The 71,103-nt window shown below is 46.9% G+C and overlaps 1 protein-coding gene and 3 long non-coding RNA genes across 4 annotated transcripts in view; 2 read left to right on the forward strand and 2 right to left on the reverse strand.

The window, feature by feature from the left end:
• Positions 1-1,621: 1,621 nt before the first annotated feature.
• Positions 1,622-18,204, forward strand: TFAP2A (transcription factor AP-2 alpha). Its single transcript, XM_039549013.1, is given in 10 exon segments — positions 1,622-2,554; positions 7,344-7,616; positions 7,618-7,695; positions 7,697-7,723; positions 7,725-7,784; positions 10,685-10,736; positions 12,393-12,624; positions 13,475-13,593; positions 15,904-16,045; positions 17,620-18,204. Coding segments are annotated over 10 exon segments (1,323 nt in total). The 5' UTR covers positions 1,622-2,503; the 3' UTR covers positions 17,909-18,204.
• Positions 4,944-5,626, forward strand: LOC120409686. The gene is made up of 2 exons (XR_005601433.1): positions 4,944-5,030; positions 5,527-5,626. It is a non-coding gene; the product is annotated as an uncharacterized LOC120409686 (long non-coding RNA).
• Positions 18,205-22,909: 4,705 nt separating the features above from the next.
• Positions 22,910-28,719, reverse strand: LOC120409685. The gene is made up of 2 exons (XR_005601432.1): positions 27,725-28,719; positions 22,910-25,650 (listed from the first exon to the last, which is right to left on the reverse strand). It is a non-coding gene; the product is annotated as an uncharacterized LOC120409685 (long non-coding RNA).
• A 38,895-nt stretch (positions 28,720-67,614) lies between these two features.
• The window catches only part of LOC109145056, a 4,710-nt gene continuing 1,221 nt past the window's right edge, over positions 67,615-71,103 (reverse strand). The window contains exons 2-3 of the long non-coding RNA XR_002046200.2: positions 69,542-70,939; positions 67,615-67,655 (exon numbers count right to left, since the gene is read on the reverse strand). This is a non-coding gene — a long non-coding RNA (uncharacterized LOC109145056). The remainder of the gene's footprint in view (positions 67,656-69,541; positions 70,940-71,103) is intronic.

The raw sequence follows: 71,103 nt of genomic DNA on the forward strand, positions 1-71,103 counted from the left end.
CAAGCACCGGGGCCAAGACTACACGTGTGGAGGAGTTACGGAGGCTCCCAAACCGGGACACACTTGAAAAACCCTGCAGCGCCGTGATGCCCGTCCGCTCGGGCCGGATGACCGCGGTTTGCCGACTAATGAAAGGAAAGATGCGCCGTCCTGTTCAAGCACGGGATTTTCTTGGAAAAATGGACTTTTTGAAAATTTACTTCTTCCCCAGGACAGTCCAGTTCTAGATGGGAGCCTAGTTTCTTTTTCTGCTCCCAACTTTTCAAATCTCTCGACTAAGTCTTTCCCCAGACGACCTTATTTTTTATTTCTTTAGGGTAGCAGCAAGTCGTCTAAAAAAAACCAAGAAAAACAAAAAAGGTGGGGAAAAAAAAAGTAAACAAAAATATTTAATTTATTTTTACATCTGCTAACATCTTTTTATCAGACCGGTGCGAGGAAGTGATCAAAAGAAGATTCTCTTTTCTTTCACTGAAATCAATTCTTGCACAATCGTATTTATGGGTTATCGGCCTTGAAGTCTATTTCCGACTTTTCCTTACACCCGAGCCTTTTTTGGTCCTTCTCCCCGGCGCTGTGGGGCCCCCCTCGCCGCTCCTGGCCGGAGGGGCCGGGCTGCGCGGACCCGCCTCCCGCTGCCCCGTGTGGATCTCTCGGGGAAAACCGCCCCCTCCCCTCGCAACGCTGCGCTTCACCGGCCCGGGCCTGGCGAGAGAAGGCAAAAGGGTCAGGCCTTTGGCCCACGGGAGTCCCGAGCAGCCGCAGGTGGGAGGCTGTCCCGGGTGGGAGGCTTTCCCGACCGCCCCGGCTCAGACAGGACGGCGCTAAGGGGCGATGGGCCCCTTCGTCAACCCCCTTCCCTCCTCTTTTTCTCATCTCCAACACTCCCCCCACCCCCCGGGGCATTAACTAGGCTTAATATGCCAGCTCTATTTGAACCTCAATGGGAGTAAAAAAAACAATTTACTCTCCTGCCAGTGGCAGACAAAAGCGCTGGTGAAAAAGAGCATCGGAGGTGGGAGTATGGTGGAGGAGGGGAGAAGGGGAAAGGAAAAAAAAAAAAATCCGTTTTGGGGACATGGATGTTTGCGTGTGTGAAGGAGCAGTCCCGGGAGCCCGGAGGCTTTGCCACCCTTCCCGGCGTGGCGACATGTGGGCCGGGCCCCTGAGGGCCCACTGCGGCTCCCCATCGGAGTGCAGGGGCCATTTGCTCCCAGAGGCAGTAAATTTTCCTCCGACGTCGAGGGCGGGGGTGGGAGGGTGGCCCCGGGAGGGTCTTCCAGGCCGACAAGGCAGGTTTTGCCGTCGGCAAAAGGAAGTTTCGGTGAGCAGCAGGGCAGCCAGGTGCACAGGGAGCCATGGGGATGCCCGGCTCCTGGGGACGCCTGGGGACACGGCTAGCGTGGGGAGCTGCGCCAGGCCCGACACACCAGCCCCACGGAGAGGGGAATGCCTCGCCCTTCGGAGCAGCGAGAGATCACCCGGGGGGCGGGGGGGGGGGTGGGGAAGAAAAACGGGAAAAAACGAAGCCTTCTGTGGATGGAGCACTCGGGGAAATAAAAGAGGGGAAGGGTGGAGAAGCAGCCCCCCAGGAGGGCGGCCTGAGCGCTCTCTTAGCAGCATATTGTTAAGCAAATGAAGCGCTCCACCTAAGAAAGTATCAAACTTTTATTGTGGTCATTGTTTTGTCCTTTTGCTCAAGTGCTTGCAAAAGACTTTTTGGCTCCTGCTACATTCAATTTACCGCTCGCCCACTTCTATTTGGGAGATAATGCTGGATTTGTTTGGGGTGGTGTTTTTTTTGAAGACCAATAGCCAACCGAGCCGAGAAGAAAAAAAAAAAATAGGTAGCGAAGGAAAGACGCTTTTAAAATATCCACAAAAAAAAGCCAAATCCAGAGGGCAACAGAAGCCTCCGCAGACAATAACCTCGTTCGAGCAGGACTCGAGTGTCGTTTCTCCTTGCTTTGCTTTCTTTAATCCCCGCGGAAAAAAAAAAAAAAAAGGAAAAAAAGTGGGTGGGGGAGAGATAAATGCCATGGGGTGGCTTCATGGCTAGCCCTAAAGTCTCTGCAGATCGGACGGTAGCCTCTTTGATTTCGCTGGCCACTTTCCTCCCCTCTGGCAGGCCGAGGCTCGGGGGCAGACAGGCAGGGCCCACTGACTCCCCCGCGCCGGGGCTCGGCAGGTCGAAGAAAGCTTTTGTTGTTGTTAATTTTTTTTTTTTTTTTTTTTTTGCTCGTGGGTCCCTTCTACCTGTGTCCATCGCTGCAGGTTGTTGTGCTGGCGAGCAATTGGGCTGTTGTTGATATGCTAATGAGGCGATTAGACTGTGGGTAAAGAGCTGGAAAAGGGAAAAGTTTCCACCATTAGAGGGAGATCTCCGAGCGCGGACGGGAGCGCTGCCGAGCCTCCGCCAGCCGCGCTCCCCACGCCGCCCGGCACCGCCACCGTAGGGAGAGGCAAGGCAGGGAGAACCAAATCCTCTCTCTCACGCCAATCCATGAAAATGCTTTGGAAACTGACGGATAATATCAAGTATGAGGAATGTGAGGTAAGCGCTTCCCCCGGGCCCGGGCAGAGCCCCGGCCCCACAGCTGCAAGTGGGAGCCCTCAGCATCCCTCCGTCTCTCAATTTCGTTTAGGAAAACTTCTACTCCGTCGTCAGGCTTCCTTGCGGTCCTGCAGCCGGAGAGGGCTGGGGTCCTTCCCCAGGAACTTCGGGGCTCGTGGAAACACGGCTTTGTCGGAAGTGTATGAGGAAAGGCAAACAGGATCCAGAAGCAGCCTGGTCTATAGGTAGATCCTCCATAGATAAGGCTCTTGTAGGATGCTACACTCATCCATATGGATGGATGGATGGATGGATAGGCGGCTGGCTGAATGAATGGACAGATGAATGAATGAAAAGGCAAAGAGACAAAGGGAAGAGAATCATTCTTGCTCTCTAGGTACCCGAGGCATCCCAATAAATTGGCTCAGGACCGACGCTTAAATGCAGCCTTTTCGATATATCTGCGGGTTCATTATACCGAGCTGCACAAATTTACAGGCGTCAGCTGCCTAACTGAAATCACGGGTTTGGGAGCAGTGTTCCCCCAGCCTCCAAATTTTCAGGGCCACATTCCCACGGGTTTGAGATATAGTAATTTAATCGCTTGGGAAAAAAAAAAATTAAATCCACCTCATTCGGTTTTGGAGCCGTTCAGCACAGATTGTGTGCGCGCATCTCTCTGTGTCTGTGTGTGCATCCATATTTTTAGAAAGAGGCGAGTGTCTTTTAATCTGACAAAAGGAGAAGAAGAGGAAAAAGAAGAGTGATGCCCAGGACCCATGCCTAGTCTCAAACCAACGAATACTGTTGTCACCCGTTTCGAAAAAGTTGCCTGTGCAGTGCGTTCAAACCGCGCAATAAAAGACTCTACTTTGCAAGTGAACGCTGTTATTTGGTCGTGACCCACGCGGGAAGATCCCCTCAGCCTCGGCGGAGCCTTGCCGACATGCATCTCTGGGTCGAAGGGGGCACTCTCCCGTCCGACCTGACGCTGTTTTGGGCGATGCTGTAGTTTAGGAAAGGGACCGAGGACTCGGCAGGCTCAGCGCCGACTAAGTGACTTGGTGATCTAGTCCCGGATCGAGGAGTTTGAGATGAAGCTGTCTCCCGATGCGAGAGCTGAGCTTTTAGAACCGCTCGTTGGCGGGTGCTTGATTTCTATGAATGAGGCGTCAGGGATGTTGGAGTTTGTGGGCTGTTTAGGGTTTTTATAATTATTATTTTTGGTTGGGTGGGTCGGTTTTTTTGTTTCTGTTTTGGTTGTTGTTTTTTTTTTTTTTTAATTTTTTATACAACCCAGAAAAAAAGTCACATATTCCTCAGCTGCATTTCGGGTGGAAAGCGTTCCTCTTTCCCCTCCCTCCCCTCAGGACCGGTCTTCCAGTTTGCACACGTGCGAGCGTGTGGATTTCATCGCAAATGGTTTTTGTTGCCTTGCGTTAATGGGACTTCGCACCGAGGTGTTACCAAACACGGAGGGAGCAGCAGCCGCTCCTCGAACCCGCCGGATTTTGTGCGTACGTGTAGGGTTGGCTCTCCGTGTTTACCTCGGGTGCGAGGACACTTTTAGAGAGGATAGAAAAGAGGGTGGCTGTACCGTGCCGGGGGTAGGACTTGCCTTGAAAATTAAAAAAAAAAAAAAAAAAAAAAAAAAGAAAAAAACAAAGGAATGAAAAAGAAAAAAAGATAAGCAGAAATAAACCCAGAAAAAAAGGCATGAAAGCTCGGCCAGCGCGCTCAGCGCCCGGGGCGGCCGGAGCGCCGGGGGGTCGGGGCGGGCGGGCGGAGCGTGGGGCCGGGCGCCGGCGGCGCGGCGGCTGCGGCGGGGCAGCGGCGGCGGCGAGCGGAGCGGTGGCCTGTTTTAAGGGAGTTGTTTGGGAGTTGCACAGCCAGTCGACGGGTTGCGCCGGAGCCCCGGCTTGTCTGGGCCGGGAGAAGCGCTCGCCTTGCCTCTTTTCCCGGCTCCCGCTCCCCCCCGCGTCCCCTCCCGCCCTCCTTCCCTCCCCGCCTTGCTGCCTCCTGCCTTTTTCCCCCGTCTCTTCCCGGATCTCCTAGAGGGGGCCGCGGGGAGCCCGGCGGATGCTCCTTGGGCTCCCCAGCCCCCCCGCCCCGGGCGGCCCGCTGGTCTCGGCGTTGGGCTCGAACCGGAGGAGGAGGAGGAGGAGGAGGAGGAGGGCTGACACCCAGAGGGGGAGACACCCAAAAAACTTTCCCAGCCGGTTTCCGGGACGCGGGGCACGGAAGGCGAGCCGGCTCGGCGGCACGGGGCGGCCGCCGCGGGGCAGCGGCGAGGGGAGCCCCTCGGCGGGGCGCCGTCGAGGCATGGACGGGGCGGCGGCGGGCGGGCCCGCGGAGCCCCACCCGGCGCAAAGGCGGCGGCGGTGCGGCCGAGGGCAGCAAGAACCAAGCGGGAAGCGAGCAGCCGCTCTTCTCCCTGGGCTTTGAGGCCGGCTACGCGCAGCAGCCGCAGCCCGAGGTGCGCCCGAAGGACTGCGGGGCTGGGGACATGGGGAGGCGGTAGCCGGGGGGAAGGGAAGGGAAGCGAAGCGAAGGTGAGGAAGGAAGGGGAGATCCCGCGCCCCCTCCCCTCTCTCCTGCCCGTCTCTCCACTCCCCCCCACACCCCCCTTCTGCACCCCCTCCTGGCTCCCACCCTCCCTCTCTCCGGATCTCTTTCTCTTTCACTTTTGCATGCCCTGCAACCTTTTAAAATGTTGCCCCTTTCCTGTGATTCGTCAGACGCAGCAGCATGTGCCCCCTCTCTCTCTCCCGCTCCCTCTCTCTCCCTTTTTGTCTCTCTCTCCCTCTCCCTCTCCCCCATCTCTGATTAGATACACTGATTCTTCATTCAATGGACGTCATTTAGAACAGGCTCTGCCTTGAGTTGCCTTCTCGCTTCACGCTCGATTTCCAGCCATTCTTCCCTTATTAAGTGTTCGTGTAATATTAATAGTCATGAATATCTGCTATTAGGAGTCTCCAGGAAGGCAGCAGATCTGTTATTAGGAGCTCAAGTGAAGCAGCAGCTAAGTCAAAGGAGAAAAAGAAAGAAAAGAGTCAGAGGAAAAAAAAGGATTAAGAAACAAACACACACACGCTAAAAAAAAAAAAAAAGAAAAAAAAAGCGCAAAACAGACAAACAAAAAACCAAAACAAAAAAAAAAAAAAGAAAAAAAGAAACCAACTTTGACTCCTCACACCGCGCCAGGATAGAGAGCTCGCCTTGGGAACACTCGATGAAGGGCAGCAGAGATCGGTGCAAGTTCTGATGGATTATCGTGGCGCGCCCGCGGTGCAGGAGCAGCCCGGCGCCCCGGTCCTGCCGCCCGCGCCTAGCGCCGGGCTCCGGCCGCGCTCCCTCCGCGCCCGCGCCGCGCCCGCACCCGCGGGGCTCCGCCGGGGCTGCGCGCTTCGCCGGTCCCTTTCCTCTGCCTTTTCGTTATTTTTTCTACCTTGACTTGTAACCCCCGACTCTTCGCAGATGTTAGTGCACAGTTTTTCGGCTATGGTGAGTTGCTTCACGTTTCTCTCGGAGGGGGTTCGGTGCGCGCTGGGTGTTGCTATTGTTGTCGGCGGTGGCAGTGGGGGTTTCGCACCCAGCTTTCCGGAGAGGGCTTTTTTCCTTTCCTTCATTTTTATAAATTCGGTGGTTTACATTTTCCCCCTTCTCTCTTTATTTTTCTTTTCTTCCCTCCCCCTCCCCCCCCTTTTCTTTTTTTTTTTTTTTTTTGGTCTGCTTTGAGCGAACGGCAAAAGGCTTTGCTTGGACCCTACCGCTTCGATTCCTTCACCTTGCCACCTGCAAAACGTAATATTTTCGCTTTCTCGTTTCCCTTTTTCGGGATCGTGGTTCTTTCCTTCGAATCCTCCTCCGTGGAGGCCATTCCTTTTTCCCCAGACGTTCATGTGGGCTCATCTGCCCGGCCTCGAGAGCCGGCGGAGCCGTGCCGAAACGCCCGGGCTCATTCCGGTGCCGCTCGCCCGTCGGGCGGCGGCGCTTCCCCCGGCTGCCTGCCGCATTCCTCCGCTTCCCCGGCGGCCGGGCCGCCGCTGCCCGCTGCGCTCCGAAATCGCACGCTGGCGAGCCCGGGGTTCGGTCGGGCATCGGGACGGCTCTCCCCGTAGGTGGGGGACCACGGCAGTGCTTTCGCTCCGAAACATTTCTAAAACTCTTGGGGGGAACGACCGGTTTGTTTGGAGCCTATTTCGGCGTCTTCTGGTAACAAAATGGCAGTGGGCTTGGATTTTGCAGGGTTTTCTTGGGACGCGATCGGTAATCTCAGCGACAGTATTTATCTCGGTTCTGTTAAGGGCCAGAGGAAGGATTTTGGGTTGTGGCAGAATTATTATTTCAATAACGCCCGCTTGTGAATTATTCTTTTTATTTGTGGGAAATACCTGCTCCTGAAATGCAGGGGCGCGATCTGTTGTGAATCCACCCTGTACCGCCGCAATGTTTTATTAATTATTATAAGCAGTCCTGTTGTAATTATTGCTATTATTGCTGTTATCATTATTGCCGTTATTATTGTTTTTTAAAAAGCGAGACTGCCCCTTAATTATTTGGGAAGGGAAATCAGAGGCAGAGAGATCTCCAGATCTGCTTTTCTCTGCCTCGGAGACGATGATTTGCCTATCATTGCCCTATAGATGAAATTTTCAAGCCGATTTTGAGGAGAATCAGTTTGATATTATCTTTGTTTTTCTTTTCTCCTTTCCCCTCCCCCTTCTCCCCCTCCTCTACCCCCCTCCACCCTCCAACGCCCCCCCGCTCCCGCTCCCCACCTCAGGAGCGCCACGACAGTACCAGCAACGGGACAGCCCGGCTACCCCAGTTGGGGGGACCGGTGGGTCAGTCTCCCTACACCAGCGCCCCACCGCTCTCCCACACCCCCAACGCCGACTTCCAGCCCCCTTACTTTCCCCCCCCTTACCAGCCCATCTACCCCCAGTCTCAGGACCCCTACTCCCACGTGAACGACCCGTACAGCCTCAACCCCCTCCATGCCCAGCCACAGCCCCAGCATCCAGGATGGCCGGGACAGAGGCAGAGCCAGGAGACGGGGGCTGCTCCACACGCACCGGGGTTTGCCCCACCAGCTCTCGGGGCTCGACCCACGCAGGGACTACCGGCGGCACGACGGACCTGCTGCACGCCCCGCACGGGCTGGGGCTCGGGGCTGGCCGACCTGCCCCTCCACTCCATCCCCCACGCCATCGAGGACGTGCCGGTAAGCCAAGGGGCCGCCCCAGGGCCCACTCCTCCCTCTTAACGCCGGAGCTCAACGTCGGGGGTAGAGGGAGGGAGGGGAACCAACCCCCCCCCCCCAAAAAAAGAGAGGGAGGGAAGAAGAGAACTCCCCCCCCCAGGGAAAAGTGAAACCCCCACCTAGAACAAAAGGTTCTCACAGCTCGTCCCTGTGCGACGCCTCCCTGCTAACTTGCCCACTAAAATATAAATAAATCAAATTACTGTCATCGTTAACAATATCTTTCCTTCTCAATGACAATAAGCTGTTACGATTGGAAGAATATATAATATCACCACAGGGCCGTGGATTTGGGGATTTCTTACTGCCTTGGGAAAGACATGAGTCTGAAATGCCTGTGAGGACATTTAACGAGATCTCACAAATGTAAAGGGGGGATGGGGGAAAGTGGGGTAAAGTGGCCTAAGAAGGAAAAATTGGTTTCCCATGATTACAGGATTGGCATATGGGATAACCACATCCAAAGTTATAAGAGGGTATGGGCAGATCATCTTCTCTAAAGGAATTAATTGACAAATCAGGGAAGAGGTATAGTAAAATGCTGCCTCCTTCTTTTAGTAGCGGTGCAAAGGGATGACCTCATAAATCATTACCTATAGGTTATCGAATTCGAGTCAGACCTGCTACACCCTATATTAAATTAAATGTTGGGAGCCTATTGGAGGATGTATTATTTGGGGGACCTAATTCTGTTATCGATGAGTACACACTTTAAAAATGATTTCTAATTAAGCATGACATTAGTGCACAGGCTACTTACAAAGCAAGCCAGGGCTATTGTTCAGTTAGGAAAGTGGTCTTATGCAACACGATAGGTTGTGATCAAAGTTCATCTTTCTGGGTTTCTCCCCAAAAATGGAATTAGAACATGGCAATAAATTTATTAAAGCCCACAGAGCTCATGCTGAGGGACTGAAGCTGCTTGACTTTCAGGAGGAAAGAGGAGGAGGGAACTGCGGTATCTGGATGTGATTTTTGCCGAAATGCCATCCCAAATTACAGGATCAAATATTACAACAATATATTTGCTGACAGTTTAATGAGTACAGTTTCGTGTTGCAAGGATAATGTTCAGATGAACTTACCTATTTTTGGGGGTCATTTTGAAATCTTTTGTAAATTATACTCAGGGAAAATAGTGAATTTATTACAGCCCTCATCTGGCTAAATTAGCCACAGAAAATTGCTGGTTGTGTTTAGCAGTTTTGCAATAAACGCATACGTTTTCCAAAGTGGAGGATTTAGTAAGCAATTTGGATCTGTTAAAAGCAGGTCAATTCTTTAAACTTGATATAAAATAACATGGAGGCAATCGCAAGAATAAACTAATTTGTTGACTGCAAGCCCCTGATTGCTGTAGGAAGAACATGACCTAAAATGTTCTCTTGAATTCTCCCTCTCCTCAGTTGTGCTCTATGGCAGTGGGCTGATTCGGGAAGCCTCCTCTGCAGATCTATGAATTAATAGCATTGCTATACTTCGTGAAAACCAAATGCCATCTGGTTTAAATCCTTGAGCCAGCCTAACCATTTTTTTTTCTCTGTAAGACTGAATCAGCAGGCTTCATGAAAGAGAGTACAAAATAAGAGGGTGTATCTTTTAGGAGTATTTTATCTAGTTAAAAAAAAAATCTTTTACAGAAATCTGACTCGGGAGCTTAATTTTTGAATTTTTCTGTTGCTGCAACAGTTAACCTTTAATAAAAACAACTGCTAAATATTTAAGAAAGTCAAGTAGACGGTGAAAATTATTTAATCATAAATATCTCTGTGGGATTTTAAACTTAACAGTCCTCCCTGTACGGAATATGTGTAGAAATAACACAAATAAAAGTATTATGCCACACTACATTTACTTTATGGGTTTAGGGTGCATGCATAAAGGGATCATATTTCCCCATATAGTTAAAACACAAGAACTGCAGCAGTAGTCATTTCTGAACATTTCTCAATTTAATTATACTTAAATCCAGAAGCACTTTAGGCAAGTTACAAATGAGAGCATTGAGTATAATAAAACCTGTAATAAAGCAACTTAGTACCATCCACCCGGAATCATTGAGATCAGGCACAATTAACAGGAGCATAAATCCAAGACAGAATGGAAAATGTTAGAATCAGTATTATTGTTGGACAAAGACTAGAGAAGGAAGTAATAGTTTTTTAAATGGTAATGCCTGGGTTTTGTAACGATTGCGAAATCTTCTATCTCAGCAGCACTGGTGTTAATTTGTAAACACAGCCAGACATTATATTGCCTGTCAGTTTTTGGAATTAGAAAACATGATTTCATTTGACTTTCTAATCACGTCGTGACTCCGCCGCGCGAACCCCAGCTGTAGCCGCGACCGCGGAACCTGCGAGGGGACAATAGTGGGGGAGCCCGGGGCTGCGCGGGGTGCGTGGACCCCCCCGGCCCCGCGCCGGTCCGCGCTCCTTTGTGCTTTCCCTCCCGCGGGCGCGGGAGCGGGCGCAGCGGCGGGGGAAGGGCTGGGCCGGGCCGGGGCTGCTTCCCGGGGAGGAGAGAAGGACGGGAGGAGGGAGCCCTCAGAAGCTTAAGGCCACTCGGGCCCCGGGGGTGTGTGAGTGATTTATTATATTTTTCTAGGGGATCGGGGAAAGAGCTGGGAGGGATGCAGGATTCCTCTCGATAAAGGAAATCCCCCCCCAAATCTCCTTCTTCCCTTCCCCCCCTCCCTCCATGCAGGATCTGTTGTTTCCCTCCCTACACCGTGCCGGCAATGGGGGCGGGCGGGGGGGGGAGACGACACACAACTTCTCCCGCACCCCATCCCACCTCGGCCCTCCCTGCCTTTTGTTGTGGTGGTACATTGACATCCCTGCCTGTTCCTTTTGTTGCAGCACGTAGAAGACCCCGGTATTAACATCCCAGATCAAACTGTAATTAAGAAAGGTAAGCCGCTTCCTTGCGCATACCAAACATGTCGTCACAGGCTGGGGACTGCTCGCAGGGAGGACTTACCCGGCCTCCCCCTCTCCCCTCCAGCCCCCCGGCCCCGCGCTCCTTCCTCTGGCATGTAGTGTTGGCCAAAAGGTTGGAAGCAAAGAAAAACGGGCGATGTGCGGTAAAATCTGCCCTCTTAAATGGCCACGTTTGCCGTGCATTTTAATTATTATTGTCGTTAACGAGGAAAAATGTTAGCAGATGATCTAGAAAATCCGAGCCGGTCTTTTAGTGCATTAGCAAACAATTGGGTTTCATGGTTTGCCCCATGCATTTGGCTGAGAGGAGGATTTGAATCGTTGTTGGTAAACGGGGCTGTGAAAGTGAAATCGTTGTTCTCCCTCCTCCGGGTTTTCTTATTTAAATCACGCCGGTGATGAGGTGGACTGGTGGAGAACAAGGGGCGAGTTTCTGGAAACTGGTGTCTGTCGGTTGTTAGGGTGGTTTGGTTTTCGTTGGCTTTGTGCGCTTGCTTCACTTGGAATTAGATTGCTTGGAAGCTGGTACCCAAATCGTGTAAAATATTTATTTCATTTTTCACTCCATTTTCATTTCCCGTCGTTCTTCCACAACTGAAGGATTGCAAAAGGTGGCACAAGGCATTTTGCAAAGCAGGTTCTTGAACGGTGGAAAGTGATGGGTTTTGTGTTTGGATGCTGTATAGTGAGATGCTGTTGGAGTAAAACTGGAAGGCTGGAAGGTGTAGCTAGCTCCTGCCTGCTCTGAGGGGTGCCATGGCTGCGTGGCCGCCTGGAATTTGGGTCCCCAGGCCACCACTGGAAAGAGGTGCTGAGTAGAGGCACTCTCCTCTCTAACCCTAATCGCTGTACAGCCAGCGAACCTGAAGTTTCATACCCCCCCACCCCCCGCCTGTAAAGCCTTTGTCACGTCAAATTAGATGTGCAAGGGATAAATCTTAAGAGATGCTCTTTCCAAGTCGACATGATAATTGGCTCTTTTATTAGTAATCTCAAGAGTTCGTTTAACTCCTGTTGTATCTATTAGCCTTCCCAGAGCTATTAATGTCACAAGTGATCTATCCAAAACGGAGAGAGCCCCCCGCTTGGTTGGACTGCGCCCGCCAAGCAGAGCGGGCTAAGGCAGAGCAGAAAGGGAAGGCGGCCGGGACCCGAGGCACCGAACGGCGGCAGGGCACCTCCCCGCCAGCCGCCGGCGGACAGGGACCAAGATATATTTTGGGGTGCCGGTTCTCCTCCGCGTTACGGGTTTTCCACGTCTAAATTTGTGCGCTGGCGGGGCCCCGGGGTTGCCACACATCCTGCCGGCTGCGCCGCTGCCCGGGCACTGCCCGTCCGACACGGGCGGTACCGACGTGCGGCACCCGGCGGCTTCGGCGCCCGACAGGGGCTGCGGGGGGGCCGCTGCGGGCTCTTTTCAATTTCCCCGCTGCGGGTCGAGGGTTGTCCGGCTCCCTCCTTGCGCCTCCCGACGAGAGAGGGGAGGGGTGCCCCCGCTGCGTCCCCGCTGCCCCGCAGGCGGTGCGGGCCGGGGCTGGCCGCAGTGAGCGGCTCGGGTGCTTCCTCCTCCCTCCCCGGCTCCCCGCCCGCTCCTCACCCTCACCTCCCTGCTCCTCCCTCCCTGCAGGCCCCGTGTCCCTCTCCAAGTCTAACAACAACGCCGTCTCCTCCATCCCCATCAACAAGGACGCGCTCTTCGGCGGGGTGGTGAACCCCAACGAGGTCTTCTGCTCGGTGCCGGGCCGCCTCTCGCTGCTCAGCTCCACCTCCAAGTACAAGGTCACGGTGGCGGAAGTGCAGAGACGCCTGTCGCCGCCCGAGTGCCTCAACGCCTCCCTGCTGGGCGGAGTGCTCCGGAGGTGAGGGGCGGGGGGGACGCGGGAGGCGGGATGCCGGGCTGTGCCGTGCGGGAGGGAGGGATGGAGGCAGGATAGAGGAGGACGAGCGCCCACGCGGGGCGGTGGCGCGGGGGAGTGCGGCGGCCGCCGCTAGGGGGCGGGGCGCGCGCGGCTGGCGGGGCAGCGCGGCCGGGCGGCGGGAGGGGCCCCGGGCGCTGTCGCCATGGCAACGCGCGTCTCGTGCGGTCCCCGAGCCCCGCCGTGAGGGCCCCTGCGTGTCCCTGCCCCCGTCGTGGCCATGAACACCCCCACGGGCACGGACCCCCATGACCGGCTTAGTGGCGGGCACCCTGTGGTCTCACCCAGGCAATTAGGCAGTGCCTGGGCAGGGAATAACATTCAGGATTAATTGAGGCAGCTCCCATCTCTGCAGCCCCGCTTAGTCCAGCTCTGCTGAGGAGCCACAGATGGGCTATGTAGAGTTTGGTGTGAGGGCGGTGATGGTCTGGGGCTGCCGGCCATACAAATCGGCCTCCTCCCATCACACCTGGGAGAAGCTGCCTGTGTCCATGGCACCTTGGGAGCTCAGGCAGCCACCTCAGAGCTCCCCATTAGCCCTGGGGCTGATCCAGACCTTAGTGAGGGCCCCTGTTCTCTAGATGTGGAAACATCCAAAGCACCATCCCTATAGCTGGGATTCAGCTTTCAGCAACAGTTGGTCTTCGGCCACCCACAGCCATGTATCCCGTCCCTTGTGCCTTTATTCCCCTCCATGGGAAGGCGATGTGTTGGGGCATGTGTGGGTGGGAGCCAAAGTAGGAGCAGGTGCTCCCCCAGGCCCCATTTCTCAACGCCTTTCTGTGTGGAGCAGGGCAAAGTCTAAAAATGGAGGGAGATCTCTGAGGGAGAAACTGGACAAAATAGGACTAAACCTGCCAGCTGGGAGGCGTAAAGCTGCTAACGTTACCTTGCTCACATCACTCGTGGAGGGTAAGTGACTCAAAAGAGCTGGGAGGGCTCGTTTTGAAAATGTGCCTGTTGCTTTTGCCAAATGGGAGAAGACTTGGTGTTGAGTCGTTTGGGGTTTTTTTACTGCTTTCCCAGAGTCAGTGCTGCTTGTTGGCATTTGGAAGGGTGTTATTTTCTGTGTCTTATAAAAAGATCAGGTTAATTGTGTGTCTTTGCTTTTTGTTATAACTGAAACGGGTTTGTGCGAGTCCTGCAGACTCAGCAAAGCGTTCTACCATTTCTTTGCTTTTAAGTTTCCGAGCTAGCTGTTTTCAGGGCCCCATCTTGCTCACTCATTCAAATGAGTAATCCCTCTACGGAGTAAGCAGATCTCATTGGGAGCAGCACGGGAAGGATCACTGTGAAGGGGGATTGTGGGCTTAGCCCCGTAAGAGACCCGAGTATCAGGTTGGAAGTTACGGGCAGCAGAGCCTCTCGTACTTCAGTGTTGTTCTTCTGCCACAGGTGGACAACCAAGTGATTTTAAATGTCAGAAACTGCAGCTACTTTAAGCTTGTTCTCCCTCTCAGCCTGCAGCCACATAACAGTAAATCATTTAACTTTTCTGACATCTGCGTTTAAGAAATGCGTGACCATTACTTCCTGAATTAATTTGGGAATCCTTGACCTCAGCCATGAATTAATGGCGTCCTGAAAGCCTCAAAGTTGCACCACCACCAGCCCCCACTCCCTTTTGGTTCTCATTTTCAGAACACATGTTCCCTTGGCTATATCATTCTCCTCTGCTTTGCTTTGGCCAGAAAAGGTGCAGCTTCCTTTTAATGCCTTGGGATGTCCTATGCTGTCTGTACTGGGAGGTAGGGAGCTCAGGAGTTTGCAGTCATTTCGTTTTGAAGCAGTGGCTGTGTCACGCTGGCTGACACAAAGTATGTTTGAGGCCTGCAAATAGATCCTTCTCCTTTCCCCTTATGTATGGGTTCAACTGCATTTTAGACCGGTTCAGTTTGTAAAGTGCTTTTAAGCTCAGCCCGAGCTGTCCAGGTTCAGCTTAAGTTTGGTTGTATAGGGGGGAATTTGTTTTGTTGTTGCTTCGCATTCTGCGAAAAATGTTTCATGTGCAAAGAGATGGGGAAAAGAGCACTGTGCGATGATGCCAGACATCATTTTTTTAAACATCAGGATTAGTGAACAAACTATATTTATACTGCGTGAAAATTACCGCGTCTTCATGTTTCTGAAAAGGCTTTGCAATTGCATTGACACGCTGTGGTAAAAAAATCATGAGGGGAAAACTTGTAAAAAGTCTAGATTTGGTAGATGCTTAACATTATTTGTGATGTTAATGAATATGGAGAAGGTTTTATGGTAATCTATTGTTCTGTTTGGCTTTCACATACAATGGCTTTGAAAAGAATGATTTTTAAAAAAAACAAAACCAGAGGCCCGATCTTCAGATAACTTGGTGATGGTGGCTAATTTTGGGGAGATGATAGTATAAACATTGCTGGGGCTCTGAGTCCTGTGGCGATGAGGCAGTTTCTAGAGTACTGTTATTGTTTATGATCCGCTCCATTTTATGGAAACAAGCTCACTGGACTGAGGCTTTGAAGCTCTAATTGGCGCATGCGTTCTTCCGGAGCTAGAGCTAATGGCAGGAAGCCCTGCAGTAAAAACCAACTGGTTCAGGAAATTAAAACCAAAGATTTGAAAATCAACAAAACAGACAGACTCAGTGGAATGACCCTAAAATTCTCATGGTTAATTGTTTGGGGGTGAACATATAATTATATGCGATCAAGTTAAATTTTAAACACTTAGCTGTTTAATGCATTTTATTTAGAAGAGCTCTAGGAGTAATTATGATCAATATTAATCATTGATGCAATGCAAAAGAATATAGAGATGTGGCTGAGGCAAATACATTTTCAGAGTAAATAGCTGTGAATAAAATGTACATAAATGGCTCTCCATAGGTATGGAGATGTAAATCGAAGCGCACATTCTAGGTGGATGGAGCCTGTCTGTCTAAAAGTATCTGTTAATCAATGTGAACTTTTAAAAATTCTTATGCAAGATTTCACTTCTAACAATTGTCATGAAAATACAGATTTGCATTGCCTTCAACTGAAGCAAAGAAAACTGCAAGATAAGATGTAATTAGCATTTCTTTCCCTAACTTTTTCAAAGAGAAAATGCCCAAGCCTTTGAGAAGAGCCCAAGTAGAATGTAGTGGTTTTTTGGAGTTTTTTTCAAATGGATTTTTGCCTCTGTGGGATGTGTACTGATGAGCCATGTGTTTCTTTCCATCCCCACCCGTGCCTCCCTATTCAGGAGAAGCAGTGCATCTAGCTAGAGATTTTGGGTATGTTTGTGAGACAGAATTTCCTGCCAAAGCAGTAGCTGAATTTCTCAACCGACAACATTCCGATCCAAACGAGCAAGTCACAAGAAAAAACATGCTTCTAGCTACAAAGTAAGACATTTAACTTTTTGGCATGTTGCTTAGAAATGAGGGAGGGGGGCAAACTCAGGTTTGGGGCTTTTATTAGTGAATATATTTGTTTGCTGCAGAACCAGTGGTTGATGGCTTTGCAAGTTGTGAGGGTGTGTATTGGCCTTCCTGTGTAGGAGAACTCTGCAACCCAGCTTGGTTTCCATCAAATCAGTTTGCACAGATTACCTTGAATGTGAGTTGTGAAAATTGAGGGTGGATGTTTAGTTACAGAAAAGCAGTAATTCTTCAAAGCAAAACATTTTCTGGGCCTATTCACTTAGCTTATCAACTGAAGTAGAAGGGGGAGGCTTCCCATTGACAGTAAAATAAAACTGGCACATTAAACTGATTTCAGTTCATTAAAATCGGCAATGGTTCTTCCTGCCTAAGCAGCTCTGTTACTTAGCAAATACAGGGATATTAAAAATACATTTTAAATGACAATCTGTACGCAGTTAAAATGCTAGCAGAGTTTATAGTTGATGGGGCTGCCTAGACTTCCAGGTGGTGCGTGAAAAGAAAATGATTGTTTTGGTATGTTTGCTGGAAATTAAAAGGGTTGTTTGGTAGCCCTTAATTACCAGTGGAGGTGTCATCAAAGGGCACAGTGCCAGAGGACACAAGCAGGAGATGGGAGCTGCTTTATGGCTGGAAGACATTAATGCGGGTTTTAGAATACAAACTGTTTCAACACACCTCTGAGCTCTCTTGCGCTAAGGTGCGTTATTTCTCCAACCATTTGTGCAGTGAGTGGGTGATATAACCTATCTTCTGCACCATGCCCTCGTATCCTCCCTTCTCACCTCCCTGGAAGGAAATTTCCAGGCGCTGGTTAGCGTCAGCCTTCCCCTCTGTGGAAAGGTCCCTTTGGATTTGGAGATAGAGATTTACATATATAAATGTTTCAGAATACCCTAATTTAAATCCTCAATTGCCTGCTCTGCCCTCACTCACTCTTCCTGACACACAGGTGTGTGTTTTAGCCTTGTGAAGGAAGAGGCCCACATCTCTCTCTGGTTCCCTCCAAAGAAAGGGATCTTCCAAGATGTGAATAAATCCCTTAACCTACCTTTGGACATCACAGCCCATCTGTTAAGCCTGCTTAGGAACTTTAAACTGTGTTTGTGCCCCAAATCCCGGCTGGGCAGGGATGTGTGTTTGTGGAGAGTGTTGAGGGCTGAGGTATGGAGAGCGGTGGGGCAAGAGGCATATGTCTCCCTGTTCCTGTTGTCTGCCTGTGTGTTGGATGGGGCCAGGGTGTGATTTATGGTGTGCTGTTGTGTGTGCATGCAAGGTGAAGGGAAGAGGTTTGTGCGTGCTGGGGAAGTGTGAAAATTAGGGGGAAGGATGCATAGAGAGGAGGGGGAGAAGCAAGAGAGTGTGTGCACTCCGGAGCAGGAGCCCCCTTGATCCAGGGGCTTGTGCAGTCTAGCAGGGAGAATGCACGGGCTTTGCTGCTGCCAGTGATGGTTCATTTCTCTCCCTCTCTCTTCCCTTCCCTCCTTCCCTCCCTCCCTCCCTCCCTCTGTCTCTCTGCTCCATTTGTGCTACAGACAGATCTGTAAAGAGTTCACCGACCTGCTGGCTCAGGACCGATCTCCCCTGGGGAACTCGCGGCCCAACCCCATTTTGGAGCCGGGCATCCAGAGCTGCCTGACCCACTTCAACCTCATCTCGCACGGCTTTGGGAGCCCGGCGGTGTGTGCTGCCGTCACTGCCCTGCAGAACTATCTCACTGAGGCGCTCAAGGCCATGGACAAAATGTACCTCAGCAACAACCCCAACAGCCACACAGACAACAGCACCAAAAGCGGCGACAAAGAGGAGAAGCACCGAAAGTGAGGATCCCCCCTCCCACACACTCCTCTCCCTTCCCCCTCATAGCGCATCGATCTATTCATCTCCCTCCTCCCTCTCCCCGGCACCCAGCACCCCAGGCTACAGCAACAGAATGAGCGTCCTTCTGCCAGTCCTGTTCTCTGACTCTGCAGGACTGCTCTGTCCTCTCTCCACACCCCTTCCCAGCATCCACATTTCCATTTGCTCCTGCTTAAATTTCCCCCCTCTTCCCACTGCCACCATCGTTTTACCCCAGTTTGGAGCCTAAGAGAACAGAACAGGGGGACGGAGCCAGCAAAGAAAAAAAGTTCTGTCTTGAGTTTGTGAACTTTTTTTTAAATAAAACAAAAGGAGAAAAAAAAAACCAACAAAAAAATAAAATAAAAAAGAAAAGGACTTTTTTTTCTAAAAATATATTAAAAAATTTAAAAAAAACAAACAAAAAGAAATAAATAATACTTAAAAATTCTATGAGCTTCACCGGACTGAATCACCACCTTCCCTTACATAAACTTCAGTTAAGATTGTAGCCATACTAAAAATGAAAATAAAACAAGTGAAAAAGTACAACAGCAACAGCAGACATACAAAAGGCAAAAAGGACTGATGACATTTTATCAGTATTGTGAATAAACTTGAACACAAAACACAAGCGGTTCCATGTCATATCTTCAGTTGTAGAACTTTTTCCTGTCCAAGGTAAAGCGACCAACTTGAACTTTCTATTGCAACACGATTCACGGTTATTATATAAGGGAATCAGTGTTCATGTATGTATATATTTATTTATGTGTAATTTAATGGGAATTGTAAATATGGTGAGTCTGTTTTAAGCCTTTTTTTATTTATCTGGTGATCTCGTTTACCTCTTGTTTAGTGGGTTTTAAATCTTCCCCTCTTAGTTCATCATGTGGTTCATGGTACTTATTTAGATATCAGAGGTTTTTTGGGGGTTTTTCTCTGGGATTCATCCTTTTTAGCCCTGTTGTAGCATGTTAAAAGCGACAATGAAGCAGCTGAACAAATAAAAAAACATAATTTTTATATATAATTAGTATGACATTTAGTTTCTCATTGAAGATAAAATAAAGTGATGTTGGACCCTGGCAAGGTTTTTAAACATGTTAGTGGTTTTACAACCCTTATGTGTTGTGGAAAATGAAAAAAGTTATTTTCATCCACTGTCCTTCTCCCGAAAGCACCAACAGAGCAATAAATTAATATTGTCTTTTAAAACAAGATTTAGCTTTACTTTCCTTTTTCCCCCTCTTTTTTTTTCTTTCTCCCTTTCTTTTGTTTTTATTTTACTCCTTTTTTTTTTTTTTTTCCCAAAGAACTTCAAACATTTGGGACCACCTGGTATCCTGTATTTCCACTGGCCATATTGGAAGCAGTTATAGTTGTATTGTATTGAGTTGTGCCGGCAGTAGTTTCCATGCCTATCAATGTATCATAGTCCTTTGTTGCCCAGATAAATAAATATTTGATACGCTTTATGTCGATTTTTTTATTCAGTAGCTGTCTTTACCCAGGCGTATTTTTGTTCTTGGCAGTATTTTTTATTCAGTATGGTTACAGTAATTGAGTTTAACTCTCCCTTGACAATTGCTCCTTGCAATAAGCAGCTGAACCCATTGTTTCCCTCAAGTATAATAAAAACTTACTTTCAACTTGGAGTTCAGAGCAGGGTATCATTTAGATATTCCACTGAGTCTGTATTCAGACAAATGACACAATAAAGCACAATGTATTCTTTTGGATAAAAAATTGTCTGTACTACTAACAAAAATGACACACTATCTTTTCTTTAACCAAAACATAATTTTATTTAAAAAATAAAAGTTTTATTTTATTTATGTTGACCTCTAGGTTTTTATTTATGTTTATATACAGCATACAGAATTATAAGCCTATAAAATTTTGTACATGTAATTGTCCTAACGGAGAGCAGAGATTAAAACACACATCTCAAGAAGGACATTTAAAAAAGAATCATGACTGAGAAAATGCTGAAAATGAATGCTATGAAAAAAATTATGTACTGATAAATCAGAGCTGGGTGCTCCCTCCCCCTCAAGAAAAAGAAAAGCTCCGTAGTCTATGCCAGCAAAATCATCTCACGGTTGTGAACTTTAGTGAAATCTTGCAGGAGACAGATTATTTCTGATTGATGGTTCGTGTTTTAGTGGAATGCACAGACTGACATTTTGAGATGGCTGTGTCAGTTTGTAAGGGACTGAAATTTTTATCTTGAGTTTCTTCTTGTGGAAACCAGTTGTGAAACAGGGAAGTTCGCTTTAAAAAAATTGAGTGTACGTCTTGAAGATGGGCTATAAAAACGTGAGAATTCAGAGTTTGAATCTATTTTCTTTGGCCTGGGGGGTAGGTGAAGTCAGGATCAGGCTGGATTATGTTATATCATAGGAAGGGAGACTTAATGCAGTTTAGAATGTAAAGGCATTTTAAAGAGAGGGTCTCCTTTAAGTGCTGATGATATTTTGGTAGTGGAGGCTGATTTTTCTCTCTCTTTTCTCCCCTCCGTGACTCTCTCTCTCTCTCCCTTTTTTCCCCTTTTTGCTCAGGCAGAAATTGAGGAGGTTAAGAGGAAGGTGTTTACAATAAAGCTGCACAAAGAATTAACATTTACTCATATATTTTGATGTTTGGTAGAGCTGGTGAAGCAAAGCATTAGATAAAGCCCAAGATGTTTCATTTTGCTTTGGTAATCTACTTATGGAAGGCAGTGTAAAATCAATCTTGCCAAGCAGAAAGAGAGTTGGTGGAGTCTAAATTCTATTTTCGAGAGCCAGCTAGTTTATAAAAATGGTGAATATTTTTTTCTATAAATTGAAAGTGGATCCTTTGAATGCAAAGCTGCAATTGTTTAAAAAACAGTTATTTATTATTTCCAAGAGAGACTGGTTAACCGTAAAGTAGATGTAACAAAATAATGAGGTGAATGAACCCTAACTGTACATATTCTTGACATAAATGAAATGCACAGTATTGTAGCAGGTGAAGTGAAGCATTGTCTATCAGGGCTGTTTTTCTTGGCTGCATCTCAGATTGTGTGGGGGATCCTAACCTCAGGCACAATAGCATTCATAAACAGCAATACATTGCTGCTCTTTCTACAGCAACACATAAATACTCATTTTTAAACGAAAACAATCTTATTAAATACCATTCATTCATATCTGGATTTACAGATGCTTGTTACTTTTTGAAGCCTGTACCCAATATAATCGTTTTACACTGGTCAATGTATAAAGCAGTCTTATGCTAGAACGTTATAAGGTCATAATAAATAATGTTTTAAAGATATAATTAGCTACTTCATGCTAGGAGAGCGCACTTTAAGTATCCTGCTGCTGCATTATCAAGCCACCAAAAACCAGAAATGAAATGACCTTGCATAGATTTCTTTATTACTATTATTTCTAAGGAAGGATTTTACAGGCGATAATGGAAATCAGACTAGGTTCGGTTCAGCCTCTTCTGCTGTGACCGATGTGCAGTTACTAAAACGTGCTAATTACTTCAGCATTCTTTGGATGCATTTTTAACATTGTGATCGAGGTGCAGCAGTGAAATTCTAGGTCATGCTTTTATACACTAAACAAAAATCTGTTGTTATTTTTTTCCCCCATATCAGTTGAAAACGAGGGTGAATGGTGGCTGAATGTTAGACCATTGCTGCCACGCTAAGCTAATTCCTACATGCGAACCAAAATACAGCTTGGTGCTCTTTCACCGTGAACAAGGAGAGCCCTCCTCTTTGTACCGTATTTTACCCCACCCTCCAAAAATCAAATATTAATATAATTTGAGATTTAACTGGTGGAACAGCCATCAGGACAGCAATGCCCCGCAGCTGAAATAATATTTAAAATAGAAGGGATTTGACATTTGAGAAGTCAGTGGCTTGAAATACCCAGTTGTACTTAGCTAATTCAGTCCTTAACCTCTGGTTTCAAATAAATCAATTACAGTCGATTCCACTTCAGTTCAGAAGTGCACAAGGTTTTTAGTTAATTGAATACATTTTATTCACTTGCTAGGAGTATTCATTTATCCAAACCCTTACATTTAAAGGCAAGTTCTTTATTGTCCATGATAAATTCGACTGCATAATCAGATCAGCTCCTTGTTTGTTTACTCATCTTCTACCTCCCATTTAAATTCCAGAATGTGCACTTCCTTTTCCCTCCTTGTTCCGTGCATGTCTCAGCCCAGACCAGATTCCCAGAGCCTCAGCTCTCATTTTAGGAAAGTGTAGCTGAAATAACTAGCACCCTTCCGATGGGGAGCAGTGTGAAGTCCATCCCAGCTAGTGAGGGCAGAGGGATTTAAACTGACTCCATAATCAAACGTGAAAGGTTGGGAGTATAAAAAGAATTACGGTGCCTTCGATTTTGTCCCGTGCACCTTTTCTGCATGAAAGAGCCATGTCTCTGTTCTCTGCCCTGCAAGCAGCTGGAACTGTTAACTCCTAGAGAAGATTTGGAGCCAGCTTGGTGTCAGCAGGATAAGGTTTTTGTTGAGCACTGGGCAATGAAGTTGTGTCCCTGATCCACTTTGAACAGATACTGGTACACACTTCGTGTGTGCTGTTTGCAGAATCCTGCTGGCATTGGTTTACTGTTTTGGAAAGGAAAGGGGTTAATTAGCATCATTATCAATCACTAATGCTTGTCTAACCTGTCCAAAGAATAATCAAGTTAGGGGACTGCATGAAGCTAACATCTGCTTCATTCCAGTTAAAGATTTTTCCTTATATTGTTCAATTATTGGAAGTCCACACCGGTTTCAGGCTTTGTCAGGGCCATAAAACAGGGTCAGATCGTTAGAAATCTAGAATGGAGGGGAAAGTGCAATATAAATAACAAATGGCTTCATTATTTGAGTTACAGGTGCAAGAATGGCTGTGAAAATGAGTAGGGATTACTAGAATGTGTTCCTTCTTTTTATCTCCAATACGGAGGAAAAAATAAATCAGCCAAGCCCAGTTCTTAAATCATTTATTCCGCATAGGCTGCAACCTCTCCACTTGCAGTATTCAGTTTAGTAACCCCAGAGTCCCGAAAAGAAGTAGTTTAAAGCAAGCATTTGGAAACAGAGGAAAAGTGAAAGTCTTTTATGACCCATTACTAGCAGAACTTTACTGGCTTCAGAATAGCAAAATAGCCTTGTTTTTCTTCTTCTAGTTAATGTTCCTAGGCTTTCTTGGGTGGATGAAACAGCTGATATTTCAGGCAGGGTAAACAGACATATAGCTTATGGTGGCTATTTGTAGAATATTTGTATTCTTGAACTGTTACTTCTTTCTGGTGATGTAGATATGAAGGTGACAAATCTGTCTTTTATTCCCTCTTACAACCACTGTAGTCATGTCTCTCTGATGCTGAGTTCAACTTTGGTGGCCCAAAATTTTTATCATACCAATAGAGCGATTAGAGCATCTTCACTGAGTGAATGTAGTGTGGAAATCAGGATAAGACTATCGAGAGCTTTCTGGTAGTGTAGGAGGGACCCGCTGTTTCCCTGTGGCACTTTTCTTTCAGGCTCTGATTTTGCAAGGCACATGCTGGCACCCAAAGCCTGTGGTTTCCCCATGAGTCCCTCCTTCTCAAAACTAGGGCCCTGAGGTTACTCTAAGCTCCATGGTTATTGTCCTGTTTGTAGTCACAGAGCTCATTTGCACAGAGGATCTTCAAACCAGGGCAAGGAGGGGAAACTGGGAAAGCCTAGGTGAGGAAGAAATTGTCTTGTGCTCAGCAGGAGGGTGGAGGACTGTTGGGTGTGAAGTGCAAGCCATTTCACCACGTTGTTCCTTGAGCATGTTGTGCACACACACACACATCCTATTTTCCATAGGAGATCTGCAGCCTCTACATGAAGACCTTTTCTGTCCAGAGATGCTCTCAAGCCTCACTGCTGTTGCTGCCTGAGGTATAGTTAATTCCCTTTGTAATACTTGATTGAAGGCAGATGCAGGGGCTCTGAATAGAGAGTTGCTTTCTAGCGGGAGTGTGAGCTGTGCAGTTACACTTGCAGGTTGAGGGATGTATATTGCTTCTGTACAGCGTTTTTGGTTATGTTCCTACCTGCTTGTTCATCCTGCAGAACTTCCTGCCTCAGCACTGCTTTGGTCAGAGCTGGCCCCCTTTTCTCTGTGTATGGTCCATCCTGATCCCCAAAGCTAAGGATAAAGAAGTGGCGATGTGAAATATTTGGGGCATGTTTCTGATTGTAGAGCAGAGCATTTTTCAGGGCTCCCAGGAGAAGGAAAGAGCTGTATTCCCTTCTCTTCCTTCTATCTCCCTCCCTCCTTTTAAAGTTTGCTGGCGGCGCCCTTCCCTCCAGCTTGTCCTCCTTGCCCTCTGATGCTGCTCCCTGTGCTTGTCCTGTCTCCTCCTCTCTTGTGGTGGAGTTTATCTCTCTGCCCGCAAGCGGGATGGCTTGGACAACAGCTGGGGAGACACCCCACACTGCATCACGTGCTGGTGCGCCCAGGCAGGGGGAGGCCAGTGGGGCAGTGCTGGGAGGAAAGCAGGGGCTGTGCCTGGCCTCAGTGCTCTTTTTCCTCATTAGGCCTAACAAGCTACACTGTATTAGTGCTAAAAATGTGCTCCTGCTGTGCCTGCCTGAGTTTTGGAGCCTGTGTATGGGTGTAGATGATCCAGGACAGCAGCTGATGGGTGTCCCATTGCCACGGAGCCTTGATGCAGGCTGTTCCTGGCATGCCGGTGTTTGGGATGGGGGCTGGCAGGCTGGCTGCTGGCAGGCTGGCTGCTGGGGCTTCTTCCCATCCTAATGCCCTTGAGAGAACTTGCAGCTATCCTGCTGGAAAGGATGGGGTTTTGCAGGGAGCTAGGGAAAGAGAACAGGAGGTGGCTGTGGCTTAGAAGAAAATCAGGTGGAAAAGGGGCAACTGAGGTTTTGCTTTGTGTTTCCAGGAGGGCCTGGACATGGTCCCGGTAGGGGGTTATGGAGATCACCCCATTCCTTGCTGCAGCTGCTTTTGGAAAGTTTCCTGGGAAAGGTCTGGGGAAACTGGAGCCTCCAGCAGAACTGGCTGCTGCTATGACCTTCTTGGAGGCCAACTGTTTATTTGTTCGCATTGTCATACCCGGGGAGGTTTTCCACCTAGGGCGCCTCTTGCTCCCGCCTATCTGTGCAGAGCCGGTGTGCAGCGCCGTGTGCGCGTGTGTGGCTGTACCTAGAGGTGCGTGTGCATCTGTATTTTTGGGTGTTTGTGTGTTTGTTTGTATCTATCTATTCATCTTTATGGGCGTGTATATTTATGTCTCCATCCCTGAGACTTTTGGAGAGGCTGGGATAAGAGGGGGTGGGGTGGGCTGTCTCCCGGATAGTTGATATTCCAGGTTCAGCCTCTTTCTCCGCTCTCATTCTCTAAACCCAGCCAGGGGGAGTGTCGCCCCAGGCCGAACATATGCTTCTTTCCATTGCACTAATCCACCTTCAGCGTGGAGGAATAATTGCTCGAGTGTCCATGGCTCCTCGGCGCTTTGTCCCTCGCTGGCTCCCATCAGCTTGGCACACGCCATTTCAATCAAATCCTTTCAGAGCCCTGTCTCCTTTTATCACGTCCCCGCTCCGGCGAGAGGAGGGAGGGGAGGACCGGGCTCCCCGCAGCCCCGGCGGGCCGAGCCGAGCCAGACCGGGTCTCCCCACCGGGAACAAAAGGGCCGCCGAGCAGTACCGGGCTGGGGTTGCTCTGTCTGCAAAGGCGTTAGAGTATGAGGATGTTGTTGTTGTTGTTGTTGTTGGGGGAAAAAAAAAAAAAAAAGAAGAAAGCCATCCCGCGGGGTGGTTGATCTCTCTGTTCCCTGCCACGGTGAAGAGCTCCAGGAGTCCAAGCGGGCATTAGGTTATGAAGAGGTGTGTGGAACCCCCACCTCTCGGTGGCTGTGCTGCTGGTGATAGGGGAAGGGCTGGAAATTAGCGGCTGGAAAAGTCCCGCGACTCTCTGTGGCCAACGGAATGGGAGATTGTCGCAGAAATCTGCCTCCATCCCGATTTTCCCCTTTCACACGGCGGAGCCAGCCCCAACCCGGCGGGACAGAGCGGCTGGGCACGGAAGAGGAGCAGGGATGCTCCTGCCCTCTCCGACCGGCTCGGGACCCCGAAGGGGCACGGTGGGGCAGGCTCTGCCCCGCGGCACGGAAAGACTCCGTCTTTTACTTATTTGTTTTGACTCTCCTTCAGACGAGGGGGTCCTGTTCTGTTTCTGATGTTGCGAAGTGGGTTAAAAATTCTACCTAAGACCCCCTAGCTGAGGGAGTAAAAGGAGAGGAAAGCAGGATGGTTAACCGAGGGAGATTTAAAATTAAAGAGGAAAGAAAATGGAGAAAAAGAAGAGAAAAATGTGAGCGATCTTTACATCCTTGCGGGACTGTTCAGATCTTTCTTGCTTCTCGTTTTTGCGTAGCTGCCTGGGACGGCTGATGGGTGGCAGGCCCCCCCACCCCCCCACCTCCCCGGGCTAGCACTGCGGCCGACCCCGGGCCCACCTTTCCCGGGAAGGCCGCTGTGCTCCCTAAGGCTGCCTGGTGTCCTGTCCGCCTTGCTGCTGCTGGGAGGCGGGGACAGGGGGGCTCCGGGTGGGGGTCCTGCCTCCCCCATCAGCGCTGTTGGGTTCGCCGCAGGTGAGGACCGAGACTTTCACAAGAGAACGGGGTGCCGGGCCACCGATGGGACGGCCGCACTTCACACCCTGCGCTCCGAGGGCGCCCGCAGAGCCCCGACCCGGGAGAAACTGCCCCGGGAGCTGTGAGGGGCTTTGCCGGGACACACGGGCCGGCCCGGGCCGGGGGCGAGAGCACCGGAGGGCTGCTGCGGGGGCAGAGCCGCCCGGCAAACATGCGGCCACTCGGGTGTGTGCCGGCGTTTGCTCTTCTCAATGTGTGCCCCGTGAATCCCTGAATAGTTTTTTTACTAAAGCGTGGTCTTTCCTGCTGCTGAGAAAAATCGCCTTTATCTATCTATCTATCTATCTATCTTAAAAAAAAAAATAAAAATCCCTTTTCCACTATTCCACTGCGTTTGGATTTAACCGCAACATCCACAGAAACTGCTTTATGAAAACCAGACTTTTCTATGAAAAGACTCTTCTGGCAGCAATTAGTCTGGCTTTCTTTAACAAAATTCTTTGTAATGTCATTCAACGGAAAAAAATAATCCCAGGATAATTCTGATTACACAGTTTAAAAAAAAAGTAAAATAAAAAATATTAAAATTAGCATATTCGGGTTTGCCCTGGAAAAAAAAAAAAAAAGGTCTAAATTTCCCATTGATCGGAAAAAACTCGCTGAGATTGTGCGAGGGTGGGCTTTCACGGGAAACAGACTCGTTCAGTTCCTGCGTGACGGGCGTAGAGGGCATTAATGCACACACTCGTTACCAAGTTATTCTGGTGGCTTTGCCTCAGCCTCGCAGCCCCACCTCGGCCGGGAAGCGGCAGGCAGGCGGGAGTGCCGCTGCCTCCCGTGGGAGCCTCGTGTCCGGCCCCACGCAGCGCGCCCGCCCCCCGGCAGGCAGCGCTCGGCCGAAAATCGCGCGGCTGCTCGGCGCGCAGGGAGAAGCGCTTCCCTTCCCTCCGCACCCCTCCCCGGGAGCTGGTTGTCCCCGCGTGGGTCCCGACGCCCAGCGTTGTCACCCCCGGCTCCTGGGCGGCACCCAGCTCGCTCCCTGCCTGCCGCCCCCTGCCCACCGGAGGAGGATGAGGAAGTAGAGGAATGAGGGAAGAAGAAATCTGGCCCCGGGAGGCGGGGGAGGGTGGGGGTAGCTGCCTACCTGGAAGCGTGTCGCGGACGCTTGGGAAAAGCCAGTCCCTCCGCCTCATTCGCAGGTTTTTGCTACTTTCCGCCTCCCTCTCTCTCACCGTGCTCTGGTGAAAGGTTGCATGTTCCAGCCCGGAGAGTCAAACGTTAAATTGTTAAACCAGAGTAGGAAAGGAGGGGGGAGAGGGAAAAGAAAAAAAAAAAAAAAAAAAAAAAAAAAAGGCGTGTTTATATTTCAGATATTTTAAAAGGTCGTCTTTAATTAGGTTAAATACAAGTATTATTGGCCCAGAAGAACATAGTGCAATAAGCTCGTTACAAGCCTAATTGCAAAGCAAAAAAAAAAAAAAAAAAAAAAACCACAAACCAAAAAAGAAAGGAAAGTGCGTGTGGAGACAGTCGCCGTACTCTTTCGGCACGGCCCACCTCCTAAAGTGCGTGCGTGGGGCTGCGCGGTAACCGCGGCGTGGGGCGCCGCGCATCCCCACGCGGGACGGCCAGGGCAGGCTACGAGGGGCTCATCCCTCCCCACCCCGGCTTCCATCCTTTGGGAATGAGTTTGGTATTTCCCCGCGGTGCTTGCCTGGGGACTGCTTTTGCGGTTGAGCGAGGTGTGGGGTGTCTGCGCATGAATCTACTCTGAACTTGCCGTAGAGCTCAGTCCCTCTCGACCTTCCAAAATAGCTCTTCTCCCCAGCTGGTCCTTCTCTCTCAACCCCTTGGCAACACAACTTGAGTGGGAAGGGGGAACCATTTGCCCTGAATCACAAATTTTCATGGCTTGGAAAGAAAAAGGTAACCCTCATGTCTAGCTCAATTAATAAACATGGTGATTTCACACCCAAAAGGAGGACATTATTTCACGGGAGCGCTATCAGCTCCATCACAAAGGGTCACAGCGCAGCTGTGGCGAGCCCGGGGTTATTATGCAGCCTGATGATAGGATCCCGCTTGCCATCCCGGCTCCTTCCTCGGGGCGACCAATAGCCCCCGGCAGGGCTTGTGCCACCTCATGATAAAGGACTTACCCGATGTGTGAGGAAATGGAGCAGCTTTCAGATGAGAGGTAATCAGCTTGCAGGCGCAGCCCCAGCCCTTCGCTTCCTCCCCCCACCCCGTCTCCTGCCTTTCCATTTAACTTTTTTTTCCTCCTCCCCCCAGACAACAACAGCAAGAAGTTATTATTTATTTGAACGCAAACCTGACGCTCCCTCTCACCTTCTCCGACCCCCTGCGGGGAGCAGAGGCGGGAGACCCCCGGTCCCCCCTCCCGGCCAAACCTCACGGCTGCCGGTGGCAGGAGGAGCTGCCTCCCCGCAAGGAGGGACAGTTGTGGCTGATGGATTTCTGGTGTCAGGAATTGGGTCCAGAAGCTGTGAGGCAACATATTAACTGCGATCCCATAATCTCTTAATCACATTACATTTTAAGTGAGCATGTGTAATTTCACCCATCAATGATTTATTTAAGCAAGGGAGCACAATTACTTGTCTCGCACACAAACCCTGGCTGGGGGAGCATTTTTTGCCAGAAATAAAATCTGCGGTTTCAGGGACTATCTGTTTCTCCGCATTGAGAAACCCCAGACCCCCCGCTCCTGAGGACAGGAGTTAGGCGGCTGATCCTCCTACACATGCAAGGAGAGGGCGAGGTTTCCCACCCTTCCCATCCATCCTCTTTCCAGAATCAGCCCGTCAGCAATGTCTGACGCTGGTGCGGTGAGAAGTGTCTTCAGCTGCCCGGTCTCTCCCCGGTGCTGCCCGCAAGCTTTTGCTCAGGGGGACGTGCCAAGGAAGCCGGGGGGAGGTTTTCTGGTGTGTGGGGAATCTGATCCTTCTGCACCGTTTTGACTAAAGCAGGTATAATATATCGGGGGAGCCGATCTTATATGGTGTCACTCTTTCCCGAATCCTACATTAAAGAGGAGGGAAGGTCGAGCAACCTCTCCTGGCGCGGTGCTGAACACTGGTCTGGGCGTTTGACTCCTCCGGCTCTGGCCTGGACACATCCGGCACTGTGAGAGCTGAAGCGCGCCCCGCATTTTGGCACGCCAGCCCACTCCGCCCGGGCTGCTTCCCCCCCGCTCCGGGTCGAGCCCTTAAAGTTGCCCCAAGAAGAGCAACGCGAGTTTTCAGCGGGAGATCAGCATCCTCCATGCTCTCTTCTTTTCGGCCCCAGGGCCAAACTTGCCACCGAGCGGCCGGTGCCGGGGCGGGGACCCGCTTTCCCCGGCTGCGGGGCAGCATCCCCGCTGCCTCCCGCCTGGGGATGAAGGCCGCCGGTAGGCAGACCTCCGAGCCCCTCCGTCTGCCCGCAGAGAGGGTAGGCGGGCACACAGGGACTCCACCGGCTCCCCCAGGCCACCCCCTGGCTCCGGGCCTCCTGGTCCCGTCGTGCAGCTTGGCCCCAGCACCAGGCTGGAATCACCTCCACAGCTTTATGTTATTATCGTTATTATTGGTATTATTGCTATTAGCCCCCCGGCAGATCGCTCCGTGCAGAGCGGCCGCATCCCGCGCCCGCGGCCAGGAGGGAAAACCACCCGAGAAACGCGTGGGACCGCCCCAGAGCCGATGTTTTCCTCAAACCGGGCTGGGGTTCTACACGTGCGGGTATCTTTATTAAATAGTCGATGGAAGAAGGTCCCCGAGAGGCAAAATGTTCGGCTACAGAGAGAGAAAAAGACCCCTTCGTCCTTCAGTAGCTTTTAATTTTTTTTTTTTTTTTATTTTCTGGAGCTGTCTCAGTCAGGCATTCGGCAGATTTAACGTTGCAAAGGAAACAAAGAAAAAAAGTAATTACATTTTTGGAAAACAAACAATAATTACACGATACAATCGGTATAACAGTAAGTGAAACACAGCAGCGGGAGTTAAAAACAATATTCTAGCCATGGAGCTGGGCTCCGCCGCTGACTCAGCGGTTTTGAATACTCCAAATTATCCTTACATCGGATTTCGGTAGCGCAGTTCAGCTGCAGTCTACTGGCTTTTAAATTAAAACATATCTCGCTGATAAGGCACGTATTAGGGTCTAAAAAAAAAACCCAAAACAAGGAAGCAGGTTTCTCAAGGCAAAAATTATTCTGGTGGATCAGGAATATTTCATGAGCCCCTTTTTCCCATCCGTATGTCAAGCGGAGGAGCTGCGTTTGGAGGGGCAGCCCCTGCCCCCCGGTTCCCGATGCCCGGGGCGGGAGGGGAGCAGGAGCGGCTGCCTCGCATCTGAACTGCTGCAGCACCTGTCACCTGGAGAAGTTGTGACTTCACATGCCCCGAGGCTCTGACTTCACGTTGGAGCGCATTATTCCATCACTGAGCCGTGTTGACATAAATACTTCTTCCCCCCCACCCCGACCTTCTACTCCCTCTCCCCCCGTTTGCTCGACTTTCACACGAATATTTGGGATGATGTCTAAAGCAGCAGAAAAGTTGTGTGTGTGTATTTTTTTTTTTTGTAATTAACAATTTTTTCAAATTTTTTTCCAATTGACTCAGTTTTATTTTAATCAAGAGCCCTTAGGATTAGTTATAATGATATGAACGGTTAAAGTGGGAAGAGCTGAAGGCTCAAGAATGCTCCCTCCTCGGAAGAAAATATCAGACATCCCACAGAAATAGCCGTGCAGAGTGTAGGTCTTATGTAAATGGATAGAAACCACAGGGCTGCCTGTGTAATGTGAAGTGTATGTGAAATCTAGCATTTGTTCAATCAAACCTTTGTTCTGCTTCCCATTAACTGCCAAATCAAAAGAAGGGCGGGGGGGGGGGGAAGGAAAAATAAAAAAGGAAGAGAGAAGAGGAAATAAAACCAACTTTGATTGCCGCAAAATTCTGATTCTCATCACTAAAAGGTTTATCCCAGAGAAAAGTTTTGAGTTGTGCCGTTGTTCAGTCTTGGTACTGCCCTCAGGACTCCCAAATTCCCAGTGAACAGGCGATGATGACAACAGCAGCAAATGCGAGGCTCCTCGCCGCCTGCTCTATTTGGAAGAAAAGCCGCTCTATTTTTTGTCAGGCAACCCCAGACAGAAGTGGCAACTAAAGCTTTAAACGCTTTGGAAATTCCTTTCTGGTTTAAGAGAGCCAGGGGGCTTTCGTCCTCTCCCTGCCGTTGGTTGTGAGGAAGGGCAACAAAAGAGGTAAAATGCCTTCTCCAACTAACTGGCTCAGCGTTTCACATGCATCAAAGAGAAGGCAAGAGCTAATCCGAAAATGACCACTTTAATGTACACGAACCCATGGCTACAGCAGCAGAACCGAGGGGGATTTTGAACTCTCCACCACAACAAAACCCTACACTTAATGTCATAATAACAGATATTAAACAAAGGGGAATGAAAGGATCTCACGCTGGTTTTCTGCATTCTTGAGTCTAATTAAAAATATACAGAAAAAAGACATAGTTTGGGTTAAAATGGCATGAGAGACGCCTTGTGCCAGTGATAATTGTGCTGCAATTATCAGCTTAGAGACAATGTCCTAGGGGTCTTATTCACTCTTCAGCTCCAGGGGAGCCAAAAGCCAGTACAGGGGTGAGGGGGACATATGCACCCGACCAGGGCTGAAAGGGCTTGGAGAAGAGGGCTGAGGGACACTTATCCTCTCCTTTCCCCTTCCCCTAGACAGCAAAGGGGGACTAAAACAAATACAGCAGAGCCCCGCAAGGGGTTTTTGTGGATTTTTTTCTTTTTTGAGGCCACTTGGACAGCCCTTCCATTCAAATGGAGCTGGGGTGTTTACTTAGTGTCAGATTGTATGACTGGCTTCTGCCTTTGGGGCTAGTGCCGCCAACTGGGAGGGGAATCCTGTGGTGAGCAACAAGTGCCCTGCATGACAATACCTTCCTGGGGAGAAAATACCTTGCAGAGAAGGGATCTTCTCCAAAACAGAAGGCCAGAAACCGGAGCCAAATTCAAATGCAAGATAAGGCACAGGCAGGTGATTCACCACTTGAATAAGCTGCTGAGGTCAGCACTGGTCCTATTCCCCCCTATATTTTGGCAGAGGTGTGGATGTCCATACAGGTGATGTGACTGAGTCTAATCCAAGTGACTGGGCTCAATACAGGGCATAGGCTACTGTATAAGAGAGGTCTAATGAAGCCCTTGAAGTTACGACTAATAAATGACTTCAAGACTTTGCGATCTGGCCCCTTACAACTATCCACTGTGCTATTTTTGGGTATTGGTGTTTGGCTGGTGTTACTAACATGTAACAGTAGACGAACTGTCTTTTCACTGGCTTCTATGAAAGCTAACCTCTTTCAGTGCTTGCTCATTTTGTTTCCAGAGGAGTCAGGTTTGGCTAGGTGTCAGGAAGATGGGTCTTCAGTGAAGAGTCAACAGTGTTGCCACTCTCCCTCTGTCTGAGACTTCCTTGGTGCCTGCAGTCATCTTGGGCTGCACTCAAGGTATTCCCATCCACCAGCATGGCAAGTGATGGACAGGGGTTCCTTCAGCCAAAACAGTTGAGATCTCACTGGTACTCTCACTCCAGGGAAGGGACATAATTGTGGAGGAAATCAAAACAGAGAGGGGAGCAGTGCTGCTCTCATTGCATGGCAGCCACAGGGAGCAAAACCCACCCCTGAGCTCAAATGTTCCATTTATCCCTTGTCAGCTGGTCAAATGGACCAATTCAGAGTGACTCAAGGTATTGAATTCAGTGTATAAATGAGAGGGCTGCAGAGAGCAGCCCTGACTCTTGCTGCCAGACATGGGTGACCTTATGGATCCTTCTGTCTTAGGTCCTGTCTATGCCTTGTCCTCAGAGGCTTCATCTGCCCAGGCCACCCTGCCTTAAAGCCTGTCTTGCACAGAGAAGAAGGGTCTTTCCAGTTTGCCTGGCAAGACCTTCCTAACCTGAGGGCCTTTGCAAGCAGCCCAGGAACCCTCTCCCCATAATTGCAGGGTACTCACTCAGGGCTGTGTGTGTGATGCGATCATCATTTACCAATATGATGACTCCTACTCACCCTGCAGCACAGCTGCCTTGCTGGAGCTGAAAATTAACTACTGCCTGTAAATCCAAGAGGTCTTCTCCAGGCAACATCACTAACACTTCTGAGGCTGGTTGTATGCTGAGAAGAAGCTGTAGAATGAAGGTTTCAGTTAACATCATTCCTCAGCCTGTAAAATCCTACAGAGGGGAGAAGAATATTTGTTATTTAAGGGCTTATGCTGAGGCTTTCCACCTTCTGTTTTCTTTATGGCTTTGGAGCGACACCTGTGGTGTTTGAAACGTTTATGTGCTGTTTTCAGTGGACACCTGGAGAACGATCCCACTGCCCTTGCGAGGAATACTGACAGGACAGGACAGGGAGGGATACCATAGCTCATTTTCACACCTGCAGGTGTAAGTTTATGCTACTTAATCCCATAGTGGTCTTTGGCTAGTGCACCCATGGGAGCTGAATCACATTTGGTGTTGCTGGGGTACTCCCCTTACACTCCCTGGAATGGGCACTGCTCTGCACCCTTCTGGGATGTGAAGATTCCTGCACAGAGCTTATTGAAGATATCCTATTAGGTCTGACAAGGGAAGAAGTCCTACTTCAGACAGGGCTTCCAGCACCAGTGTGCTGGAGGCAGCCGTGATACTGTGGTAGTTTTCTTTGTGGTGTGGTGCTCAAGAGATTTAGGAGCTGTGTAGGAAGCTATGAGCATACCCACAGTGCTCTGCCTCTCTTCTGAAGACTGGACTTAAGTGAAGCTCACAGCCTAAACCACTGATTTTGGAGAAGCTGAGGTGTGTTTCCTTACAGTGAGGAAGGAAAGGTGAGTGCCCTTTGTGGGAGGCTCGATGTGGTGGTGTGAGTGTAGTTCTCATCAGGACAAGGACATTAAAAATAGCAACAAAGAGATGGGTTTGAATATAAAAGCAATTCAGTACAACAGCAGCAGAAGAGAGAGCAGCAATTCCTTGAGAGATGGACTTAAGTAACTATCCTGTTGTAAAGTCAGTTGGATTCTCGAGATGAAAACAACAGGAAAAATTTTATTCTAACAATAAAATCATCATCATCATCACCTTAAAGGAAATGGTAAATGAAAGCTGGAAGAAGCTGGACCATCTTTCCCAGGCTAATAAAATAATCTTGTTCATATTGCTCATATCTGATTAACAGTGTGTCTAATTTTCATGCTGGTTGCAGTTCCATTGCCAGTATAATTTTGAAGCATTTTATTGTTTTTTGCAAAAATATGGCCTCATGTGAGTTTTGGTTTGTACATTACTCACTGGGAAGTCTAAGTTTCTTAACCAACATTATACACAGTAATTAGCTAAGCCATGAGAATAAACACTTCCAAACTTGTCAGCATTTCACATTTATTAGTGTGAGCACTCACAGCATGTTCTGCATGGGCACATTTTTAGTGGGGCTGCTCATTCATCTCTTGATAGTGGGCTGGGATGGGGATGTAGGCAATGGTGATGGGGAGACTGGGAACCAGATTGGGGCCTGGGGGGAATTGCATTCTTTTCTATTACTTCTGTCATAGGGAATAGGTAGGAGGAGGTGGGATTGTAACACAGTCCACAAGTACTGTGCTTTTGTTGTCTGTTTGAGCAATATAATTGATTGTAACTGATTAGCACAGGCTCCTGTACTAGGTTTATCCCCAACGCACATGGCTGTCTGCTGTGGATTAAGCTGAAAAATATGACTTACAAAATGCTGACACTCGAGAGTAATGAAAGACACTGTGTCCCTTCTATAACCTACTCTTTGTTCTTCATATTTTTTACACTGTAGAGGTACTGGGATTACAGTCACTAGCCCGTGCCAGTTCTGCACTGAGAGCAATGGGAAACAGCTAGGTGTCTCTCTGCACTTTCAGGTACTTCAGTGTTTTAAAAATCTGATCCCTGTGTGCTTTGTGTCTATGTCCTTATCTTAAGATCAACCTTAGTGACTTGGAAGCAGGTGAAAATTTTACTAAAAATACTTTCTGGCCTGTTTCTAAGAATAAGTTAGAAAATAAAGACAAAAAGGGTACTCTAGGTCTATGGCTTTCAGGTTTACATTTGTCAGGGTAGCATCTAATACAGCCATATGGAAAACTGGATCCTGCAGTTGGGACATCTTCATGGGACAGTCTGCACCCATTGAGTTCAGGGAGCCTTGTCACTTTAGGAAAGCTGCTCCCAGGCCTTGGTGTTTGCAGACCTGGACAAAGGGGTTGAGATGCCATGGCATCATGTCATCCCTCATACCATTACTGATAGATCCTTCTCTTTTGTTTTTACGGATAAAGTTAATGAGAAGGAAAAATTCTCAAGGAAAGGAAGCAAATCCCACAACCCTGCTTATAAATAACACCCAGGTTTGAACCCAAAGTGATGGGAAAGTCACATTTTAATCTGTGCCTGTGTCCTGGATTCACCCTGTTGAACGAGAAAGTAGTACTGTCACTTTGGATTTCCTCCTCGCTGTTGCCCTGGCGGTGTCCAGGGTGGGAACAGTTGCATGCATCCACTGCTGTGTTTCTTCCATGGCTGTGTCACATTTCTCTGGCTGCTCCTCAAAGGGGTTGTTTGTCCCTAAACTCGATGGCCTCCCCCAGACCCAGTCTCTGCTATTCGACATGAACCTTGCTGGCAGAACGCAACCTGGCGGCCTTTTCCGTAGGGTCCTCTGAATGACAGACAGACCTGTGGCTTCCCAACTGCTGCCCTTCGTCCTGTCCCTAAGCGCCTCCTGTGAACTTCCACAAAAGGACTCGCAACACAGCTGAGCAGCGTGATATGTCTTGGCATCCCTGCCTAGGCCTCTTCAAAATGTGCTTCCCCTTGTTCATAGCAATCAGGCCATTTCTGATGATGGTTCAGCAATGCCTCCCGGGCAAGTGAGGGCATGATCAGTCCTTCTTCTCCAAATTTTGTTCTGAGTGAGTCAGATAAGTCATCTAGGCAAGGAGAGGCTCTGCAAGTCAGGGGACAGCAATGGCTTGCAGTGTTCATGTGCCCCTCACAGCTGTGCTTGGAGAGGGAAAATCGGTTCTGGAGCCATGCACCCAAGGACCTTCTGTGCTGCTGGGATGCAGGGAGGCATCACCACCACCCCAGCGTCTGAGATCATAGCTTGTGGAGCATAAGGTGGTCAAACCCTGTAATCACCCCCGTTTCCTTTCCAGTGTGTCCCCCAGGAAATTAGCTAGATGGCCCCACTGATGTCAGGGGGGTCTTGCTACCAGGAGACTTCGCTACTTTTTGGGTTTACCTAAAACTGATTGAAGAATGAGTTCTCATTTAGATGCGGCTATCTAGATCTCTCTGCGTTGGTTTAGTATTATAGTCCAGTGCTCCTGGCCCTAGGACTTTTGACATCTTGGGGCTTGGAGATAGGCAGGTTCTGAATTTAGTGAGTTTTATGGGTCCCTTGACTGTAAAAGTAGAACTGTTGTTGTATCTAGCTGTACCTTCTAAAACAGTGCTGGTATCTGGAGATACAGCAATGTGCTAGTAACAGGATGACAAAATCCAGAAGTAATTCCTCTCCCAGCTACCATGAAGTGGCCATTCTAAAAAAAAGTATTTTCCTTTCCATTGTTTTTTGGTGTTTCAGTCAATCAGTTAATATTTCAACAGGAATCCTGTTAATACTGGGTTTTATTTTATAGTCTGTTAAGCACAGGCCAGGATATTTTATGATAACCTGTCAGGGAAAACAGGATAACGTTTTCCATGATTATTTGCATGTGATTCAGCAGCAGACACACGTATCCTATTCTCTCCTATAAAAAAAAAAAAAATCCTCCAGCTAGGCATTTTGCATAGTGATTGGGTAAAGGTTTTAAGTGGTTAAATGTCCACCATGATAATTGATTAACCCCAGCCATGGCTCAGCATGCCACTCATCATCCTTCTGCCATTGGAATAATGCATCTTAGACAGGAGAACTGATAAACTTCACCTGTGCTGGGGCTTACAAAGACGGAAGCAGTTTTCCTGGGAAATGCATGGCCCACAGCCCCCACTCAGATGATGCATCCTAAACTAGCCTCTATTTGGGCAGTTCTTGTTAGCAGGAAAAGGCCGTCGGATGAGGCTGTCTGGGTTGTGGGACAAAGAGCAGCCTTGAATGGAGGAAGCAGGAACTTTTGCTGTTTCACTTGTCAAGTAGAGCAGTTTCAGTAGGAGCAAAAGCCATGTGAGTGCTGGGCATTTACAGTGCACAACACCTCCACTGAGGACTTGAAGGACAGTGTGATGTTAGTTCTTTAGTGAGAGGGGAATTGAAGCACCAAGTTGTTAAAGAACATTGTTCAAGGCCAAACATCCCACCCCACACAGTACTGGAAAGAAATGCAAGCCTCTTTCCTTTAAACTCTTGTGTAAATAATTTATCTCTACTCCCCACTATAGAGTGGTGTAGGGTTTCCAGTGTACTGGAGGAAATAAGCATGGTATAGACATACAGAATAAAAGGGAGATATGAAACATTTTGCACTAGGGTGTGACTTTTCAGGAAACAAACTACAAGTGCCTTGTAAATGGTTTTTTAGATTATTGGGTGCAAAGAAGGATCTGTCCTGTATCCATGGATGGAAACAGGAATAAAATTTGCTTTAACTAAATCCCACTAATATGCCAGTCTTGTGTGCTTGTATTACTGATATCAGGAGGTAGACTACAGTCATAAAGTCACTGCTCAAGACATGCAGAACTTAAATAAAAGGATATTGCAAATGCAGAAGGTGAGAATAGATGTTTCCCATTCAACTTTTATTTCCTGCTTGATGTGTGAATTTGAAGTGCCTAAACGGTGGTGGTGGGTTTTTCTTTTGTCCTGTTTGCCTTTTAAAGGTCCATTTCAAATGAGACTGTAAAAAACCCTGTGTTTTATCCCAAAATTCATCGAGTAGCAAAAGAAGCTAAGAATATGCATGGAAAGGGGTACCACCTGTGAGGCTTTTGTTAACTGAAGTGTTGAAACACTGGTGGTTGGTGCTGCTGAAGGCAGGGGTCCACCCTCGTGGTCAGTGTCAGAACTGCCCTTGCAAGGGCTGCAGGCGAGGAGCCTCCTGCACACTGACTGAAGTGTTGCTCCCTTTGGGAAAGGCTGGCATGGCATTTGACAGCCTCAGCTTCCCTGTGCAAGCTGTGGATCAGATTGTCTGATGGTCTCCTACCTCTTTACATCTCTCAAAGAGACTCTTTGCAGAGCATGTGAAACCCTCAATTTATGCCGCCTAGGCCGACTCTTCCCGCCTGCAGCAGCCACCACTGCCATTCCCCAGGCCCGTTTTCCTCCTGAGCTACAGTAGATGCTTTATTAGCACCAGGATAAATTAAAAAGCCTGCACAACCCAGGAGAAAGCCTGTATTTAGCATCTCCTCTGTTGCAGCAGGCAGCTCTGTCTTGCCTCTGCTCTGCCCTGCTGATGGGGCGATATCCCCTTGGTCCCAGCACAAGAGCTCAGGGCTGGGCACCAAACCTGGCTGCAGCTACAATCCCATCACCACAAGTGAGCACAGGGGGAAACAAAGGGAAAAAACCCGTGGGAGTTACCCCACAGCATTATCATAAAAAGTATATGTGCACAAGGGGCTATTCTCTTTGCTGTGTCTATGTGGCTCCCTTTTTGCGCTAATAGCAGCGATGTTTCTATATCCTGTGGTGGGAACAAACCTCTTAGTGAATAATACAGTGTTAAGTCCTGTGTAACACATTAAAATGCCAGTAAAACCAGTGCAATAAGATTAAGTTTGGCAGCTCCAGCTTGTGACCAAGCTACTTTTAAAATTATAAAATCTGTTGCTCCTCTCCCATGTATAGGCATACTGTATTTTGCTCTTTCAAGTCAGAACATGCTTTCGTGAATTCCTTTCTCTTCTGCTTCCTTTTTTTTTTTTTTTTTAATATATATCTCAATCCTCTCCCCTGTCCTCTTAGAAGGACAGCAAAAATAAGAGTTCAAAATTTCAGGGAAATCAAGACACTTGTATTTCAATTTGCAATAGAGACCCTCATCCTATGCTTTGAAGGCAGGCTGGGTGTTTGATGTAAATCAAGAGAAACTATGTCCAGGTGTGCTTGTACACGTGGTACCTACAAATACCATGTGCTTATTAATCTGGGGTCTCAGCAATACCTAGATAAACAGAGAGTTTAGGAACCATAAGAAAAGGCCATGGGATCAGGAGAAGGCCCTTTTAATTCCGCTTCTCTGCTTTTCCATCCTTCTCCCCCATCCCCTGTTTTTGTAGCAACAAACCTAGGTGTCTGTGGAACTCATTTACATGTTTTGCTTCCATTGCCTACTCCCCTAATTTATTCCATGTGTTTATTGCCCTTTGTGTGCAATACTCCTGCCTGTGTTCTCTTTTGCTTATAATTTCCTAATTTTTCAGGTTCTACCTCTTGTGGGTTGGTTTCTTTTTGTTTAGTTTTGTATTTTTTTTAACCTGCTCACACATGTGTGATCTCTGTGAAATTTCTGCTTGAAGCCAAGGCAGCAGCATTCACCAGTGCTACTCGGAGCCTTGGCAAAGCAGAACTCTTAAAGCAGTGCCTTGTTCAGGGGTGCTACACTGAGACTGCAGACAGGATGGGACCTGTGGGGAGATTCAATTAGTATGACTGCTTCAGCGAGTCAGCACTCCCGTTCTCCTCTGCTGATTTGGGAGCCGTGGCTTTCTAGAATGGGCCCATAAGGAGAGGAAATATCAAGACACCTCTCAGTACGTCCTTGGTTTAACAGAATCAACAGCAGTTCCAACTCGACAGAAGAATGCTTGGAGTCTGAGACTGTAATTTTGAGCCTAAGATTTGTTTTCAAAAGTATTAACTGTGGTGTTTGCAATAAAACCAAGGTACTTGGCACTGCTGAAGTTCTTTTATGCCCTGATACTCATCAATGAATTTTTGTTTATGGGCAGGGACTAGGCATTATCTATGCCACATCTTGTGGACACCCCTCAAACCAGACACATTGATCGAGACCCCGCAACCATGATGTTCACAAGACTTTTAGATGCTTGGGAATGTAGATGCCCTAGGAGAGTGTTGCCTGAGCAGAACCTTTTGGACTTTGAATGAAACTTGCAGCTTTGTGCTCCTGCACAAATCTCATGATTCCAGAAGTCTTAGACAGAAGCATGGGAATGCAGTACTTGATCATGGGCACTTGGTGACAGACACAACTTTGGGTGTTCTGCCCACCTTTGGCAAGGCAGGAGCTGCACATGAGGCTGGTGAGAGGGTTGATGGACTGCAGGGTGAGATACAAGTCTCTGGCTCTCACACCTGATTTGAGCTGCTGAGCTCCCTCACAAGTCTGCGATACATCTCAGCAGCCACAAAAGGCAAAGAGCTGCTGCTCAGTTTACTTAGCAAGTAACTCATGGCTGGTAAAAGAATATCAATTAGTTTTAGATTTTTTTTTTTTTAATAAACTGTGTTAAAACAAGCAGTAAGTTTAGTGTGTATGCACACAAGTATGGGAGCATATTAGCAAATTACTAGCTGGTTTCTTAGATACAATCCCTGTTTTTCTTCCCAATTATGCAAGAGTACAAGTCTTTGTGGGTTTTTTTACGTCATTTCATTGACACTTCTTTCCAAAGGGATGGAGGTTATTGCTTCAGTGACGGCCTAATTCTTTATTCAGGAACACTTAATATCATCCTTAGTTTTAAACTTGGGAGTTATCTGTTTGCCTGTGGGGTCAGACCCATGGATTCTGCCAGTGCTTGCATACCATCACTTGTCACTGTGCTGGGTAACCTCTTCACAGAGGTCTCTTATGTCTATATCTGTATCTACATCTCTCTCAAGACACAGATCTGTTTTGTGTCATTCCCAAAGATGCAGTGTTATGCAGATGTAGATAAATTAATAGGCACAGATACACGCATATAAAACCAAAGCATACTAGTACACTTTGTTGGGGAATTCTGGCTGTAAAGTCTTACAGAAACCCAGATATGCTTAAATGCCAAGTATCAGTGTCTTCCAAGGCATATTCTGTGGATTGCTATCCACTTCATTGTTTTTGACTGCTCTGCAGTGCAGGTGCTTTTAGTAGTGAAGCAAAATTGCACACAGGTGAAATGCCAGTCTTGCAAAAGTCCAGGAAAGTTTTCTCTTTTCCTTGTTTGGAGCTGGAGTCCCACTCCTCTCTCTCAATAGAACCAAACAGTTTTATCTAGGTATTTTCTTACTTAGAGTGGAAATGTATCCCCCTTGGCCATTGCTATGGGGCTTCTATTGAAAACAGTCTCCAGGGCATTACTGTGGTGTTTGGTTCAGCGATGGCATCTCTGTAATACTCCTGTTGTCTCTGACTTGAACTTAAATCCCTCTGAGGAGACAGGAGGTGTTTCATGTTCACCTTGATGCCAACCTTGTCCTTTCAGTACACGATGGCAGCTCCCATCGGGGTGTCCTGTGTGCCTGAGTACTCATCCTTTGGGTGTGTTTTTGTTAAAAGGGGCCCAAGCAGCACATGCACGGGAAAGCAAATGCCATGGTTGTGTAAGACACGGGGAGAAATGTGCTTTCCTGGGCACTGGAAAGGCGTGAGGTGTTTTTGTGGAGCACAGGTTGTTTTTGTGAAGCCAGTGGGGATTGGCCTGGTTCCAAAGCATGCAACACTACAAATTTTGGCTGGGCCCTTGCCACCCACCACACCCCACAGCTGGTGTTACACATCTGCATGTTGTATCTCAACACCTGCTCTTCCATTTTTGGGAGCAGAGGCCAGAAGAGTGAGGCTCTCTCTCATGCCATCCTGCCCTTTTCCTGGGGCAGGGCATGCTGCCTGGGCTGCACCAGGGCACAGGGCATTGCCTTGTGGGAAACAGCCTGCTCTGGCCACTGTTCCTTGCTCAGCTCCTCAAATTTTCCACTCAGTTCCATGTGCCAGGGTTGTCTACACCTTATGGGAGGCAGCCAGACCTGCCCTCTCTTCCCTCCTCAGCCCCCATGGGGGAACATTGAAACCCACCATTACATTTTTTTGTAACCCTGCAGAGTTTTGGTGATCTGTGCAGGTGAAAATCTGACCTGCTGTTCAGATATTTTTCTGCAAACCCACCTTGATAATTTTTCCTTTGTTTCATTTAACATGTCAAATTGAGGCTAAGGTTTTCACCCTTCTGATTTTTTAACAGTTACTGATTTTACCATGTTTGGTTTGGCAGCTTGAAAAAAAAAATCACCAGAAGGATTACATTTCAGTGGCACAACACCCTAATCCTCAGGCAAATGATTTGTCCAAGCTTAATATGAAGTACTTAGGATGTATTGTTTGATGTAAACACTAGTTCTAATAAAATGGTGCCTGAGGTACAGTTCTTCAACTTGTAATACCCTATTTGCGTTGGCCTGTACACATTGGATTTGAAACCATTATGATAAAATATATCCTCTTTAGCCTGATAAAAAAAAAAAAAATCAACAGAAATCCACAGCAGAGGGCCTACTCTCCAAGGAAGGACACTGAATGCAGCAAGGAGCCTCCTGTGTGCACTGCAAGTGGTGTCAGTGAGAATTATGCCCCAGCACTGATGGGGTGCAGCCAGGGCAGAAATCAGCTCTCTATGGGCACTGCATCAGTCTTGGTATGTTCCTGAGCATCCTGAGGAAAGGGGCTTTCCTGTCCCACAGCTCCGAACTGATATTCTGGAGTCCATCTGAAGTCCTTCCTGGCTTTTTCCTGAGTCAGCCCACCTATTTGAAATTATTTCTGTTTGGCAATGCAAGTATGCTCCAGGTGTGACCAAGGGTCTTACTAAAACGCTGGATTTTAAAGAATCAGTTAGAGGGGCTGGAGGACTATCTAGGGCAGGGTGGAGGGCATGGGGGCAGAAACACAGCACAGCAGGAATCCCTGCACAAGTCGAGCCCCATTGAGGAGCAGCCAGCTTAGCACCAGCAGGCAAAAACGTTCAACATGTCAAGATGTTACATTTGTCTTACTACTCCATTAGTACACCAGTGACAGAAAGTCACTTCCAGCGACCTCCCCTGCTGCTTGTGCTACCTGGGTTCCTGTGAAAGATTTTCACAGAAATATGAGGAAACCCTCAGTTCTGGCAGTGTTATCGCAGAGCTGAGCCCCACTGCTGCCTGAGTGCTTTTTGCAAGAGGGTAGATACCAACATTTTGGGTTGGCTTCCCTGTTCTCAGCCAGCCTTGGCTTGTACAAAATCGTGCTGTCCTTATGCCATTCTTTGAAGCCCTTTTACTAAATAGGCTAACAGGGGTAATGTTAAACAGGGCAAAGATATCCCTTTCATGGAGATTCTCTGTAGCAGAAATAAAGATTGAGAGAGAAATGATTTAAAGAAAAGAGGAGGTGAGGAAATGCTTGGAGACATACCCATGAACAAGAAGGAGTAAAAAACTTTACAGGCACAGAATGTTAGACACCAAGTATGCTTATTATCAGCTTGCACAATATTTTGAGCTGCTCCCTATTAAAAGGCACAAGTGGTGAATGCTTTAGTCAAGAAAATATAGAAATGGACTTCACATGACTCTGTGGTAGAAATTCCCAAATGACACAAAGGCCCTTCTGCAAGCTCTGGTCTTTCTTCCCCCCTGGCTGGAGGACAGCTCTGCTCAGCTGTGGGGATCTCTCCTGCTGCTGCTTGTGCTCCACTTCAGCTCCTGCTCCCACTCCCAGTGGGTTGGTCCTCACCAGAGCTAGCCTGCATGTCAAGAGTTGCTTTTATGGCTTTCCTGGAAGAACTTTTTCCTTCATTGCATATGTGGTGGGTTGACTCTGGCTGGCTGCAGGAGCCCATCAAGCTGGTCTATCACTCCCCTTCTCATCTGTGCAGGGGAAAGAAAATACAGTGAAAGGCTTCTGGGTTGAGATAAGGGTGGGGAGAGATCACTCACCAATTACTGTCACTAGCAAAACAGACTCGACTTGGGGAAAATCAATTTAATTTAATTTTTTACCAATCAAATCAGAATAGCATAATGAGAAAATTTAACTAAATCTTAAAGCACCTACACCCCACCCCTCCCTTTTTCCAGCCTTAACTTCACTCCTGATTTTCTCTACCTCCTCCCCACAGCAGCACAGTTGAAATGGGGGTTGCAGTCAGTTCATCACACTGTGGTCTCTGCCACTCCTTCCTCCTCCGGGGCAGAACTTCTCAGACTCTTCCCCTGCTTCAGCGTGGGGTCCCTCCCCGAAACCTTGCCATGCAAACCCGATACAGCAATCTCAAAGCATGCAGCAAGCAGGACCTTTTGACACTGCCAGAATAGCTCCTCTGTGTCTGGACATGCCTTGGCCAAGCAAGAAGGGAGCCAGGGCATCCCAGAGAAAGGTGCTGAGGCAAGTCATGGAGGCTGGAAGAGAACAGGTTAACGTTGCAGCTGTTACAATGCCACTGGGAAGCAATTACACTGGTTCCCAAGTAAGCTTTCCATCTGCAGTGAAGTGCATTTAAGGATAGAGATGTTGCTTTCACTTTAATAATGATAACCCTGCACCACAGGGCCAACAGACAGCTCTGCCTTTCTGGGCTCCCCTTTCCCCCTCAACCTTTCTCATGTTTCTTGTATTGCATAGTGAGCAACACGGGACCCACATTTTCACTCATCAGGGAGTGGGTTGTGCCTTTCAGCCTCTTTGAAAGCAAAGCTGAGAGTCATTCCAGCCTGCCTTGCAGTCTGTGTGAGGCACCAGTGGTGAGGGACAAGGGGGCTTTGCTTGCACAGAGGTCTCAGGTTGGATGGGAGAGGAGCAGTACCTCACAGGTGTGTGACATTTCTGTTTTCCCCCAGAAGAAGCATTATTTGTGCATGCAGAAAATGTTCAGCTTTCTTGCTCAGTGCCTTGAGTTAGCTCATGGGACAACCTCATGAAAGTAGAGCATATCAGATGTTCCAGTGTCCTGGGCTCAGAATCTACTGTCACCTACAGCAGGCCATGAGAGCCTGGGAAAATCAGCTGAGGCTTTGTATAGAGGATGGTAAGAAAAGCCACCCGATGATTCTGGTTGTCCCTGAACCTGATCACACATTAAAAGAGACCTGACTTGTCCTACTTGTCCTAAGTGAAGTGTGTGGATTGACACAGTTGAAAAAAGAACAGACAAGAACCAACCTCTCCCCCTGCTTTAGGCCTACCCTTGTGGAAACTGAACAGATTTCTGTCGGGGTGGGGCTGGGGAGATGAAAAACACAAATAGCATCCCTTCTTCCCCTCACCTCTGGAGCTTGGCTTCACAATCAGCCTTCCAGTGAAAAGAGAAAAGGGTGTGAAAATTCAAGAACCAGCAACAACAGATAATGGGTTTCTACCTTTTCTCCAGAAGATATCACTCAAGTCACTACTTGTACCTGATGCTGCTCTTGGCTTCCAATTTTGCCTGTGGCAGCTACTCATAAGAAAGTCTTTTTGGAGGTCCCTTTTCCAGTCATGTGCCATGAGCAGGTATTATTTGGTTTAGGGAGAAGTCTGGCAGACAGGCATCAGGATTTGCTAAGCTGTTGGGAGACACCATGTCCCAGCTCCAGCATGGTGACAGGAGCTGTCATTTCTGCTGCTTGAGGCCACCATACCCACAGAGCCTGGGCACTCTCAGAGTGAACCTAGGCAGCACCACCAGGCTTAGCTCCAAAACCCTGCCTCGGTGGCAGGGGGAGCTGCACACACTGATGGCCACGCAGCTGCTGCCACCACTTCTTGCTCCAGCCCCACATGCCCATGGCTGGAGGTTGCACTCCTGAGCCCATTGCCAGGCTTCCTGTGACCTGGGGCACACTGCAGTCTCTGCATATCCGCTTAGTCATTTTAAAAACCAGCACAGCAATGCTTAGCCCCAAACCTAGTAGGGAATTACACACAGAGGCTGATCAGATAACAACTGTGCCTTCCACTCTGGGAGCAGGGGCTGAAATTATACCATGTAATTATAATGTAGTTAACCTGTGACTGTGCTTTATATAATTTTTTTCCCCTCCAAGCCAATTATTACTAAAACTGTAAACTCAGTATGACTGAGTTGTTTATCACTGCCCTGAGAGGAAATCATCATTTGGCTTCACACTCCTCAGAAGCCAGGTACACTATTTACCTTATATTTACACTGTCATTAAGATAACATTATTATTAATTCTGCTATTTTTCCGGTGTTAGCACAATATTGTTGGTATTAATAACACTTAATTCAGGTCCTCAGTTCCTTAGGAGGAATCACAGCCCTCGGTTATTATTAACGTTGCAACTGGGTAATAAGCAGTTTTTCCCAGCAAAATTATGGTCTTTATGGCAAGGTGGCAATAGACCAGGGGAGCATCACCTGCCTGACAAAGCCAGTTGAAAAATACTCCCCTGGGCTCTCTGAGCTTTGAATCTGGCTCCCTGCAAGTGAAAAGAGCCAGAAGGAAGCACAGGATCTACAGCTTTGCTATGACCAAGGTTTCAGCAGCCTCAGACAAGGTTGCTAGTGTCACCTGTGATTGTGGCCAACATGCCTCTGCAAAGGTGAGTCCCAGCAGGCGGCTGACAGCAAGGACAGGGGATTGTTAATTTATGCAATGGAGGGTAGGAAAAGGGAAGGCAAAATGTGCTGTCATGGCTGGTGGTGGCTCCTGAAAGGCCATCCCTGGCACCAGAGCAGGGGATCTGAGAGTTACTATGATGAGCTGATGTGTGTGCTCCTGTCACATGCAGGGCCTGTGTATGTTTACGTGAAGCAGCAAACGCTGAGGTGGAAAACTAGGGCTGGGCACTGGAATGAAAGTATGGCTTGATCCTACAAAATATTTCTCATGGACAATCCTTTGAATCTGCTCTTTTACACGTTATCTTATCTGCAGAGATGTAAACTTTACTCTGGTCCTGCAGAAGTTTCTGTGGAGTGTGTTTCTCACAGATGACTTAAAAAGTGACATCCCCTCAGAGCACTGGGGAAGTTCTAAGTTCCCAAGCAAGGACACCAGCGTGTCTTCAACGGGAACACACTGGGAGGTACAGCTGTACGTTCAGAAATGGTACATTGTGATTTGTCCCCTAGATGACCTGAGAAAAGCAGCCTTCACCCCACTTACTTTTTTTCTGGATTCCTTGGTCTACAGAGAAAGGGGTCAGCTGCCAGCTAAATAATCTACATGACAGAACTTTATGAAAACATTAATTTTTTGCTAATTCATATTTTCAGCCTTTCTAAACATAATTTTTCCCCCAAACAACTCTGCCTGAAATCTCCTGCAATAAATCAGATACCCTTTCCTCTATGCAATCAGATAGAAAAACACATTTTTCTCTTCCATGCTGCTAAAAACCTATCTATTTTGCTCTCAGTAACTATTTGCTTGCCTGTGCTTCCTCATACAGAAACCAGCTTTGGCTTCACTACCATTTTCACTCCAAAATGCCCAGGGTGAGTGCAGGCTTCTGTGCAGGGTTTATTAATAAAACGTCCCTCTCCCACCACTGTGCTGACTCCTTGCAAACCCAGCAGTGGGCAGAATGTGATCAAGTAAGATGCATTGATATATGCTTCTTACCAGAAAGCTTCCACATAATTAACAATATTTGTAGCCTTAAGTTGGAGTGCACTTTAGAGGCAGCGTGTGTCTATTGCTTTCTGCTCTTCACGTGAATTCAACTGATCCTAACTGGGCTGACTTTCAGTAGTACAATGCCACCAGTGACTAAAAAAACCAGCGGTGTCTTTTTTTTTTTTTTTTTTTTTTTTAGTAAGGATTGTGTGCATGGGGGTGTGTTTGGTTGGGCTATTCTGTTTGGTTTTTTTTAACGTGTGGAGAAAGAACACACTGTCACGCCGCTGTCAGCCAAATTGCCCCATTTCTTTGTTCATGGAATAGCTCCTGTGTGCTTACACCTCTGGCAGCACAAGAAATAGAGGTCAGATCATTGTCCTCTGACTCAGGTTGGCAAGCTGTGACTTTCACAAGCAGCTGTCTTGCAGCCAAGAAATTTTACTTCTGTGAGTAGCTCCTCTCCATGGTGTGGGCAGAGGAAGCATGAGCAACCTGGCCTACTGTAAATGTCGCCAACAAGCCTCGTTGCTTTGGAGTTGGAGAGATCCAGCAGCTGCCTCAGCCTCTGCTGGGTTACGTTGAGCTCATTAAGAAAATATTGATCAGGCAGAAGTTTGAGCAGCGTTTGATGCAGCTCGCTTCCTTTGAAGCCGCACAGCTCAGATTGCTGGAGCAGGAGAGGGGAGCATGCGCATGCACGCACGAGAGAGCGAGAGAGGGAAATCAAACGCTCTGATTTGAGAAATCTCGCCAAAAAATCTCTGGGTCGAGCTTGGGCTGAGAACGCGAGCATCAGATAAAAATAACAAGTCACACGGCCGAGGACAGAGCGCAGCGCTCCGCTCTCGCCCGGGGCCGCGCATGCCCCCTGAGCAGCGCCGAGGCGAGGGGAGCCCAGCAGCTCCCCCGGCAGAAGGCTGGAGTAAAGGAGGGCTGCGTTTGATGTATGAGCTTTGGCTTGCCATTGTGAGTCACCCCAGAACTAGCTGTAGGCAAAACAAAAATCTTTAGTGATTAATTAGAAAAACTGGACAATTATGAATTGACTGCACACAGCCAGCGTACGGTAATATAAATAGTAATGAAGCCGGCTGGATGTGATGAACACACTGTGTTTATGTGAGATCACAGAAGAAAGGATCCGATTTAGGTGGTGTCAGTTTAAATAACGTAATTTCTGCTCTCTGACTCTTTGTTCGGTCTTTACCCAGGATTAGATCTGAAACTTTAAAACTGAGTTTTAGTTGTCTTATCTAAATGTCTGGTTGTTCTTTTGATGTCTGCCCGAAACATATGCTTCTCTTCAATGACCATCTAAAATTATTATGTTACAATGAATGAATAAGTCTAGCAGTGCTGTAAGTGGTGTGCACTTATTGTTGCTCCTTTGTGTTTGTCAGTAGCCCACGCACAGGGTCTGACAGGCTCCATCCATGCACAGGGATCGGAAGATTATTTGAATTCCCCAGGTTTTTGATAGTTTTCAGAGGGGAGGGGGGTAAGAAAAAAGATCTATAGGCGTCTCTCTGAAGCACAATGGATAATTACATTCACAATGCTCTACATCACTCTTCATTTGGCTGCCACCTAATTAAAAAAATATATCGGCGATCAGATGACGTCAGCGGCAGAATTTGCCGCCGATGTCGGGGGCGCGGCTCGCCCCGCACTGCTGACAGGAGGGACAGCGCTGCGTCTGATTTGGGGCGCCCTGCCCGCTGCTCCCCTTCGGCCCTGCGAGAACAAATTCCTCCCTGCCTGTAGATCGATGAGCAGGTTGCCGTCCAGTCACACGTAGAGACAATCACGAAATCGCGACAGCAGGTTAAACAGCAACCCGCCCCTCCCTCCACCTCCCTACCCCCCATCCACCCCCGCCGCCAGGGGAGGAGCCCATCACTCTCCCGAGCCCGGGCAGGGGTTTGTTCCCCGAGGGGCGATTCCCGGTGCTTCCCGGGGCCGGTGCCTGCGCCCACCGCCCTCCCCGCCCGGCCCGCTTTGTTCTCCGGTGCCGCCGACGGGGGCCGCCAGCGCCGCCGCCCGCCCTCGGGGGGAGCGCTCCCTGTCGCGACATGCTCCTGGCTCCCCGCCGCAGGGCCGGGAGCCGCCGGGGACCACCGCCCTCGGCACAGCCCACCCGCCGGCACGGGGGCCTCCGCGCAGGGAGCGACCTGCCAAACGCGTCCAGACCCCTCTCTGAAGGGAGAAATGGGGGAAGGAAGGGAGCATCCACACGGGCAAGTTGCTAACGCGGTCCAGAGTACCTGCACACCGCCCCGTTTGCCACCTTCACACCTGAAATTTCTTGGCCGTTTGGTTTCACAGGGAAGATTTTAATCCAAGTATTTCATACTTCCAGGCTAAAAGCACGTATGATGTGGAAGTACCTATGAATGTATTTCTGGAGAGGGCTCCTGGAGGGAAAGTGTTCCACTCTTCCAACTAAAGAAGTAATGGTAGTGATGATGATGGTCTTTAATTAGCACTGTAATCCTGCAACAAAAATAGACATCACTGTAAGGTGAAGGCATGCCTCTGCTTTAGTTTGCTGCACTTTTACAGCCTCTGAGACAAAGAGAGACGATTCGGTGGGGCAGGTGTGAGGGACAAGGTGATAATAAACATTACTTTACGATTGCTATCGATTTTTTAGCAGATACTGTTGACAGAAGGTGGAGATAACACCATACCAAACTGGCGAATAGCTCATGATGGTATTAAGTATTCTCAGATAGCATTGTGGATTTTTTTACACTTTGGATGCTGCCTGCATTAGTGGAACACTGATTAAAAGCTTTGAGTACAGCTGCAAACTGCTGCAAATAATAGTACAAGCACTGTGGGCCTTACCTAGTGGAGTGTCCCACATGCAGAGATATGAGGGGTGACACTGGGCTATATTTTTAGCTGTAATGTTAAATTTAATGAAACTGTGCAGTGTCCCACACCATTAGTGAAATGCTCTAGCCTCTCAAGGTCTTAATCATGCACATGTTCGAACGTTTACAGAAGCATAGTCTGAAACTTTGGCTGAAGAATCACCCTGCCATCAGACTCCTTTTGAATTCCATCTGGAAGAGTAGGGTAACAAGGACAGCACTATTAACCACATTACCTTTTCTTGCAGCTCTACCGACTCATCTAGCCTAAAAGAAAAACTGGGTCTTTATCCTGCAAATCCTCCATGCACAAAATTTTCATTGCAGTCAATGATATCTGACTTAGCAATTGATTTTCTCATTATTGTTCCCATGTCAATTATTTCCCCAGTCTGAGTCTATCTGCATTGCAATGAGGAGTCTGACCTCAACGAAAGTACTGTGTGTTAGTTTTTAATCTAGTGAGCTGGAGTGTCCCTAACTGCTAAGGCTCAGCAGCAGTGGGGGTATCAACCTCCCAGCCACATGCTCTGCACTACTGGGGTTCTCACTTCTCTCTGCTTTTTGTATTCTGATCACAGCATGGGCAGCCCCCACGCAGTCTATGTGTCAGGTTTTTGGTGTGCTACCCTGTCTGCATCCCTCTGAAAGCTTCCCCCCCTGCAATGCTCTGTGACTGCTCTTCCTGTAGGACTCTGGGCTAGTTGTGTCCCTGTCTGCTCATCCTTCCTGGAACAACTCAATTCTTCAGAAATCTCCAGGCAGATAAGTCAAAATGATTTACAGCACAGTTGGTGTTTGTCTGGGTGCAGCTGTGCAGACTCACTTCAATCTGTGTGTCTCGTGTCCATGACATGGCCGATATGAAGACGCTGTCCGCTGTCACTGCCTGGGACATGCTTGCCCAGCAGCGAGCCAGATCCAATTTCATGCCATTATGTTTCCTTTTTAGAGTCCTTTTTCTAAAAAAACTGATATATTTTGCTTTTCATTACATCATATGCCACTTTATAAGGGTGTCCTTTAAAATAATAGCAGTTGGAAGCTACATTCTCTGGTTGGTGATGACTATTGCTGTCCCTTTTATCAGGAAATGATGCAAGAACTTTTTCAGGCTTTGAAACATTACACTGCCACTTCTGCCACCTGAGCTGACATTTTTCACCAGGCTTTGGAGGATGCCACTCTTTACAGCTTTGATAGAGAGGAGCTTTGCTAAGCTTGTGCCCTGAGCTCCTGCACTGGGCCAGGGAGGGGACGACTATGTCCTTTCCACAGGGCAGAGGTCAGTGTCTTAATTTCAGTGGCTGCTATTAACCATACCCCTAAAAGATGAAAAAAGAATTGAAAGCAAACATGACAAAATAGCAGCAACCTACTTCCTACTGCCCCTCAAAAATGTACTCAAATTAATGCACACATTGTGCACGTGGGGATGGGGAGGAGGAGAAGACCAGAAACCCCTTGATGCCAAGAGGCTATTGAGCTGCACAGGGCTTGGGTCAGCAACCATATCCTGAGCATATCCTCTTGGGACTTTCCTGTTGTGTTCTCTGTTCCTCGTCTCCAGCATCTGTTCAGCAGCACCTGGCATCTGTGTCACTTTCACATTTTGTTTTTCTGTTGTCAGTAGCGGGGTGAGCACGTGCTGCTTTCTGCCAGCATAAGAACCCTGCCAACTGCTTTTGGATGTCCTCAAGGTACAGCCGGCAGCTCCAGGTCCTCCTGCAGGCCTTCCTGTAATGCAGGCTCCTCATATTTGACTTTGGCACGGATGCAGTATTCGTAACTATGTCAGGTTCCCAAATACTTACTTGCTGAAATCTCTTTTATTTAGATAGGAGCTATTTGGCAACTTTGGATGTTGCTCTTGTCCTGGCATAACCTTCTTCCATAACTATACCTCAGAATTAATTGTATTTGCTCGAGAAGTTGGCAGGACTGTGATTTGCCTTCTGCCTACTTGCCCCAAACTGGTGAGCCTAATAAAATGTTGTGAGGTGTGTTATGATATTGTAACAATGACAAATATCAACCTTTTCACTCAACCAAGACTTTTTGTTATCAAGTCCTTTATCATTTGCCATCTGCCAGGCTGTTTGACATTTCATGGTGTAGGCTGGGCATGGTGTTCCTGACTGAATTTCAAAGATAATTTGGTCAGATGAACTGCTTATAAGCTATGGTAGCTATTTCTAACTTAAATTAAAATGCATGTAAAGAAAACTAGGATTTATAATTGGTTAATCTGATGGCATGTGCTGTGCAATACCTTATCAAAAGACTCAAATCTGAACCAGAAGAAGATAGCAAATAAGAGGCAGCTTACCTGGAGGCATTTCTGGTTTAAATCACATAGGTACCAGTCTGTCAGGTACCAAAAACTTTCAGGAATACCTCGTTTCTCCAATTATGCTGGACGTTTCTCCTGCTATGTATTACAGAATCACTTGGTTATCTTATCTCATCTCCGGTGGGCGAACTTCTATCTACAAAGGAACGTTTCCAGCTCTGTTCTTGTGCCTCAGCTGAACACTGAAGGCTATGACTAAGATTTCTGACTGTTTTAGGATGATATGCTATTCAGTGTCTTTATCTTCTGTTATCCAAGGAAAGATGCTTATCTGGAGGTATTTAGACCCCATGTGTTGGCTGCTCATCTGGAGCCACGCTTTCAAAATCCAGTCAGGCTGGGTCAGGTTCTGAGTTTGCCTCAACACAGATGCAAGTTGACTTTGGTTCAAATAGGACATGAGGAAATGCAGGGCTAACATTTGCTTCATATTAGTCTTTTGAAATTCCTTGCTCCCTTTATATTGAGCATGAGCTCATTGTGCAATTTTCTGGACAGATTTGTGCAGTTTGGCCAGAATATGGTAAATGGCATCCTTAATATGATTTCTGATTTCTAGTGCTATATGGACTCACTCATTTTCACCATGATTTATTCCTACCCATATTCATGAATACAAGAGTTTCATCAGCAAACTCTTTTTATTCTTTTTCTTTTTCCAATTTTCAATTGGATTGGAGTCCCATTGTGTCTTGTTGACAAACAACCTTCACAAAAACCAGGTGAGGTAGCATCACATTCTTTGTTACTCTCCAGTTGTTTCATTAGTGGTGTTTCTGAGACTCTTTTGCTTAATTCCCAGAAGCTTTTCACTTGCCAGGCATCCTAGTGGCACTCTGAATTATCCCAAAGACGCTCTGAATAGAGCACTTAACTGAAGCCAATTAGAGGATGAATTTGCTTAAGTATGTTAACCTGCCTGAGAATGTATAGGAGACTGCCTTGTTTTGGTATCTTTCCATTATATAGTCTACAATCCTGCCAGCCAAATTCCTTTTACACTTAATACCTCTTTTATAAGTTAATGGCCTAATTTAGCTTTTCCTCTCCTTATGTTTTCAATTCCACATTCATGCTTGTTCCTTTTTCTACACTTTGTGATTATTTTTGACCTCAATTCAAAGGATTGTCCAAAATTGTGTCAGCTCATCTGAAACCTCCAAGACCTGAAACTTCATGTTTCTATACTTAGTCTGAAAATCCTTTCCCTTGTCCGAATAGATAGTTTGCTATATAGTTTAGAACAATAAGGATCTAGTCTCCGGGTATTATTCCAATGCAAATAATCATAATTGCCACTTTGCCCATCTCCAAAAGGAAGTCACTTGCCCACCTACCATACCTACCATAAAGGGTAGAAGCAATGGTGTGTTTTTCCTGTGGCACATCAGATTGGCTAAAGACATCTGCTGGCCTCCAGAAGTGGAAGCTTTCCTCTTTAGTGAAGCCTGGCCATGGGATCCTCTGCTGCTCTTTACCAGTTCTACATAGATGGGTGCAAATGGTTTAATTTGGCCCACTTTCCTCCAAAATTAGCTTATTTTGGGTACTAGACCAGAATAGGTGTCAATCTGTAGAGAGACCAGGAACTAACCATGCCTCCACTCTCCTGGTATGGGGCAGGACCACGCCATGGGTGAAGAACCCACAGCAGCAGGGACCAGAGTTCTAGAGGGAAACAATTAGTTCATATATGACCATTCTTTCTGGCTGACATTGGTAATTAGATCATCCAAAATTATTGCCATTGACTCCACAGCTAAAAAGAGGGAAGTGCAACCCCAAACTTTGCAATGAAAATGCTGTTTTTTCCTGGGATAGAGTTAACTTTCTTCACATTAGCTAGGTTGGGACTGTGTTTTGGATCTGTGCTGAACACAGGGTTGGTAACTCAGGGATGTTTTCATTACTGCTGAGCGGGGCTTGCACAGTGTCAAGGCCTCTTCTGCTCCTCACACCACCCCAGTGAGGAGACTGGGGGTGCTCTAGGAGTCATCATGGAGTCAAGAGCATAATATTTCTGTCTAGGTTAGTGTTACCAGGTTTTGGGAGCATTTCCTAGTCCCTTGTCTGAGTGAACTCTCATGTCCTATTATGCCCTTGGATCAATGCACTGGCAGGAATAGCTGGTGGTAGTTTCCATAGGACTCGAAGGTAGCATCAAGAATGTGTTTTGCCAGGACCTTCACAGCACAAAAGGCAATTAAGTGCAATCAACTGAGAACTTTCTGGAGGAAGGTGTTCACTCCAGCAGAGGAGAAGTTGATGCAATTCTTTCATTCACTAAGCAGAGCAACAGATAAGAAGGAAATGTATTTTGTTTTCTGCCTTCTGTGTGATTATGAAGAGGCAACCACAACCTATATGAAACCTATATGAACTGCAAACTATATGAAGCTGAAGAACAACAACAAAAAAAGCCTAAAGCAGTCCTCTACAATGACTGAATTGTAAAAAGGATACCACTTGCCCAGCCTGGTGTCCTTCCTTCCCACATCACCTTTGCTATAGCCTCCAGGAGTAAGGGCTATCGTAGTTGAGACATTGCAAAGATTTCTCCCATTTAGAAGACAAATTTATGGATTAAGGCACTAATTCTGGGCCTTGAAGAAACTGATTTTTTTTCACTCTGCTCTGTCCCAGGATCCTCATGTGCCTCTGACTCAATGATTTGGACATTTTTGGTGAGGAGGACATACCTAACTCCCTTTACTTGTAAATTGTGCACTCTCAAATACCTCACTGAGCTGCCTGGAGGCAGCTGAAATCTGAAAGCACCCAAGGACGTGTTTGGGTACAGCTGCTGCAGGCTGGACACCTCAGTGCATGCCAGGTAGTGTTCTGCATGAGAACAGGGCTCAGAGCAGCCCCTGGACTAAGCCAGGGGCCTGTGCAATAAGAAGAACAAAAAAACTCCAAACCCAAACAAACGAACAAACAAAAAAAGAAAGAAGGGACAATTAGGTTGCCTTATGTCATTTGTGGGTCTCACCAGAAGCAGTCCATGTTGCCTTCTCTCTCTGCAAAACAAGATCACGTTAGGACTTACACTGGCACAAGTGTCAATCAAAAGGCTGCAAAACACAAATATGAGATGCCTCAAAGAGATGGCCCACGTAGTATGTACACCCTGTTGTGTCATGCCTTATTTTTCCTGGAAAAAAAGGGAGGACTCAGGCCATTGTTTACAAATTGGCAGACAGATCACTCATTTGTTTGGTGCTGTTAAATCCAAAAGTTACCCCACAAATGGGCCTGGCTCAATGTTCTTGAACAAATTTATTAATGCTGCCTGACAGGCTGTCTATGTCTGGGGATGTTCAGTTATTAGTCAGAAAATTAAACTTACAGCTGTATCACCCCTGTGAAAAGAACACAGAAAAGTACATCTAAAAGGAAACATAAAGAACACAAAAATCAATATTGCAGGGATAATGGCATGTTTGCTAATATTCAGTTGCAGAAAAAACTTGGCTTTTCTCTTTTGAAAACTAATTTCTTATTGTTTGTTTAAGAGTGTAACTAAACCCAGTTGAGATGCCTTTGGTTTGGGATGATAAGACAGAAATCAATCAAGAAAAGTATATGGGAATTTTTATGTTATTACTCAAATTGTTTCTCCTTTTATTCCATAGAAATGTTGTAACTCCATGAGTCTCATCTTCCTTCCAGTGAAGACAAGGGTAATTTTGCCCTGGAGTAGCCTCCAGCCTAGTGAAGACTCCAGCTACAGCTCCATCAGCTCCTTCCACTCCTGGTGCTCAGGTGCTACTGGTTTTGGTGGGAATGAGGGGGGATTTCAGTGACCCTAAGGAGCCATGCCCTGGTTCCTAAAAGGCTGAAAAATACCAACAATATAGTTAATACAGAGGAGGTTATTGTTGGCATGTTTCCCATCTGAAGGTAGATGCTGACACTACCTTATCCCACTGAAATTTCTTGGAGATACAGTGGATTTCTAAAGCAGCGGGCAAAGCATGGTTGCTTCTGGTTAAATAGAAGAGACCAATGCATAGGGCTTTTACTGCCTTAATTTCCCAAGGAATTTCTAATGAGTCAGAGTTAACTCTAGTGTTTAAAAGTAAAATATGGTTATGGCTCTCAAATGCAAGCTACATTTAACAACCATATATTGATTTTTTTTCCTGTGTAATTTTATTTCTGTGAACATTTCTGTTTTCTTAATTAGTAGCCTTTTAAGGAGAGATTTAACATCTTCATTATCAGAGGGTAACTTATGAAACAGCTGTATGGAGAGAGAGGGAGAGACAGAGAGGATGGGGGAAAAAAAAAAGCATAGGTGAAAGAGTTTCTATCCGTACTTCAAGGGGATGTGTGTGTGCACATGCACGTGCCTGCACACACACACAGACAAGCTTACCCTGACATTACAATTAAGACAAAATAGCAGTGGCAAAGCTGGTGACAAAACTCAGCAATTTCCAATTGCACGGTCACCCTGTAACGGGAAGAACTGTTTACCCCATGTTCCTTATTAAACTGAAGTATTTTATTTAATGAGCATGACTCATGCAAGGTGTTCCCATAAATCATCAGCTGGTTTACAAACTCAATAACTAGGCTTCCTGCTATAACTAGGCTGTGCACACCTTAAATTATTAACACTCCAGGGCCTTAAGGCAGATCTTTGATGATGATGATATAAACACTGTGAGGACAAGGTGCTCTCTCAGCAAAAGATTATTGACTCTAATTACCATTTACCACAGGAAAAAGAAAAGAAAAGACAATAAAATATGAGGGAGAATTTAAATCTCAGATTTAATTTTATGAGGAGTTTTAAACTCCCAAACTTTTTGTTGTTGTTTTTGCTGCTGCTGCTGTTGGCTGCTGCTGTTGCATGATACTCTGTAGTTGGCTGATCTTGAAAGCATGACAGTTGTTAAGCAGAAAAGAAACAAAAAAATAAAACATGAGAGAATGTTCAGTTGATGCTGTGTACATTCTTTGAAATGGATGGAAAAAGGCCAGAGGGAACTGAAAATGATAATACATTGGAAAGAATCCCAGCCTTAATTGTTTTCATGTATGTAACGTAATAAAAAGGTTAAAGCACTAATATGCCTGACTACAGTCATTTGGTTTGAAAACCAGAACTGCAGGTCAGCCTTTAAAAAAGAAACTGTATACTATTATTATAGGCTTCAATTTTATGCAACCCTCATTATAAGAATTCTGGAAGTAATGGTGTAGGGTTGAAATGCACTCATTTCTGTCCAGGTGAAAGAGCAGGGGCAGTCCCACGTACAGTGCACATTTAATTTCTGTGAGTGCAAACTGCATTAGAGAGTGGAACAGTGAGGACACGGAAACCAGACTGGGCATAGTCACATCCTAAGTAGCAAATGAAAATAAAGCATGGCTTTCACTACAAAGAGGAAATTGCTTTCATTTTAAAGGCATGTTTACAATGTTGTTGCTTTTTCAACCTAATTCTTGAACCTGTGTTTTTATTAATGCAAACAGCAACTTCTTACATTTTTAATGATCTTTCTGTGCTGTCAGATCCCAAAGGTACTTGGCAGATGGTACGACAAGGGCTTGCTTTATACCCGTTGCTGAAATAAACCATTTGAGGTTGAAATAAGGCTATCATCCTGCCTTATTATGATAATAGGATCATGTCTGTAACTCTACCGGGAAGAATTTTGTCCATTCCATCTCCAAGGCATCAAAATCTTCCCAATTCTTAATTTTTATTATTATACCTGTCAGTTATTTGTGGGTGGAAACCATGGTGTCCCTAAGTTCACTTCTTATCTCACAGTACTTTGCAGCTACTAATGAAGAGACTTTTTGTGGACTGATTCTGTGACTTTCACATGAGAGGGAAATAGAGACCAAACTGTGCAAAAATGAAGGCAATATATTACTATTTCTCCTCAAAAAGAGTTGGAGCTGTGATTAAATTTTCCTTTTAAAAACTAGCACCTCCATCAGTACCAGTGGATTGCAGCTGGAGTGCTGGTTCAATTTTAAGTCTTAGGGATATTCACCATGTAGAGAATCACTGATCCCATGTTCTGCTAGATTAAACCTTTCCTTGGAGGTCTTCTATCCAAGCTCTGATCAGTCCCACTCCTGCTTAACATGTGATATATGGCACAATCTGAACTAAAGGTTGTAAGCTACAGGCAGACATCCTGTGTTTCACTGTGGAAAACTTTAAAGTACTGGTGCTCCTTCCATTGTCCAGGCAAGAGGTGTTGCTGTGGGAAATACAGATGTGTTTTGTTGAGAACATTCTCCCTCAGTATTGCACAAGACAGAGAGATAAGTACATGATGCATGATATCCAGCAACAGTGGATCCTCAGGTTTATGTGTGCCACTTCATCTGGAAGTTAGCATCCTACATTCATATCAGTACTGAGAAAAATTACTTTAATGCAATGCTTTCACACTCTTTGAGGTTTATTGTCCCAACAATGAATGGGAGATTTACATGAGTAACTCCTGTTAATATTACTGGGAGTTAGGAAAGCTACAGAGTGCACATCGTATATAAAATGTATATAAAAGTAAAAAGCTGTGCATGAACATGTATGTGTCAGAGAGACGAAGTGAAAAGAGAAAGAACTGAAAGTGTTCACATATAATAAGGCAAAACAAACAAAAAAAATCAACATTTCTTTGTCCCCACAACTCCATTAATGAGGGATATGGTTAATTTTAATTATACAAGTCAGGAAATTCTGTGTTTCCATAGAAACCCCATCTTTGTTCCTCTTTGTTTGTTTATTTCTGCCTTATCTTTACTTGTTCACAGAACATAAAACAACCGTATGGCACAAGTGCTCTCTAGAAATAGAGATGAGTGCTCTTCCTTTGCACTGTCTCATGACCACACTGTGGGCTGAATATGCAACTCTGGTCTTATGTGTGACAGATGCATTTCAACAGAGCTTCTGTAGAGTGAAACTGCAAGGACAGAGCTGTGAATCTGGCCCCTCCCTTGTGTTTATGGTGTTGCTGTGTGATTTGCCTCACATCGTGTCACCTTGCCCACTATAATGGCATCTTGAGAAAGTTGCAAAGTGACGAAAACAAGTTCTGTGTTGTGCTGGAGTAGGAGCTATGTCAATCAGAGACAAGAAATAACCAACTAATTATTGCCTGGCGTGTGCAGAGAACAGAGCTGGCTGTTGACGGAGCCGCCACATCTGCTGTAAGCACCGAGGCAGCCTGCTGAAAGCACAGAGAGGGAGTGAAGGGTAGTAAGTTGTGCGAGGGCAGTTGAAGAAAATTTGATTTCCAGGTGTGTTCTGGACCACTTGTGTCAGCAGTTTGTTTATGCAAGAAAAGGCTGAAAGAAGACTTCCCTGCAGAAGAGATCCCTACCCAGGCCTGCACAGACAGCCACTAAGTTAATTTCTAAACTTCATCTGTGCTTCAGCACTATCCGCTTCCTGCTGCTGAAGTGACCTGCTACGTACTGACTTGGTTTTGTGCCCCTGGCTGACTCCATGACGGCTCTGGTTGGAGGGGGAAGAAGGCACTCTTAGCTCATGTTCTTTGGCAGCAGCATATTGTCTCCTTCCCAAACCTCTCCATATAAACATGCACCTGCCAAACCTGAGACTATTACCTCTAGGAGATGTAGCAACACCTTCAGAAGGAAAGCCTATGTATGGTCTCAGACCAACAGACAAGGATAGCTGTGCAGTTTCATTCTGTCTCCTTTCTCCCCACCCAAAAACCATGCTGGAACCTTAATCGCTCCTGCTTTGGAGAAAGCCATTTGCAGGCGGCCAGCAGAATTGAGCCCAGGGGTGCGAAGGCCCTCAGAGGTCTGATGGCCAGACTGCACCACATGCAGGGAGTGAGACACATTCGGAGGGGTTTGCTCTGGGTGACATGAGAGTTCAAGATAGAAAGTGAGAGGTTCATTTCAAGTCTTAACTAGACTCCTGATCTTTCGTGCAAGGCAGACCAGCCTTCATCACCCTTCATGTCCATAAGATGTGTAGACTGGCTTGATTGCAGTAAATACCATGCAACTGCTTCTGGGGCAATCTAACCATAACTTTGGCTTGTGCTTTCAGGAAACCTCAGAAATGGTCACAGCCATGCCAGAGAGGAAAAGTGACATAAAGACAGGCGGTTCTACAAGCAGAAGAAATGTCATTACTGTGAAAAGCAGATTAAGTGAGGCAGTGGTGGAGATGAACCTCTCATTTCCATTTTTGCATACGGATGTGCTCCAGCATTGGCTGCCTTTCTGTCACTCGTTTACAATCTATAATGCAGATTTATTTTTGGGTTCTATGTTTTTTCTTTATGTGGAGCAGTGCTTCCCCACAGCAGACTGACTTCAAGCGCATGGCTGTTGTTTGAAGTTGTTGGAATTTCGCAGCACCGGGAGGCCTGGTAGATAGCATCCAGCAGAGCACATGGGGCTGTCGTTAAACCACAGGACTGGGGGTGACTCCCAGCTTACCTTGAAAGGTACACACTACTGTCCTGAGAGAGAAGAGGGGTTCTGGAAACAAGCCCAAGTCCTTCTGCACGTATAGCAATAAGTGCTGTATGTGCAATTAAGTCTGCCTATCATCTTTAATGATTTCAGGAAGAATGCCTGGTGGAGTGAAAAAGGACACACCTTTCTGAATGGAGATCAATAGGCTCAGCATGAGCAGTGAGACACCCAGAGCTTACAAATACATGTGCATTTGTGGAACTGCGAGCCAGCAGTGAGACACCCAGAGCTTACAAATACATGTGCATTTGTGGAACTGCGAGCCACCGAGTCTCAAGATGACTGATTTCATCTCCCAATCCAAACCTGCTTCCAGGTTTGCATTCTAGCTCTTCCATTAAACATGTGTAATAAACGCTGTCACAACTTGCCATGCAAGAATGTACTGGAAAGTAACAATTTTAGCTGCTACTCTCACTTTTCCCTCCCATGTATTTAAATATAATAGTGTTTTTTTAATCTAAATGAAAAAAGGGAAAGGGAAGAATTAGGTATTCTGGGCAACTTATACAGCATGACTCTGTGTGTGGGAATGATATGGAAATTTTAATCTCTTCTACTAGTTTGTTGCTGCTCTGGGAGGAAACAACAACAACAAAAACCTGCCTATAAGTACTTGTTGAAATAATGGGCCCATCAAACCAGATGTTGGCCAGATGAGCAGTCTTTTTGTATGTGTTCACGTTCCCCTTGCTAATATTTGATTTCTGTGCAAAAATTAAACCTCACTTAGTGTCTGCCTACAAGCTGGCAAGCCTCCAGATTATTAGGACATTTTAACACTCTTATATTTTAAACAAAAAGATCAAAAGCCTTTGCTGTGCCTTTTCTTTCTTTCTTTCTTTCTTTCTTTCTTTTTTTAGGGCTGCTTAAGCGAACAGCAACAAAAAATTCAAGGGGCTGATCTTGATTGAGTTGGCTCGTATGGGATGTTTTGCTGAGGCAAAAGTGGATGTTATACTTAGATGTGTCATGTGAAGTTACAGTTGTGGGCTCCTGCTCTTCACAGGAGATGCCCCCTTGAATCAGGCGTTAAGGCACCACTGAACATTGTTGACTTGCTACCAATCTCATCCATTAAGTGCCCTTCAGTGCAGCATGCCAAGAAATAAACTAGTAATGGTAAACCTGACTTTTTAGCTCTTGCCAGAGAAACCTAATTCCCACACAGTAGCACAGAAAACATTTTTACGCTGAAGATTTCACAAGTCAAAATACCACTGTTTTTGTGACTCTTGATATCCCAAGGGTAAAAATATTGAATGAGTCATTAAGTTCCTGAAAAGCATTAAATTCATGTGGGTTTAAGTAGTTCACAAAACAAGCCTTTCCCTTGTCACAACTCTTTCCCATTATGAGAAGTTCAGAGTCCTTCTCTGACAGTAAAGCTGCCACTTCTGGGTGATGAACTTAGCAAACACGATGAATCATCTCCTACTGTCCTTCAAGGCTTTATGCTGAATGTGTCTCAGGATGTGTCTCAAAACAACAGGGAAAATTCATCCAAGGTAACATTATATCCCTACAAATATGTTCTGGATGGCATAATTATGTGATGGTGGAAATTGGGGTTCTGAATAATTACATGTATTTACATGAGCATGACTGGGTCCAAGTCAGTGGAGTCAATGGTTTAACATTGGTGCATGGCCTTTGGGAGATAACCTTGAGACTCTGGGGTCTGATTTTTTCCAAATAGTAAAGAACCTTCTGTTCTAATTGTGGTAAATGGAAACTCTGATGCTTTTGTGTTACTGGAAATGAGGCCCCTTGGTATCTCAAACAAAACACTGAAACAAAAAGTTCCTAAAACATTGAAGTACTAAAGCATCTTCTGTTCTTCTGAACATTTTGACATCAAAATAATTGTTGGGCCCAAACCAAAGCCTACACTAGGAAATTCCTAAATGCTGTGAGAGGTTGCATTTTAAGTCCTATTCAAACAAAGAATTGATCTAGTTTCTTAAAATACAAGCATGATGAACTATTCACCGCTGTGACATTCTACCACCCAATTTCAGCAGCAGATCTGTTGAGTGTTTGCATCCCAAAGTAAACTGCCCTTTTATTCTTCATGGCTCAGGATGATGTGGTGATCCCATCAAGTCCAGAGGCTGGCTCAGCTGTATATTTATCTGAAAGATTCAGATTCTGGCTGTGGCCATTTTCTGTTCCACAGGTCCCTTTGGTACCAAGTGAAGCATTCAAGTGATATTTGGGATGCTTGATTCAACTAGTAGACTCATAACTCTATGTTGCCATGCTACTTTCCCAAATGAATGACAAAATTTCTGGATTTATCCACCCTATGTGAAAAACAGTCCTTCTCCATGGCCCTACTATATGCTAAATTGTTGGTCCTTAAGGGTTTTGTTTGTAAAGTGGCACAGATTTAATATAGCATGTGTTTTATTTTGAGCAGACTCTACATTATAATGCAGCAATGTAATAGAATTCTTCTGGTTGACAAACACTCTGGTGTAAATGATTTAATTTACTAGCTGAAGCATGAGTCTACATATTATTGTACTGATCAGTCATTGCATACTAAAATCACTCATCCTTAATGTAATGATTTGGTATCCCTACAGAGAATTTGAGTCATCAGAAAGTCATTAGATACAGTAAAAAATGAAAATTACTATTACACAGCAGTAAACACTATTAACTGTTAGTTAAAACAGCATTTAATTTAGTAATGCAACAGTTTACAAATTTCTGCAGTTTACTTAGTTCTCATATAATTGTGACTACAAAGCTAATGCTTCCAGTGCCAATAGCATGACATAAATATGGGGTGGGAGAATATGATCAACTATTTCATCTCAAAGGAAAGCAACTACACATCATTACAAAGCATCATGTTAATTTTTATCTTAGTGGTCCAGTCATATGATGCAGAATCCATGATTGATTGTAGAGAAGGCAAAAAAGAAGTGTACAGTTCTGTAAGGCATCCAGGCACGGAGCTGTCACTCAGCAGTGGGAATGGTGTGATATTTATTCTCCTGTAGCAAATGGGAAGTTGGCAAAGAAGTGTAGATGAAAGTAGAACACAGCAGAGCTCAGAGCTCTGTTATGGCATTCAAGCTTAGGGAATATAGTGGCTGAGCACCTTTGGTGGATGGTGCAGATTTCTTCTGAGGAGCAAAGTATCATGCAACGCTGAAAACCTGGTGGGTGTTTGCCTAGCAGTAAAACACTCTTTCCAAGCATCATGGGTTTTTTACGCTGGGATAATTGAAGTGCATTTTGTACAGGGAAACAACATTTGTGCTTGTTTAGGTTCTGTCATATTGTGCCTGACAAACCTGGTGAGATGTCACACCTCGACTAAGAGGCAATGGAATTGCTGCAAGGGGACACGTGGCCCAGTGCTGACTCCCACTTCACTGCCTGATTTCGCAGCTGAAGGCCTTATCTAGAGGGTTCCCACCATACCCATTCAACCAGCAGGTAGTTGTCTTACTCAAGCAAATGGGAATCCCAAGATTTCTAAAGCGAGAGCTGTCCCAACTCTTCAAATAATTTTTTAAAACTATTATTATTATTATTATTATTTAGTGAAGGCACTTTGTTACAGCGGGGATACTGTAACACAATGCACCAAACCAGGAGGCCCATGGAAAGGAAATATCTATGGACAGATTCTTGATAGCTGTTTCAGAGATGTTTATTTCTCCAGCCACATGGCCGGAGCTCTGCCGAGGAACTGTTCCAGTCACGGGACCAAGGGTCCTTCTGCCCGCGCAGGGAACACAAACCAACCAACGGGAACAAGGCTGAGCAGGGGCAGGGAAGCCCCGTGTCTGTGCCCTCAGGGCCCCTCTCCCAGGGCTCCATGGCAGGGGAGGGACCCCGACATTTCACCCGTTTTATTTTAATAAAAGGAGAATGAAAACAACTGGATAAACATAACAAGAACAGTTTTAAAATAATACAAGCCACCCTCCTGAGCCTTTAAATGTCCAAACAGATTCTCTGGAACATCTTAAGGCTGACAGAAGGGAGACAGAACTCTCCAGGCATGCTTTGTGGGGAAACTGAGGCAAGAGAGGGTTTAATTTCTTCCCTCCCCCTTTTCATCCCCCCCTCGGCATCGGAGAGAAATTGTAGGGAAAGGGAATTGTATAGGGAAGCCTTGGGGTGAAAAACGGATTAGGAATAAACTGGGGATGGGGTAAACTTAGGAAAGGGCTCATATTGGGTATAGGGTAAAAGGGGAAAGTAGGCTGTGGGTAGGGAAGTTGCTGGGATGGATATTGTTTATAATTTTGTGCATAACGGCTGCCTTTGACTGGAATACCTCCAGGCCCAGTAACATTTGCTGCTTGTAAACCCTTCTTTCCTTGTACTATATCAAATCGTACAACTTCCCCATCTCCTACACTTTGCAGGTAATTTTTAGGGTTATTCCTTTTAATGGCAGTTCTATGGATGAATAGATCTCCCCCTGTATCATCTTGCGTTATAAATCCATAGTTGTTTTTGACATTGTACCATTTCACAGTTCCTGTGACTTGCGTTGCTACAACTCCTCCTATCACATGCTTGCGTGTTCGTCGTGGCTGCTGGTCCCGCGTGGCCACCGCCTCGCCGACTCCGACGTCTCGGCCGGGCCCCTGCGTTGCGGCTGCTCCGCGCTCTCCGAGCGGCGCTGCTCCGGCGCATGTCTGGGCTCTGCGCGGCCCCGCGTTGCCATCGCCGCTGGCTCCATGCCCTGTGAGCGGTTCCGCTCCGAAAACTCCATGCTGCTTTGAGAGCGGCCCCGTTCTGGCTCGGTGCTGCCCTGCGCGGCTCCTCGTGTCGCTGTGGGAACCGCCGCTTCTCCCTCCGCAGGGCTCTCCGAGCCGTGTGCTCAGAGCGGCCTGCCACACCGATGCCCGGTTCCTGGCTGCTCGTGGCCCACGGCACCCGCGGCGCCTGCGGCATCGCTCCCTCACTCACGGCCGCGTGGCCGGGGACCCCGAGACAGGGATGAGGTCCACGATAAGGTGCGCGCTCCCGAGGGGGCCGGGCGCATCCAGTGCAGGCACCTCCGCCGGCACGGCTGCAGTCATGTGCTCCCGGGATGGCGGCCGCGCGGCCTCGGCCACGGGATTAGTATGATCCTCTGCTTTAGGGGTAATGGGACCATACAAATGCTCCTCAAGAGCTTCACTGATTACAAGGGATGCACGGAGAGCTTCTGTCTCTAGTCCATGTTCTGTTTGATCCCTTACCTTATCCCAGATCTCATACCAAAACCACCCATGACTAGTTCCAGGAGGTTCAATATCAAAAAGTAAGTCTCGAGAAATATAGAAGAAATTTTTGAAAAGCCAGTTAAAAAAATGTTCTAGATCTCCCAGAACAAATACTTTCTTGTTTTGCTGTTCAAGGATTCCTTTAACTTCCAGATACATTTCTTTCTGTGGCTCAGAGAGCCACATTTCCCACGATTCTTCCATAGTCCAGAGAGAATATCCAAACCAAGGTGAGAAGAGAGAGATCTAGAGTGGTTTTTACTCACGAATTTTCTGTCCTTAGGGATCGGTGTCTTGCCGGCAATTCTCCACCATTTGTTACAGCAGGGATACTGTAACACAATGCACCAAACGAGGAGGCCCGTGGAAAGAAGTATCTATGGACGGATTCTTGGTAGATGTGTCAGAGATGTTTATTTCTCCAGCCGCATGGCCGGGATCTGCCCAGGAACTGCAGCAATCATGGGACCCGAGGGTCCTTGCCTGCGCAGGGGAACACAAAACAACCAATGGGGAACGAGGCTGAGCAGGGGCAGGGAAACCCCATGTCTCCCACCCAGGACCCCTCTCCCAGGACCACATGGCAGGGGGAAGGGACCCCAACAGCACTTTCCCCTGATAGAGCTATCCCCATTTCACTCTTGGATTTAAGTGGAAATTAAAGGGCATTTGTAGCCTGTGCAAAATTACACTTTTTACTGGTAAGGTGTCCTCCTGCAGGCACGGCCTGCAATAAAGGTCTCCCTTTCCTTCTTCTCCTAATCCTTCTCCTTCTTTTTTCATTTTCTTTTTCTTTTTCTTTTGTGAAAGTTGTGGCAAACCTCTGAGTAGAAACCATATCTCCCAAGTCCAGGATTAGTTCCTTAGCCACAGGGCTGTGGTTCCTTTCATGTTGTTTTCTTTTTGTCACACAGTGTTGCACAAATGTTGGAGACCAGTTTTATTTCTTCCAACCATAATCCACACAGGCTGTATAATGGACTGTTGTCTGCTGTCTTGTAATCCAGCTGAAGTGGCTGGACTAACATCAGGGGTGAATCTGATCCTTCCCTTTGTGTATGAATGTATATTCTTTGTGGGTTTGATGTCTCTAAAAGCCTGGAAAGTATTGATTTTGCAGAGTGTTAAATGTGTCTAGACTTCACTGATAAGATAGAATTGTGGGATTTCTCTCATTTTCATATGTTTGAATGAAGAATTGGCTGGAGGGGCATTTTTTGCTGGTATCATATGAATGTCTGGTGATACTTCTGAGTTAGCAATAATTACACTACATCTGCTGTGTACAGAACAGGAAAAAAATTCTTCTTATGAAGCTTCAGTACATGGATACAGATTTTGAGTTTTGTACTGTTACATTTACTAACCACATAATTGCATATTTAGTTCTATTACACCAGAACCTGAAATGTTATAGTGCAGGGTATAATTACATCATTTACTCTGGAAGAAACCCTCAAGAGTCAATATAAATAATAGGATTGCAGATTCATAGAAGTTAGAGATGGGAAAAGAGCCTATTAGGTCATCAGCAGCCCAGTGAGAAAAATTATAAAGAGTTTGCTGGAGTGCATCTTATCATAGGCATTGATTGCCCTTTCCATTTCCTCGTGTTAGAATTCCCCCAGAACCCTGCAAAAGAGCTGCTTGATGGTGTGGGAGAGAGACTGTGAACCTGTGTCTCTGCACTAGCTGACAGCTTTGTAGGAGAACTGGCAAAAGCACACCCTTTGCCCCCAACAGTGCAAAGTCTGCCAGAAATCCAGGTAAAGCTGTCTTCTTTTCACAAGAGGTGTCAATTCTAGGGGCTGCACTGGTCACTGGCAGACATAGGGATGAGGGCTGTTGTGTGTCCTGGGCTACTCTCTGAGCTGGACTTGTGCTAAAGTTTCTGCTACCCACATCATTCACCTTGCCTCTAATTCAGACCCTGGTCTTTTCCTCTATGTAGTTATTTAATTGTAACGTAAGTAGCAATTAAGAAGTTGCCACAAATATTAAGAATAGTTCTTGTCTGAAATAGCTATCTATCTTTCAGCCCTTTTTTCGTCCATAATGGACAACGGCCTTCTAAGAGGCCCAGGGACTGAAGAGATGGCCACGAGGTGATCCAGAAGTTGTCCAGATTGCTTCTCAGTTTGGTACCCCTTGTCATCATCACTCTCTGCTCTCTTCTTTTAGGCACAGCTCCCTCCATCCTATGTTTTCTCACTTACTGGCTTTCTTCTTTTTTTTCCCCTCTCTTCACTTACTTGTCACTCTTTGAGAAGTTGGTTCTCCTTTTTCTTCCTTCTCCTCACTTATATGTACAGAGAGCCCCACATCAATGAGAAGTTGTGTCAGTAAAACCACCTTCTGAACATACTCACCCTTGGCAGATTTAGATGTGAGTAGAAAGAAGATAATAGTAGTTGGAGCTTTATGGCTTCAGCTGGTTTGCCTTTGTTAGTTCTCACCACAGATACATGAGGGAGAAGGTGCTGCTGCCATACCTCCATATCATCCATACGTGTCTCTAGACAGGCCCCCAGTGATATGTTTTTCAGTCCCATGCTGTTTCCATTAGCTCTCACATGCTGGTAATGGGTTCCTTGCTTACTCTCTCCCCTTCTGGTGTGAGCTCCAGAGGGCTCTGAGGCAGGTGAAAAGCAGTCCTGCCATGACGAAGCACCCGGGGGGGTGACTGCAAAGGCCATGCCTTGGGGAAACAAATCCTTTCCCCAGGACAAAACCAGTGGTGCACTGGGGGCTCTCATGGCACTCCTATGCCCACCTCTGCATACTGGGTTGTTGGTGGGCCCATGATGATGGCACTCCCTCTTCATCGTTTCTGGGGGTCAGACCTGGCCTCCTGTGCAGCTTCATGATTTCTTTCATTTTGGGGGATCTCTGCTGGGGATCTGGCCCTTTCTTACTCTTGAACCAGCAGCACAGCATTTCTGAAGGATGACTGCAGTGATGAGGCAATTAATTACAAAGCTGACTTAACTGTGTGCTCAGGTTTAAACAAGTTTGCATCACCAACATTCCCTGTGTAATTGCTTTTAAAGGAGCAGAAGGAGCTGTGAAGCAAAAACCATCTAGGCACATGTGGCTGAGCAAAAGGCAAGGGTGGCAGGGGCAGGAAAAGTCGAGAGCAAGGACTTGCTTCCCCATGAGCAGGGCAGCACAGGAGAGACTTCATGGTTCTGATTTCAATGTCAGTAGTTGCACAGTGAGCTGATTCTGCGGAGGACAGGGTCCTGTATGGCAAGCCAGGATGAACCTTCTTGAAATCCCAGCAGACCTGGTATCATACCAATAACTGAGAATAATTGCAAGATGCTTTGGAAGGACTGCATTTCCCTGATGCCTTCCAGCACAAAGAGCCAGATGACTCTCAACAGCTCCATGGAGTCAAGAATCACCACCAGTAATCATGGGTAACTACATGCAAATGTGGAGACATACAGGTGCCCTCTACCTGTTACAGTTTTAATATTACTGACTTGTTTGCAGCCAAAAATAGTTTAGACTGAAATGTGTGTGTGACAGAGTCAGTTAATAATGACCTTTTACAAAAAAGAAGTAGGAGCAAAATGTACTAGCAAGTGCAAAGGCATTTGGAGGCATAGGAAGCATGGGAAATTTCTGCTGCTATCCTTTGGACTTTCTGACTTGTGCTGAAAATTTGTCTTTGATTAGCATTCCTATGGAGCCTTTACAACAGTGAATAAGTCCTCCTTAGCCTGCAAGAACTGATCACTTCACCCCACAAAGTTGGGCTCCTGTAAAAAAGAGAAAAAAAGATTAATTTGTGCCAACATCTGCCCTAGTGGTTTTCAGAGGTGGACTAAAGGGAGTTGTTCCAGTTGATTCCAAACCTAACAAAGAGCACGCTAGGTCCATGCCACCCATTAAGATTAGAATGCACTGCAACTCTGATTTCAGG

Source organism: Corvus cornix, chromosome 2 (assembly GCF_000738735.6).
Source record: "Corvus cornix cornix isolate S_Up_H32 chromosome 2, ASM73873v5, whole genome shotgun sequence".
Lineage (NCBI taxonomy): Eukaryota > Metazoa > Chordata > Aves > Passeriformes > Corvidae > Corvus > Corvus cornix.